Source organism: Adiantum capillus-veneris, chromosome 2, assembly GCF_014529385.1.
Source record: "Adiantum capillus-veneris isolate H3 chromosome 2, ASM1452938v2, whole genome shotgun sequence".
In the NCBI taxonomy this organism is placed as follows: Eukaryota; Viridiplantae; Streptophyta; class Polypodiopsida; order Polypodiales; family Pteridaceae; genus Adiantum; species Adiantum capillus-veneris.
The window spans coordinates 25,282,696-25,342,918 of NC_140932.1; the positions used below are offsets into that span (position 1 = coordinate 25,282,696).

The 60,223-nt window shown below is 42.4% G+C and overlaps 1 protein-coding gene across 1 annotated transcript; it reads right to left on the reverse strand.

Annotated features, from left to right (window-relative positions):
- Positions 1 to 13,039: 13,039 nt before the first annotated feature.
- On the reverse strand, positions 13,040 to 37,043 carry LOC147462527 (putative magnesium transporter NIPA6). Its single transcript, XM_086484256.1, has 9 exons — positions 36,538 to 37,043; positions 36,376 to 36,432; positions 15,459 to 15,549; positions 15,211 to 15,371; positions 15,000 to 15,127; positions 14,772 to 14,909; positions 14,609 to 14,701; positions 14,287 to 14,407; positions 13,040 to 13,631 (listed from the first exon to the last, which is right to left on the reverse strand). Exons 1-9 carry the CDS (start codon positions 36,719 to 36,721, stop codon positions 13,492 to 13,494), a joined length of 1,113 nt encoding a protein of 370 aa, XP_086340382.1. The 5' UTR covers positions 36,722 to 37,043; the 3' UTR covers positions 13,040 to 13,491.
- Positions 37,044 to 60,223: the final 23,180 nt, after the last annotated feature.

Genomic DNA, 60,223 nt, shown 5'->3' on the forward strand with positions numbered 1-60,223 from the left:
GCTCATAATTCCCTAATGTGTCACCATATCTTGCCAATTGTGTGTTTACACACTCTAATTTCACACTAACCCCTTGCTAATTTGACTAATTTTTGCTAACTTACTATTGTGCTATGAAGGATTGGAGCATTCGACCATTCAATTGATTTTCAATGGAAAGGTAATTAAAGTGGTATTCTCAACCTCCTTAGAATGTGTAGAATTGTGTATGAATCCCACCATGATGCCATATAATGTTGATACAACGTAATGCTATGCTATGTTGATGCAATGCAATGTTGATGTTATGGATTGAAAATTTTGCGATTATTCATTTTTACGCCGTTGTAATGCCGAAATTTTTAAGAGTTGGTGGCGCATGAAATTGACAAGTTTCAATTGCTAATTGGTGAATGTGAGTTGCTAATTGGTGAATGTGCATTGCTAATTGGATGCCTAATTGATTTAATTTCATTCTTGGATGGTCAATTTCAAGTGTGTGTGCATTCTAATTTAGTGTGTGTATGCCTAATTTTAGGTGTGTGTGCACTATTTTGCCCATATTTGTGCACCTAAAAATCAATGGGTGCGTTATGATTTTTCATTTGTGATGATTCATTTGTGTTGTGCTCATGCTCAACTAATGATTTGTGAAGTCACATTGCAAATTCGATAAGTTTAACCCTTTTGTGTGCGCACCTAAAGATTGGTAAAAATTGTCATTTTGTGTGTGTGTGTGTGTGCGCCTAAAAAAGTGTTTAATTTGCATGGTTAATTCAATGTTTTGATTACATAATAGATGTGTGTAATGATTAATTTCTACGTTTCTGTGCTCAAAACAGGGATTTACACACTTCAATTGCGTCAATTTTTGACCTAAATTTGTCGATAAGTTTGCCGGTTTAATTGCCTAGTCTTGATTTTATTGATAAAATTGTTTGGCAATTGAATTGATGAGATTTTTGCTATTTTATTTGGTTGCACTATTCCCCAATGTATGGAGAATTTGTAGAAATGTCTTGGGTATTTTTCGGATAATTTTTGCATTTTTTTTGCTAATTTTTGCTTAATTCCATAAAAATTAGATATTTTCGATCTTTACGAACTATTTTGTGTGTGCACATTTACGTCATCATTTTGTTCGCATTTGTGGCCTCCGTGATCAAGTTTTAAGCGTTTTACTATTTTCGAGGGCCGGGTTAATATTTTGTGTTGTAAATTATATATGCGGTAAAATCTTCTATTTTTGGTGTGCTTTTGCATATTGAAAATGTTCGATTGTTATTGCAAATGATTTTCTAAGATTCTTAGAATTTTTGGATTTTCTGCTAGTGATTTTTTGGAACTTCGGCTAATTTTTGGCCTATTTTTGGCATTTTCGGACGTTAAAATTTTTAAAAAGAAAAAATAAAAAAAGACAAATCTCGAGTGTCGACGCCAATCTTTTCCCGCTTTGCCTTGCGGCGCATAAACTTCCATGGCGGATAGATCTTTACGATCTGTTGGGATAATTATCGCCGACAATTAAAAAAAAAAAACTTCTCTTCTTCTTCTTGCGCTCCGGGTGAACACCACCCATCACACACACACACACACACTGCCACTGTCTATGGGTACCAAAACCGCAGGTTAGGGCATATGAAGTAATTTCAAGACCCTTCCAAGAAAGAAGGCCCACAAGGTATCAACCTCGACAATATTCTAGGATACCTAAGAAGCAGGTATACAACATAACAACATTGAAAGATGCTAAAGTCTACCACAACTTTCAAGAGGATACAGAAAAAAGATGGATCTCAAAGAATCTTCCTCTTGGACAAGGATTTTACACAAGGTATACAATTTTGGCTACCAGTCAATCACAAGCCAACTGTAACTACACCAGTCCTGCATGAAGATCTCAAGAACTCAACAAGACCTAGAGCTAAGAAAAGTCAACAAAGGAGTTACAAAGGTCATCAAGAGATTTGGATTCCTAAGTCTTCCAATGCTCCTAGTCAAAAGTCAATGTCAACGATCAACAAAAGCCTACAACTACATCAAAGACTCCTATCAACATGCACAATTGGAGAATCAAACAGATAATGGAGTCCTCACAGTCAAAGAAGGACAACCCAACCCACGAGAATACCGATTCAAAGATGATAAAACAGGTATGGAAAAAGAGACCTTCGATGCCAACTTGGTCCTTTACTAATCCTCTTTTTGAGGATTCAAGCTTACTTTTACCTGAAGAAATGTTTGTAGTAAGCACAAGAATGTAAACAGTCAAGTCGCCAGGGTGCAAAAAACACTCTTTGGCATAGTCAAAGTCGGGCTGCTGAGCCATGAAATGAGAAAAGCATTTGTCCCAAAGCTTCAAGTCATATTAAACTCTGTGCTAAGAGTCGTAGTTATTATGCTTACGTTCAAGCTGGAAGAGTTGAGCATATCTAAAGTCATGTCGCTCATGCTGGATGCGATGAGCATAAGAGTCGAAGTCTATTAACTTACAATTGGTGGAGTGTCGTAGAGTCCAACACTCACGCACAGTGCACAATAAGATGAGAGCACATATCCTCGTCAACGAAAACCTTTCTTAAAGGGGTGCCAGCTCGCAAAGCCATGTCATATGCTTTTATAGCTACACCATCTTTCTAAATTACCCCTCAAAATCTTTCTTCCACAACATATTGTTTTCCATGCATTTTCGTGTATGCATAAATAGGATGTCCCACCATTGTACATATGCATTAGACACTCTTTTTTGCTTCCACTTATGCACCTTGAGTGGACTACAATAGGCAAACCACTGTTCCATCATGTTACCCTCTCATATTTGCTACCTTTTTAATTCCATATCTATCAACAAATAATCCCTTGAGTATTCCTAATGGCTTCAAAAAAATAAAAGGTGCTCGTAATTCAAAGATTCCACTCAAAAAAAAAAACCCATGCGTTAATCTATAATACGTAACGACAGGCAATGACAAAGCACATAGATTTGCAACAATATTACCTAAGAAAGATGAATACAACATTGCGAGAGAGAGAGAGAGAGAGAGAGAGAGAGAGAGAGAGAGAGAGAGAGGAAAACGCTAAAGAGAACTTAGAAGAAAACGTCAAAGGAAAAATGAAAGAGCAGAGAAACACCTATTTATTTATATGGACACAAAAAGTCTTTTGACTTTCCACCTTCATGTGTCTTTTCATTTCCTAAACTCGCTCTTCACTTATGCAGTTGATATGTTTTGAAAGAATTTTTATTTTTCTGAGATTGGGGAGACCTAATCCCTTGAGTACTTTATCAATATTTCCCATGCTAATAAGTACTCCAATAATGCGCGTATCCCAAAGGCAGTTTTTTCCCTTGGGTTTTTTCTCTTTGGTCATCCAGGTATTAGACCCTAATTTAGAACCTCATCATTCTAATTCCCTTGTACATACTTTTCATTAATAAACAACAGCCTCATCATTTTGCTATTACAACGGACAAATGCAACATCATCTCTCACATCAAACATATTCAAACAAATGAAGATGCTACAACAAATTGAACATTATCAACAAATTCAACGACGCAAGCTTAAACCCATAGTAGAAGGGATTGTGGTGAAAGCCTCTAAAAGTAAGCCTTTATGCAAAGAGGCTTCATTCTTGAGTATCCACTCTTGGGGATCCACTTTTGAGAGCTCCCTCTCTTTTGAGTGTTCACTCTATGGCCTAGCCTTGAGCTTAATGTTTATGCTTAAGAGGCTAGTGCTAATCATTGTAATTAGAGTAAGCTCTTCTTGATTAATCTAATTCATATTTTCTCATTAATCTATTTCTTCTCTACATTTAATCATGTCATGGAGTAGTATTACCCTCTCATTTTTCTAGATTTGAGAGAGGTGTGTACTTCTTGCTGTTAACCACTCTTATCTCTGTACGAGCAATTGATTTGCGATCTTTCGCATCACAAATTAGGTTGATTAAGTTGGGTCTTAATCTTCTAATTTGTGTGTGTGCCCTATTCTTTGCTTATGTGTAGATAGGTTTTATGAAGCTCTAGCACCTACCAGACAAAATGTGGGATCTTTCTGTATGGCCGCAGGTGCTCTTGTGAACAGAATCAAATATCTTGGATTCTTGTTTCACCTCGTGTGTGTAGCTATTGATGAAGTGCCGTAATTGAAATGTGGTAATTAGTGTGTGCTTATCATTAGTGTGCTTGTGGTTTCTAGTCTATGGTAAGTAGGACTTCGGTGGACTTGATGTGTGTAGGAGTTGTTAGATTAGTGATTAGAGTATGTTTAGAGTTAGTCTTTCCATGGTTAATCTCTACTTACATTGGAGAGGTGATCTCTTGAATCCTCTATTCCTATTCATTCGATGTTCGTGCTTCCATGACCTAGCCGGGTTACCAATCCCCGGATTTGATAATTTTGTGTGGGTTGTGATTAGATCGTGCTACAACGCCTCCCAACATGTGGCGCCGTTGCTGGGGATTGATAACCTAAGCTAGTGAGTTTAGGATGTGTAGAATAGAGTAATTTCATTACTAATTTCTCGGTTTTTTAGTGTGTGTAACTCAATTTTTGGTTTGATTTGATGATGTTGTGCAAGTAATTGATGCTAATGTTGAGTTATGAATACCCCAAACCCCCAATTTCACTAATTTCATACTAACCCTTGCTGATTTCGCTCCGTTTTCATGCTAATTGTACTAATTTCATGCTAATTTTTACTATTTTTGACTAACCTTGCTAACCTAACCACTAAAGTATGTTAAATCCCCTTGTAAGAGGTGGAATCATCACTCTAATCAAGTTAAGTGTGCTAATTTATGCCTAATTTGATGATTTGAGTGTTCGAATTTTGACCTACAAATGGTCAATTTTGAAGCCGATTTGATAGTGCACACACTTGTGTGTGCAATGATGCGTCTTCGCCTGGAGCAAAGGAATAGCTTGGAGTGTAATAATGATGTAAGTGCACTCACTTGCTCATGTCAATTCTTGATTGATTAATGTGATTCAATGTGCTAATTATTTGCTAAAATTAGGTGTGTAACATAAATTGACTTACACTTTGCACCTAATTTGATACAATTGGAATCAAATTGATGGTCAGATCTTGATTAATGAACTTCGTGTGTATCAAAATAATGCTTAATTCTCATCAAGAATTCAACTGTGTGCATAAAAATCATTGTGTGTGTGCATGCACCAAAGAGAAAAAAAAAATGTCAAAAATTTCAAGTGTGTGTGCACCTAATCTTTAGTGTGTGCATACATAAAAATTGATGGAATTGATGGTATATGAGTATGCAACCATGTAATTGATATGTATGCTAGGCTAATTCAATCATTGGATAAGCCTAATTGCCAAAAAGTTGGGCAAAAATTGAGTGCGTGTGCCTATCCAAGACCACTTGATTTTCTATGATTGATGGTCAATTGGGACACCAAAATGATTTTTGATTGAGAAATGGGCATAAAAAGCGTGTGCAATGATTAGGTATAAGCCTAAATTCAATGCCAATTGAGCCAAATTTGATCTTTTGTGATTAATTTTTGAGTGTGTGCATTGCTTAATTAGGTAAAAATAGTGTTAATTTTTTAGATATTAAGCATGCATGCATTCACTTATGCTTGATTGAGTTTGCAAATTGTGCATTTCAACGTGGAATTGATCTAATTTTTGCATAAATTTTTGGCCTAAATTTGGGTGTGTGTGCTTACTCGATGGATGCCCACAATAGGTTTTCATGATAGAGTTTTCAAAGTTATTAACTAACTTTTTTTGTAAGGAATCTCGAATTTTTGCTTGATTTTTTTTAAGCTCGAAAATATGTGCTCGAAGAATGGTAAAACTTGATGTTGAGGACGGCACTCAAACCGCACCACATAGGAAAACATGGGCCCATGCCATATTAATATTCGCTCGGATTTTGGTTCGCTCGGAAAATATCGCTCGGTGTATGGTAAGACTCTCCAAGATACTAGATTGGACCTAATAACGTGATACAAGGATGGGAAAAACACAACCAATATTGGGACAAGAACCGCCTTTACCTCAGGATAATCGGGCCATTGTGTGTTATGTGCAGCAATCTGGTGCTTGAATGAATATTTGGTATTTTTTACCAATTATGATGATTAATTTGGCCAAATAATTGATGTGTGCTTAATCTCTATTACTCTAACCCTAACCCTAGCACCATGGTAAGCTTAAGGCTTCATCCACCATAGCCTAGCTCACACTAATGGCACTTAGGGTGGAGCATCCTTCCCAAAAAGTGGTATCCGAGCCGATGGTTCACACCTAGGCGTACTAATCTCCATTGCATTAAGTGTTCTTAAAAATTCCACTTTCTAATCGCCATGTGGGCATGAGTATGCTCCACTACCCTTTGGAAATTAGAAGAGGAGGAGATCGCATTTAGTGATGATTTCTTGAACAATCTTTTATCATCAATTAGCCTTGGTTGTACCTTTTGTTTTTGCATAACTGTTGCCTTCAATTAACTTTCCACTAGCGTGTTTTTGGTAGTAGCAATAGTGTGTGTGAAGAGTCATCAAGAAGAGCTTTCATTTAAGCCCTAGATCATTGAAATTGGAAAGAATTAGCATCTTCAATTAGCTTGAAAATTTTGTGCTTAATTTATAGATTTCGCAGACCTGCAACAGATCAATTGTGTGTTTGTGTGTGTATGTATGTTGGATTTTTTGAGCCTTTAATGCCCACCTAAAAGCCCTTAAGTCTCATGAGATTTTTTTGGAGCTTATACTTTTAAAGTGGTGTGGGAACATCCTACTTTTAGGGGGCAAAGTCAACCCCAAAAAGGGACGATTGCATTCAACAAGGAAGGCACTCACATGATATTGGTCGCTGTTCGGATTTCCCACTGCCCGACTGGCCCGGTCCTCTGCCCGCTGAACGCCCCTGCCCACCATGGCTTCCCGAAGCTGCCCATCGGCTCTAGGCTACTTGCTGTTTGGAATACAATCCCTCCCACGGGGCAGCACGACCAAAGGAGCCAAAGCCCTTAATTGGACCTTCACCATCTATAGGGGATATCTTCACGCTACTTGCAGCATTGTTGCCCACATATAGGAGCATCAAGCTCGACTTAAAATCCTAAGTCCCTATCAAGAACATTATCCCACAGTAGTAATAAAGGCAAGCAACTATCAAGTAGTCAACGAATCTCTCCTCGAGCTTCAAGGCCTCAACCGTTGTGAAGAGGTGCTTCTTGAAAGAGAAGATGACTTCACACTTGGTTAAAGTTTTGTAGATTCCCTTCAGGATTCATTTGCACAAAACTCGCCTTGGTATGTATGCAATACTAATGCACATAGGACTAGACACTGTTGTCAAAAGATATGGTAAGACCTTCCAGCACATAACAAGCACACAAAATGAAATGTGTGCATGCTATGCACCATTTTCCATAAAAATTTCATCCTCGACAAAACGAACCAATGACACCCATGAAGATCAAGCAATTCAAACGAGAATGAAACGATGAATGACAACATGAAGCAAGCAGCAACGACAACAACAAATGACAACGACAAAGACATGAAGATGATTTTGAAGTGGACACACATGATGACCTCTTCACTCATAAATGAATGAATGACCCTAGTCTCTATTGCTCTAACCCTAATCCTAGCACCATGGTGAGCTTAAGGCTTCATCCACCATAGCTTAGCTCACACTAATGGCACACTTAGGGTAAAGCATGCCTCCAAACACATCGTTGTCATGAGTTTCATTCTAATAATAAACCTTTGACACAAGAACATGTTGCATCATGTAACCCGCTAGCTCTCACCATCTTCGAAGGTGTGTGAGGTCTTGGGTCTGAGACCGTGAGGGAATTGATGTTGTGTTTTAAAGTGTTCGCTTAGTGCTTGAGGCTTCCATCTTCATTGCTTCCATCCTCAACTGTTGTCAATAGCTTAATTTCTCTCTCTTTTGAAGTATTGTTCATGCATATCTAACTAGGTGTTATGATTTTTGTTGCTCTCTCCATCCAAGCACTCTTGCTATGCTCATTAGGAATCTATTCTAATGAAATGCTCACTATGTCTATGCTATTTTCCACAACACACAAGTTACTAGGTCATTAAATGTTACATTCTGCAATGTCTCAGTTAGTAGAATGGTGATCTCCTCCACTGAGAGTCCTAGCCTGGTTGTTGTACATAGCGACCATAGATCTCCTCTGTGTAAACAGAGTCAATCTATGGTGTAAATGTATAGCGGGTATGTGTCCTCCCTTCTCACACATGAGCTCTACTATAGTGAAAGGAGAATGAAAGTGTCAAGAGAGCATGATCCACTGCTACACCCATTGGTCTGGGTCCTACTGCGAAATCCTGAATGTAGGGGATGAAGCTCGGTTGTGCCATGACATAGTCCACTGTGCTGGTCCCATGCCTTTATGGGAAACATGTAAACCTAGCTACAATGAGAAATTGTTTGCCATTAAGTATGGCCAAACCATGTGAGGCCCCCATTTCCATTAGATATCTCTTGTACTCGTTATACTCCTTATCATGTAATCATCTATCAAGCCCCATACTACTCGGATCTAGCTCTCTCAATATCTCATAGATAGCATTTACCAGCAAGTTCATGGTGCCCAACTCATTCTTAACCTTCAAAAGTTTTCTATAACATTAAAAATATCACAAGCCAAGCAATGTTCCTTGGCATTCACTCTTCTACGGGAGCGCCACATCAATAGACTCGAGCACAATAGAGTAATAATCCGAAGTTTTCACAAACCTAGCCAAAAAAGGCATTGTGTTTGTAATGGCATCTTGCTCCACTAGAGTAAGCACCTTCATATTCATATTCTTGCACGTTCTTATAATTTAATCTCAGGGTTATCTAGGCAAACGCTTTCATCTGACATATGATGCAATTGTAGAGCAAAATTTATGGTCCGGGCCTCTCTAGCCTTCCTCTCAATCATGGAGGCCTAAAAATTGCTTTGAATAAATAGTGGTGAACTCGAAACACCAAGGTTGTTCGCTCATCAACCTCATAACTGGTAGTTTCTCAGACCTAACTATGTTTGATCTCTCTAAAAAATTTATAGAATACCTAATTTCCACATCCCTAGCTCATGTCAACGCCTCCTTGAACTCCTTCATTGGAAATATTTCCACCATCCTCAACCATCTAGTAAGTAAATAGGTGCTTTCCATCTCCAAAAACAATCTCATAGGCACATTACCACCCATTTTTGGGGATTCACAGGGAGCTGGGCCTTTCAATAACAAGAAGAAACAAGATGATCTCAATTGTTGGCTCTGCATAAGCTTGTATTGAGCTTGAACAAGTTCACGAGGACTCTTCTTGCATCCCTCCCCAACTCTAGTAGGTTGAAGGTACTTTACCTTAGTGCAAATGCCTTCACAGGAAGTATTCTCAGCAAATAGGTTAAAGGTACTTTACCTTAGTGCAAATGCCTTCACAAAAAGTATTCCTGGAAAGGTCTGTGCTTCGCTAAGCAGATTTCTATTGGCAGACAATGAATGATTTGTCTGGGTGGTGCCCTTAAAGAGCTGCAGCAACCTTGCTGCAAGAGATGTCAATTGCAACTTCATGACTTGCGCCTTCTCGACACCCCTAGCGGTTATGCCTAACATAAAAGAGATGGTTATGCGGGGCAGTTTTATTGATAAGGAAATCCCCATTGGCATCCACAGTACCACAAGGAAATTATAGCTGCTAATGCTCAACCTCAACCTTATCAACAGCACCATCCCGCCCACCCTCTCAAACTGCAATAGCCTAGAGTGGCTAACCATTTCAAACAATTGTCTCACAAGTTACATTCTGTCGAAGTTGGGCCTTATCCAAGAATCACCTTGGCAACAGCAATTCGTTGTCAGGCACAGTTCCACCCACACTTGGAAACTGCAAGTATGTGGTGTGGTTGGATCTTGGCAACAATGAGCTAGAGGGAATCATCCCTTGTGAGCTGACCAAACAAGCAAGGAAAATGATAAAAGGAACGCTCATCATTGGTTTTCTTTTTTGCAATCTAGGTATTTTAAATATCTGTACGAAAATGTATGCATAGAATATCGCTTGGGTTCAGTCCTTTCCATGAGAGAGAGAGAGAGAGAGAGAGAGAGAGAGAGAGAGATTTTGTCATTGTACTCGAAGATCAAATATGACCTATGAGACCAAAAGAAACATACCATGTGGGGTGTGTGGTGACTCTCAATGCTCAAGTATTGTGGAAATGATCATTACAGTAGAGAGTTACATCGTGGTTGCGAGAGGAATGTGTGTAGGAAGAGCCCAAGGGTGAAAATGTGGGGAGAGCAAGCTCTAATGTGATCGCAAGCTAGCACTCAAGTAGGGTGTAATGCTCATACTTGTGCACTTTATGGGGGGCATGAAGTGCATATTCGGTAAGACTCCTCGTCGGTGCCCCAACTTCTTATCTTGCATCGTAGAGAACGTGAGTTCAGCCAGATGGAGGCAATAGTGTGGATCACACTCAACGGGACATGCTCAAGCATGTAAGGTTGGGTGTGCTTCTCTCATTCTGAGGAAAAGATGGTTTCATATACAGGGGCAACATATGTGGTGTAATGTATGAAGTATGGACCCTCGGATATCTCAAACCAGTTTTTGATGTCTTGCATCCATCTCGAAGTTAAGATTTTGCTTATATGCATCGTTTGGACTTTTTAATTTGCTTCTCATGCAATTATGGGAAATCGATGTGCAAGGTTTTGTCGCATCTTAACCATTTACTCCTCAGAACATCAATGGCAAGTGATCTAGACTCAAGAAGTAAGAGCATGTATAGTGTTTGTGTCTCGACTTTGAGAAAGTTTGTAAGAAAACATTCTCAAACTCTTTCGAAGTAGACTTAAAGATGTTACCACCCCATACTTCCAACTCCAATAAAAAACACCGGTGTCACCAAGGTGTCAAAGAGGTAATTCTTAAGATCCCAATATTTAATCTCTCCCGGATTACACAAGTTCTCAAATGCATAGTAGTAGGCTCTCTTCCCTACTTGCAAGCATCATGTAGCACAAGCATTCCATCTACGATTGGCCAGATTCTCAAGTCCAAGGTACTGGAAGCTCTCTATCACTTCAAGGGGCTCTATATTGTATACAATGCATGGCTTCTCCTTGAGAGTTTTCACAAGCATAACCTTTGTTTTGGATCCATTCACAATCAACCCACTATGCAAGCAAACGTTTTCCAAGACAATCATAAGCTTTTGTGCATCTTTTAAAGGATGCGTGGCCAAAAGCACTACATTATCCGCATACAACAAAAGCATGATCACCACACACACATTGCTATAAACATTCAAATGCTTCATATTAAACATGAGAGAAATTGCCAAATAGGACAACACCGTATGTCTATGGCTACCTCCGTGGTGGTTGTTGAGGTGTCTACTACTTGATACCAAGAAGTGCAAACCTCCATGTCAGTGTCCCAAAAACATGCAGTACAAGTCGTGATCCGATATGCCTGCAAAAACAGACATAGAACAAAAACTAGTTCAGTAGACATTGACTCTAAGTACCAACGCACTTACAGATATCCAATACTTGCACGAAGACAACAATCATTGAACCTTCACATTACATTTACATCACTATTCCTTTCAAGATCTTATATGAGAATCATGATTAGTGTAACGTATTTAGCAATCACATCCATATCTCACCGATCTCTAGCAAATGTCTTGATTCACTAAATCTTGTTACTATCATGTCCACATCACCTCTCATGTGAACAAGATCAAAATGCTACAATCATTTTGTCTTTCAAACATGCACTCAAAACACTACACATGAAAGAGCACATAAAACAGATTCATTTTGACAATTCCCATTTCAAAATACTTTTCATAGTCATACAACAGAAGAAATCAGTGACTTTATTCCATCTGGGTAATATGTGACAAAGGAGTAGAGAAACTCCTCTTGTGTTGTCCACACCGCACCAAATTCAACTAGATTCAACCTGCTGATCATCGATAACTTTTGTAATAATCAAAGCTAGGCCAAATGCCTCAAGGTAAAGCTCCAAAATACGAGTGTTTGCTAGCTCCTCCTCCATCCATTTCGCATCCAATGCCGGATAGTTCTTAAACTTGACTAAATACTGGCGTATCCGCTTACCTTTTACTTCCCTGTCCTTGTAGGCTAGGATTTGTTCTGGAATGGGAATCTCCTCTATCTCTTCCACCTCAAGTTGCTCCTCTAGCTCTTTGTCCACTAGCATCTCACCTTTGGAAGGTCTCAATAGACTCACATGAAATGCATTGTGAATCTTCCAAGTATCTAGTAACTTCTGTCTCATGATCAATCAAATCACAAAGTCTGGGTGATACTTTTGAATATCTTAGGTGAAACATCTATTGCAACATATTTAATCATGGACCCAATGGGCAAAGTGAAACTTCACAAATGAGAGAGAGAGAGAGAGAGAGAGAGCCCACAGTTGCAAACCATGGAGTGTACCTCATTGTTTGGTAAATAATTTGTACAAACCATTTAGGATAAAAAATGGAGCCAAAATAAAAAGGAACCTCGTCATCTGAGCAACCTTATGAAAGTTAGGCCCTGTTAGAGCATATAATTCTATCCTGTATTTGCTATCAATAGGTCCAACTACATTGTGTGGTTTTCTTGGATAAATTTGGAAAAATCCTTAATTAATTGTATTGATGGAAATCTGACACGATGGACCTAAATGAAATTTACCATGATTGGCACATCCAAGAATTGCAATCGCGACACATTGCATGTGATATACCAGGACGAGAATTTCAGCCATCTCTCTCTACAAAAGAAAAGTACAGAATGTCGGTGTATATACCATGTGCATCCGCTATCACTACTCTTAATATGCTGTAGAGTACATCTAAATATGCTTATATGGGAAGCTTATATGGCCATTCTGGAAACAGGTCTGAGTGCAGGATAGGATAAAGGGCTTGGTGATCTCCTTTAGAACTCCAGGGAGCAAGGTGCACTTTTTTTCTTTGAGATTACGACGGGCGGAAAGAAAGTTTGTAGGTTGCATAAACACATAACACTGCATATCATTCAAAAACAAGGCAATGAAATAAGAAACATCGCAATCGTAGCCCGAATGTCACTTTAGAGGGTGTATCACAATCTCAAGCCTGATGTAGTGGTCTCTGTACACTCAAAAGTCGATCCAAGGCAATGAAATCCTATGTAGAATACAAAGGAGTTGCGAGAATACTCTCTGCAACGTAAGCAGCATTGTTCTCCGAATCGCAGATGAACTTGATGATATAACTGCCCTCTTGTATGGTACAAAATTCAAGAGCTGTGAGTTGGCATTAATTATAAAAGCAGCCAGTCTCTTGCTCGGGACAAAACGGCCCAAATTGCTAGTCAATATCAGCTTATGCCCCAGGTTGAATGACTTGATTGAATTGGAGATGAAAGTAACGAATGCTGTAGATTCAGAAGTGAAGCTTCAAACCCAGAATCAAGGATACTTCCTTTATGGAGAAAGGAACAATTCATGCCGGCGTAGAGGAATAGCTGCTGCAGGCAGGTCATCTTCTTCTGAACGCTTACCAATGTCTACCCCACCATTGGTTAGGCGTGCAGAGAGAGAAGGTGACATGCTTGAAATAAAACCTGCATGATGTGCACACAATTATTTACGAGCTCTGATGCAGTTTAACAAAATACCTGACAACATGCTACACCAATCAACAGAAGGGCATCTTACGACCATCCCTATTGTTCCCCTTTCCCTCTTCTTGGATTTTACCCTTGCATTACATTGCAACATATATCTTGAGTTGTATCAAGAAACCTTTCCAAGCTTTGCTGTCACTGGGAAAGCTAATTTCAACAAGAAAAGAACTCACTTCCAACTTCCTCTAGAAATGATCACTACTGTTTGTGAAGACAGACAGAACCAAAATTGATCAACACAACCAAATTGACAGCTTGAAAGGCGTTTCAGCCTTGAGACTAAAATGTGCATACTTCCTTGGGCTAGACACATGCTTGTGAAGACAGACCAAAATTGATCAACACAACCAAAATTGACAGCTTGAAAGGTGTTTCAGCCTCGAGACTAAAATGTGCATACTTCCTTGGGCTAGACACATGCTTGTGAAGACAGACAGAACCAAAATTGATCAACACAACCAAAATTGACAGCTTGAAAGGTGTTTCAGCCTTGAGACTAAAATGTGCATACTTCCTTGGGCTAGACACATGCTCATGAACAGAAAGACTGACAGAAACACTAAACATTAAGTCGACCCTTTTAAAATCTTACTCAATGATCTTCTAGATTCATTGGAATCTTTGGTTGTATGCAGTAAAATTGTCCCAGATAAAATTGTAATAAAACCGCACAATTCCGACACCACATTTGTTGCACTTTGTCCATCCCAGTCCTACAAGTACACATTAGCTAAATGTGAGTAGAAAACATACTCCAGAATTCAACCTTCTCTCTTTGGCATTCTTTACCCTCCTTGAAAGACAAAGGAATAACGCAAGGAACGCAATGGATACATTGGCGGCCTTTATGTAAACCTGCAGCAAGTTCAAGCCTTTCAAGAGAGTATCTTTACCATTTTGAACTAGATAATCACCTTAAACATGATGACGCTTGCTACTATGGTGAGGGACGTGAACATCACGTAATAAATTGGAGACACAATTGCTGTGTTGAAAGAGTCAAGCGCCTGACAAGAAAAGAACAACTTTTAAGAGCTTGTTTACAGCCAGGGCTCATAGATGAATGTAACATGCTACCTTGTTTAGATAAACCATCTGAGTAAGTATACACGTGACAACCACCATAACAAAGAGCCATGTTTCAACATAGAAAAACTGGTTCTCTCCTTCAAAAGTCAACTTGATTGCAATGCCCAAGGCTTTGACACTCATTACCTGGCAAAGGCAGGTTCACATTAATGTATGCAACATTCAAACTATCAATAGCCAAGTAGACATACCAGAGAGAGAATATGAATTCCATACCGACAATGAACCCATCAAAGAGCAAATGCCAACAAATATCATCACATTTGTATGACCCCATCTTGGGGCAAAATGGAGTACCAGAACAAGTACAATTGCAACCACTGATGCTGTATACAACAGAAATGCTGCAAGCAAAAGCAATACATTGATTTCTTGTGTTATCAGTTGTCTACTATTATAGATGTTACATTTTAATAAAACTTCTTACCAGGTTGTATAGCAAGCTTCCATACTTCTTTAACAGAGTCAATGGAACGCTCCTTAGGAGCATGCAGCACAATTACAACTGACCCAACCATGCACATAACACAACCCAGCATTCCAAGTTTATGCAGCTTCTCTTTCAGAATCACATGCGCAAGTCCCGCACTGCCCAAAAAGCCACAACTTACAAGTCAATTGAATTAAGAAATAGCACCCGAACAAAAGGCTTCTTCAAACTTAAAAAACTAATACCTGACAATAATGCTGAGAGCACCAAGAGGGGTGACTAAAATTGCAGCTGCAAATGCATACGCCACAAAGTTCGCAATTTCCCCCACAATCACTGGATTCACATAAGATACATTAACAGTTGTTAATTAGTTATTAATTAGCAATACATGGCATTACAATACTTTGGGCCCCTATTTGAGGTCACCCATTCCCTTAGACAAGACAATATACAAACTTTGCAACTCCCTACAATAGATGGATACTGTGGATGATCATGATGGACATAACAATACCTGTGGCTGTAAAGCTGTGTACAAAGAGCTCATGTTTGTATCAACAAATAGTATCAGTGGTAAACTGTCTAGCCACTGGATGGAACCAGCACACTGCAGTCGCAGGAACTGAGGGATAAGGAGAACATGCGGGACTCGGAAATCCCCCTAACCAAGAGTCATCACCAAAGCTGTGTGATCGTATCTGTCTGCTCTCAAGTAGAGACATGGCACGGTGCGCTTTGCATAGATATACTCTCACAGGAGGCGCCTAGAGGAGTCACCAAGATGGTCAGGACTCGGCTTGAGTAAACTGCCAAGTTGGGGGACAGCTATCCATAATAAAGTGGGGACCTGGTGACGAAGGACAAGCACAGAGGAGAGGAACAAAGGGTGAAGATGGTGGGCATAAAGTGATCGAAGTGGAAGTAAGGGAAGGTGAAGTGATGGCTGATGTCTTTTTGTGATGGGGACCTTACAAGGTGTGCAACACATAACAAAGGTAGGCAATAAAGAGTAGTGGGCATTGAGTGATTACCAACAATACTAACACCCCCCCTCAATGATCACCCAAAGTTGCTCTAGGTTGACGGTGGGCCAACTCTAAGTCGATGAAGGTATCCAACTAGCTGGTCCACCCAAGAGCTTTGGTGAAGAAATATTTTTGGTAAGATCCACAATACTCAATTGGCTTCAATAGAGCAATACTCGAGCTCCGCCACCTTATCCTCAATAAGCTCACAAACATAACAAAAGTGGGCCTCGACATGCTTTGTCGTGCATAGAAAACAGGGTATAATAGACAAGCAACTATGGTTGTCACACTGGAGTGTAGTTGTCACCTTTACTAGAACACCCAAAGCCGTAAGAATTCTCTTGAGCCAAACAACTTCACAAGCTGCAAAACAAGCAGATTTTTTGTAACCAGCTGAACCACTGACCAGGCGGTGCAGGACAGCAAAACAGTACTTTTAAGCTTTAAAAGTCAGAATTTCAGCACATAGATGATGTAGACATTAGACTTAGTATAGGGGAGAGAGAGACTGAGAGGTAGAGATGGGATCGGGAGAGATGGAGAGGCAAAGTTCCTCCCCTATGCGGTACTCGCCCTTGAATAGGCGCCTCTTACCGTATTTCTTTTATTTATGTAAGGAGTTAAAGTATAATGCTTATGAGAGATCGCACCTTGATTCTGTGAGAGCAGGCAAAGCGAGAGTGTGCGCCAGAAGTAATCCTTACAATTAGCGATATGTGTGTTTACAGAGAGACCAAGGGCCAACAAATCTGTGCACTTTCTTCTTCCGTCTGTAATAGACTTGGGCACTCCAAATCAAAGATCAACTGCAACATTGAATAAACTTGAATAGAAGGAGAGAGAATAGGAGAGTCGACACGGCACGGCGGAGTTCCGAGCCAAGATGCACTGGCCCCAAAGACTAGCGCCCCTTCCGGTTTTTCTTTATTATTACTTTGCAAGAGTACAATGTCCAAGGGCCTTCTCTCTCGCAATGCCAAGAGGAGAGGCCATGGCACACTTATAAAGGCCCTTGGCCTATCCGAAAAGCAAGTACATGAAAAGCATCAGTTCTAAAAACAGCTGGACCAAAAACTGGCACCCCAAAAACTAAAGCACAAATCATGAAAATCCGTATAGCTGCCACGTTAGCTTGTTTATGCAATTTGTGGTATTCGTTCATACTTCGTAGGCCGGGGTGGCCTAGACTAATTTTCAGTGCTTTCACCCGATCCACAATTGACGGGTGCGTTTGTCTGATTCCTGCAAGGTTCATCTCTTGAATCCATGTGTCGCGGTAAAAAGAGATCGGACTTTCCCGATGGAAGGAAAAATCGACTGAGCTCTGATACCACTGTAACAGACTTGGACACCCCAAGTCGGGAATTTGGCATGAAACACGGGAGAATCGCTTAAAAACACTTCACAAAACTTAATCACAATTCACACATGGCCCAGCGTAGTTCCGTGCCCAGAGGTATTGCCCCCAAAGTCTGGCACCCCTTTCGGTATTTAATTTTATATTAATGCTTGAGCAAAGTTACAGAGTTCGAGGGTCCTCTCTGCTCAACTGCTCGTCAGCAAGACCGAGTACAAAAGCCCTCTCAGTACATATTTAAAGGCCCCATGGGCCCTCAAAAGCAGTACATGAAAAATTCAAACTCAAAAGCTCTAGGCCAAGGCTGCCAACGAAAACACGGCAATCTGTATGCTACCACGTCAATACTGTCAAGCTTCAGTGCGTTTTGCGGGTTTCCGTACAGCCTGCCACGTCAACCAATCAACGCTTTTCTCGGGCGTTCGTACAACTCTCCATGTCAGTAGGCTCCACGCGATTTTGTTGGGCTAGTGTCCCTTAGGCCCATCGGAAAGTGGCCCATAGTTGGAACGACTTTAAAAGTCCATTTGTTAGGGTAGTGCCACGTCATCACTTTGTGACAGTAGGTCATAGTTGCATACCCTTACTTGCACAGTTAAGTTACATATGCATATAGACATATGAACAGTCACTTAAGTCATTTATTAATAAGTGACTTTGAGATGACATTTATTAAAAGTAGGTAGGGCAAATGGCTAAAGGACCTATAAAAGAAGCCCTCTGTGCACCTATAGAAGGCAAAGGAGCAGTAGAAGAGCCTCTCAGCAGTACCAACGCCTGGGCAGCCATCAGCCAGTGTTTTCTCTTGAATAATAGATCTTGAGTTCAACTCTCCTCATCGGATAGATCTTTAAGGTCTCTTGGGATAGTTTCCTACGACATTAAAATACTTCTTCTTCTTCTTCTTCTTCTTCCAGCAACCATTAGCGTTTTCAGCCCTGTTATCGCCATCAGATTTCAGCCCTCAGCGTTGTCAGCATAGCCTCGTCGCGGCCGCAGTCCTTGCCGCATTAGCGCCAGCGTTTTCAGATTTCAGCCATCTTCATCTTCAGCATTTGCCCATCGTTTTCCCCGATGATAGCAGATCAGCCCACAGCCTCATCGTCGTCGACGTCCTCACAATACCAAGCATCTCCAGCTGTACCCATTAGCAACTCCGCAATACAAGTACCCCTTGTCGCCATCATCGATGTCGACGCAATACCATAGCATCTAGCACCCCTTGCGTTTTGGCTTGGCTCTTGCCTAGCTCAACGGAGGGATCATCAGGACCTCGGTGTCCTTAGCACCCAAGTACCTTCAGTACCCAAAGTACCCCCGCAATACCAAGCACCAAAGCACCCGTCATACCTAGAACATAGCCTCTCAAGTACCAAGCATCCTCCGCAGTACCCCTCAGCAATTATCGCAGTTCCCTTCGCTATCTCAACAATACCAAGCATCTCCATCGAGTACCCATTAGCATCTCAGTATTTAGTCATTGTATCAACATTGAGCAAGTGTTGCTAAATTGGCTTTATCTGACAGAAAATAAATTCTAAATGAATTATTGGATTTATAAGTGAGAGGGTTTTCTCGCTTGGAACATTAAGGAAAAAATTCTAAATGAATTATTGGAATTTTAAGTGAGAGGGTTTTTTTCTCACTGGAGACATCCGAGTACGGAGTATTCCTAGTGCGTCATTCAAAGTAATGATAGGAGCACTGTGAAAGGGAATATCTGTAAGGCCACCAGGAACGGGTGCTTCTGATGCGTCACATCGGATGGGTGACAGGGAGCATCGTAAAGAAGTATCCGACCATCCGGGAACGGACATCTCTGATGAGTCACAGGATGGGTGACATAGAGCATCACGAAGGAGATTGTACCGTAAGTTCGGTAGGAAGGACTAGGTGATGGGTATTCCTGATGCGTCACAAGGTGGGTGACAGGTGCATCGGCAAGGGGATATCCATAGTCGAGAGGAAATTCCGAACTGTGTTAGAATTGTGCACAAGGAAAAAGCAAGCACTTGAATGAAGATGGGTTTAGAGGAAACTTTGAGGAAAAACAGATGCTTTTTGAAAAAGCGGGATTGCTTTTCGAGAAAGCCGATGCTTTCCCGCGAGGAAGTCTTTGTCTGCATTGCAACTGTGCATGTGATTGCATCCAGAGACGCCTGGGAAGTGCTGTGAAAGCATTGTTTTTAACTTATAAGGTTTTATTGAGTTTTTGGGCAGGTTCAGACTATTTTTAAAATATGTCGGCCGCCCACTTAATAAGTGGGCAGCCATCTGATAAATAAGGCAACAGATCAGCCAGCGTTTTCTCTCTTTCTTTTTCAAGCAGAACAGAAAAAAAAAATGAACAAAAAATTTTGAAAAAAAAAAAAAAAAACGGCCGCGATCTCTACGCGAGCAGCTATTCGTGCCCGTGGCTAGGAGCTATAAAAGCATCACATGCCCTCACTCAGAGGGGGGGACCAATCTTTGCAAGGAGGAGATGTTGCTGCAGATTTCAGCCGTAAAGAAGACGTTGCCGGTGATGCCCATGGCTGCCCCAAGTGTACCAGATGTCGCCAAGACCCAGTGCGCGAGTTCCCTCGCGAAGAAGTGCCTACGAAGCGTGTTTCCATTGCGACAACTTGCTGTTTTTCTCTGTTTTCAGCCCATAAACGTTGTAGACGGGGCTGATTTACGAGAAGGAACCCGAGAACACACCTCTTTTGTGTGTAGGATTGGAAGAGAGGATTTTCTATGGAGAGATCTCTTCTGGGGAATTGCTTTTCGAGAACGGAGTTGCGTTTCGAGCGTCGAGACTTTGAAGGTAACGATTTTCATGTTATGAACTCCGAGTATTTGTTTGCAGGTGTACTTCCTCTTAGTGAGGGAGTAGGAGCAGAGGAAGGTATGACCCTCTGAAGGAGAAAAGCGCTATGAGGAACTAGAGCCAGATCAACCCAAGGGTTTCATACCCGAGTTTGGGAAGTAGATCCACGGATCGGAGAGAGGTAGTCTCTCAAGTTGTGATCCGGAAGTTGGGATTCCCAAGTAAGGACTTCGTGTCCGGGAAAGCAGAGTTGTTCTGCGGGAAGAGGACTCTGGAAAGAGAGTTGGAAAAGAGTTGCAAGGATGCCATGCCCTGAGTCTGGAAGGTGAGATCCAGAGGCGAGAACCTTGATTCTCGAGGAATTGGAATAAGGAACGGAAGTTCCTTGGAATAGGGTTTTGCCCTAGGAATTGGAAGCTGAGGCTTCCGGGAACCATCAAGTCTTATTCTAGAACGAACGTGGTAATACGTTCGGTTCAAGTGCTTGTATAGACTTCTCCTCAGTAATAAAGATACTATTACGGGGGGGGCCAGCCCATCTTCTGGTCCCCAGTACTGTGTCGATCTTCTCACTCTCTATCTCTCTCTCTATTTATTTCTCTCTATATCCTCTGGCTTCAATAATAAGTGATAAATCCTATTTATCCGAATGTATTTTATATGTTATGCCCTCCCGTTTGTGACAGTGGTATCAAAGCATGGTCTCCTCTCTTTCTCTGTAAAGGAGGACGACTCTGGGAAGATACGGGAAGAAGCCATGACCAGCCAAGAGAGAAGTAAGCAGGCGGAAACCTAAGTCTTGCAGGAAAAAGCTCGCAGAGTTGGATTTTTTATTTTTTTTTTCTCTCTGCAAGAAGTCGACACAAGACTTGGGATTCTTTGAGAAGGCGACAAGAGCATGATGCTCAAGAACCTAGAGAATCCAAGGAATGGAATTCTCAAGATCGTTCAGAACCCAGAAGATATCCATGAACATCAATCCAGAACCATAGCCAAGAAATCCCGTCATCTCGGGAAGGGTATGAAGAAGGTCTCTAGACCTAGGAACACTCCAGTCAAGTTTGATACTTTTGACGGAAGGGAAGATGTCCTGAAAGCTACTGCTTTCATTCGACAATTTGAAGTTGCCTTTGCAAACGGCAATTTCTGAGAAGTGTCAAAGATGAGGCATGTGACCAAACACCTCAAGGGGATTGCAAGTACTTGGTGGTATACCAAAGCTCTACAAGGAACTTACAACAAGACTTGGATTCAATTCAAAGCTGAATTTTTGGACAAATTTTTTTCCTCTACGCTTTGAGGAAGGCATCAAAGATGATTGGGATTAGTTTGCCCAATAGGAACACGAGTGACTCAAAGCAAGTAGAGGTTCATTCTTGCCAAGATAGCTCCACTCTTGATCCTCTTTGAGAAAGGAAAGATGAAGAAATTTAACGAAGGACTTTTGCCCGAATTTTGTAGACGCATCTATAAGATACTTTGCAGCAGATGGTGGAGTCAACGATAAAAGCTGAAAGTGTACACCTTAGTGTACATAGACTTTAATCCCCGTAGTGGGATGGGAACCATTGAACACAGAAACAATGAATTTTTATTACCTCTCCTCGAAGGATTCGTTGCTATCCGGAGAAAGTTTGGAGTAAGGGAATTCAATCTAACTCCTAAGTTTTTGAATAGAAGACCCTCAAACTTTAAGTGAGAGGGCAGGTCTTTGATCAAAGTTAAATCTTTGAGGAACTCATAAACTGCGTATTGCTTTTATGCACGAGATATGCATGTGTCTAACCAGGACAATCACTCTCGAGTGTTTATGAGAGTAGAATTGAGTTGAAACATTGCTTTATCCGATGGATTGGTTTGCTCAAATATCCGGAAGGTCAACTATTGATCTCGTATCCGGTAGTTCACCAACAAATTACCTGCTATTGCGGGTAGGACGGCAAAAAGGAAGGAACCATTCCGAGATTTCAACCAAGAACATCTTTCACTAAGCTTGAGTACCTTATGAACCAACACCCCCTACACGGTAAGGGAAGACATGGTAGTGCTTTTCGCACAAGTGAAGGAATACTCTCTTTACGAGGGAAGGAACAAGTGACGACTACGGCCTGTGCTCGAGGAATCCAAGGATTGAAATCCTAGTTTATTTGATGAGCGGGTTTTGCTCTAAGATTGAGCCAAGGGATCGTCAGGATAAGCGTCTTCGCTCTAAGGATCTTACGAAGGGAAGGTAATTTCCCAGGTTCACCGAAACTCTAACACAGCTTAAGAATTATGTACACTTTTGAGTACATGGATAACACACGAAGATGCAGACCTATACCAAGGACCTGGACGAGAGTTTGTTATACTCTCTTGAGTGCCTTTTTGCGCGCAAGGATATTCCGACACAAGAATCTCTATTTGAGATGTGTTCGGTAGAAAGAATTTGAGTTTCTCTACAGAGAACAGGTTTTCTGATGGTCGTCGATCATTGAGTACGCTATGTGCTTTTACCATTACAGTAGCAACTTTTGGTTGCGGTATATGTTTCTCCATGAGCAGGTCAAGTAGCATTTACACGCTGCTGGAATAAATTCGAACTATCATGTTCGTAAGAGTAAAATTCGCCAACCGTTTTAAAATGGTAAGAATTACCTTAACCACATATGGGAGAACATCCCTGAGAATCAAAGAGGGTTCGCTCTATTGTGAACCCGGTTTGAACGTACGTTCAGAAAATGTTATGGCTAGAATCCTATCTGCCTGAGATTTTGCAAGTCGTCATTGATGCTCGTAAGGTGAATCATTTTTTATGATTTTGTAAGGAAGAGACGCTAATGGGCGTCGGGAAAACACTGCTGGTGGTAATAACTCGCAGGAGGAAAAGATTGGAAGGAAGTGCCACCGTGCACAAAGAATCTTCGAATTGGAACCGTCCGCCTACGTTGAGCGACGGCCTAGAACAAGAACCTTCTCTAAGGTGATCGCAAACTTTGTTTGTGAAAGAAAGACATCGAGCTTAATGCTCTATGACTTGGGCATTCCCTATGTGGGAGGACACAAGAGGTTTAATACCCTCTAGACTAACAGCGCAGGATTATGCGCAAGGACAGATACCTAGATTGATTTCTAGGAAGATTATTCTTCTCGAATTTGAGAAGACGGAATCAAGTTAACAGAGTCTCGGATAAGGAAACTTTGGATCAGAACAATTGGCCTACCCAAAGCAAAGGCTCCGGAATAAGAACTTACTTTGGTAAGATAGCACACTTTGTCTGCCACCACAGGAAGATTCACATGAGCTTAATGCTCTCGACATGCCCTATGTGAGAGGACGCCAGAGGTTTAATATCCTCAGGACTAATAGCGCAAGGTTATGTGCAAGGGCAAAGACCTAGATTGATTTCTAGGAGGATTATTCTTCTCGGGATTGAGAAGGTGGAATTGAGTTAACAGATTCTCGGATGAGAAAACTTCCAATCTGTTGGAAAGACGCGAATGACGAGTTCTTACCTGACTCGTAAGTTTAATGAAAGGTGAAGGATATCCTCGAGGTACTAGAGAAAAGACATGATCCGGTAAGGTAAGTATTGAATTATTGAATTTTTGAATTTTTGTTTAATTTCATTTTTAAGTTCTCTACTGAGAAAGGACCAGCTCAACTCACCATTGAGCAAGATTTCGAATTTTTCCGGTTTCTTCCCGGCAGTTCAGTTGGACCTCTACAATTGAGGACAACTGTTTATAAGTGAGAGGGATGTTGCTAAATTGGCTTTATCTGACAGAAATAAATTCTAAATGAATTATTGGATTTATAAGTGAGAGGGTTTTCTCGCTTGGAACATCAAGGTGAATTATTGAAATTTTAAGTGAGAGGGTTTTTTTCTCACTGGAGACATCCGAGTACGGAGTATTCCTAGTGCGTCATTCAAAGTAATGACAGGAGCACTGTGAAAGGGAATATCTGTAAGGCCACCAGGAACAGGTGCTTCTGATGCGTCACATCGGATGCGTGACAGGGAGCATCGGAAAGAAGTATCCGACCATCCAGGAACGGACATCTCTGATGCATCATAGGATGGCTGACATAGAGCATCGCGAAGGAGATTGTACCGTAAGTTCGGTAGGAAGGACTAGGTGATGGGTATTCCTGATGCGTCACAAGGTGGGTGACAGGTGCATCGGAAAGGGGATATCCATAGTCGAGAGGAAATTCTGAACTGTCTTAGAATTGTGCACAAGGAAAAAGCAAGCACTTGAATGAAGATGGGTTCAGAGGAAACTTTGAGGAAAAACAGATGCTTTTTGAGAAAGCGGGATTGCTTTTCGGGAAAGCCGATCTCTTCTGGGGAATTGCTTTTCGAGAACGGAGTTGCGTTTCGAGCGTCGAGACTTTGAAGGTAACGATTTTCATGTTATGAACTCTGAGTAATTGTTTGCAGGTGTACTTCCTCTTAGTGAGGGAGGAGGAGCAGAGGAAGGTATGACCCTCTGAAGGAGAAAAGCGCTCTGAGGAACTAGAGCCAGATCAACCCAAGGGTTTCGTACCCGAGTTTGGGAAGTAGATCCACGGATCGGAGAGAGGTAGTCTCTCAAGTTGTGATCCGGAAGTTGGGATTCCCAAGTAAGGACTTCGTGTCCGGGAAAGCAGAGTTGTTCTGCGGGAAGAGGACTTTGGAAAGAGAGTTGGAAAAGAGTTGCATGGATGCCATGCCCTGAGTCTGGAAGGTGAGATCCAGAGGCGAGAACCTTGATTCTCGAGGAATTGGAATAAGGAAAGGAAGTTCCTTGGAATAGGGTTTTGCCCTAGGAATCGGAAGCTGAGGCTTCAGGGAACCATCAAGTCTTATTCTAGAACGAACGTGGTAATACGTTCGGTTCAAGTGCTTGTATAGACTTCTCCTCAGTAATAAAGATACTATTACAGAGGGGGGACCAGCCCATCTTCTGGTCCCCAGTACTGTGTCGATCTTCTCACTCTCTCTCTCTCTCTATTTATTTCTCTCTATATCCTCTGGCTTCAGTAATAAGTGATAAATCCTATTTATCCGAATGTATTTTATATTGTTATGCGCTCCCGTTTGTGACAGCAAGTAATAAAGCAAGTACTTGCTCTGGCAACAAAGCAAGTGGGCCCTTGAGGGTGGTTGGGACCCGACATGGCATGTCGTTCATCTCTCTCTCTCTCTCTCTCTCTCTCTCTCTCTCTCTCTCTCTCTCTCTCTCTCTCTCTCTCTCTCTCATTCAGTTCAGTTTAGTTCTTTCAAGTGAAGTAAAGTAACCTTGTGTTTCAGCGGAGTACTAGATCCGAGCTAAATCCTTAAACCCTTCCACTACACCTAACATTGGTATCAAAGCTCTATGCGTGCTTCGGCTTCATGAACTCAAGGGAAGAGCCCCAAGTCTCAAGAACCCAAGTAGAACCAAGAACCCTAAGTAACCAATCTTCGTGTCGCCATCCCAGACTTATTAGCCACTCCCACTCTTAGTCCATCACGTACCAGGAGCACTCCCGTCTTCATTGCTATGTCATTGAACGAAGATTGCCATCGGATCCACAAAATCCCAATTCTTGAATACCAAGATTTGCTAGGCTCCTATGCGGATATGGAAGGAGTTGGTGCAAGGATCCCTAACCCTCTTCTACATTCGCATTCGCATGTAGCATGCATCCACTCCGTCGACATGGAACCATTGGAAATACCTCCGAGCACCCTTACCTTTCATCTTCACCCGCAATGTTTTCACGAGAGGACTATTCGAGTGGTTGTACTTGCTCACAAGGCAGAGTCAGCATCAAGGCTGGTATTCTGCGACAGTGGTAAGGTTACCTAGTAACTCGGTTGGTCAGTGTTTACATCGCAAGAGTACCTACACCAACAATCTCCACAAGTTTGGAGGAGTTTTCATTGGCTTATGCATCCACAAGCATCAAAAGTACAAGCAGAAGTTCGGCACTTGTGCCTCACCTTTAACAGGGGGGATGTCACGTGCGCACTGCACTTGTGCCACGTGGACAAGCTTCTACTACAGTCTAGCGTTAGTCTTAGCTTAGGATCTAGCCTGGCACTTTGTGAGCCTCTAGCAAGAAGTGAATGTCCAAGCAGGTCATAGTTGCATACCTTCACTTGCAAAGTTAAATCACTTAAGCATATAGGCATATGAACAGTCACTTAAGTCATGTATTAATAAGTGACTTTGACATGACATTTATTAAAAGTAGGTAAGGCAAATGGCGAAAGGACCTATAAAAGAAGCCCTCTAGGCAACAGTAGACGACAGAGGAGCAGTAGAAGAGTCTCTCAACAGTAACAGCGCTTTGGTAGCCATCCGCCAGCGTTTTCTCCGGCAGCCAGCAATGTTTTCAGCCCTATGATCGCCATCAGGTTTCATCCCTTAGCGTTTTCAGCATAGCCTCGTCGCGGCTGCAGTCCTTGCCGCATTACCACCAGCGTTTTCAGATTTCAGCCATCTTCATCTTCAGCCTTTTCAGTTTTCAGCCCATCGTCGTCCCCGGCAACAGCAGATTAGTCGATGTTTGTACTCTGTTCTTGTTGCTAATTGGACTATTTTCTTATTTTTAATGATTAAATCTCTTTTTTAGGATATTTTATTATGTGCACTAAGAACTGTTAAAAAGATTGTAGCTACAGGAACTGCCATCAGGAACGGACAACTCTGATGTGTCATTTGATTGGTGACGGTAAACATCGCAAAGGAGTTTCCGTAAGTTCGGTGGAAAGGGCCGGGTTACGAGTGCCTTTGATGCGTCACATGATGGGTGACGGGTGCATCAGTAAGGGGGCATCCCGTAGGCTAAGGAGGAAATCCGAACTGAGTAAGAAAATACGCGTAAGAACGCAAGCACAAGAATAAAGATGGGTTCAATGAAGCTTTTTACGAAAAGCAGGAACAGTCGCGGGAGGACAGATGTTTTCCCGCGAGGAGTCTGTGTCTGCATTGCATCTGTGTCGTGTCTTGCACTCGGGGACGCCTGGAATGTGTCCGTGTAGCATTGTTTTCACTAACTGAGTGAGTTTTTAAAGTTTGAACAGGTTCACACTTTATTTTATAAAGTGACCGGTCACTTTTAAGTGACCGGCCCCTTTATTAATAAAATAAAGCAAGAAAGGGTCTTAATAAAAAAAAAGCCAACGCTAAAACTAAGGCAGGGGGCTGAATTGCGATCTCTCTCTCTCCTCTCTCTAGAAAACGCAATTTTCTCTCTCCTCTCTCTAGGAGCGCCAAGCTTTGCTTTTGGACCTCTATTCCTACCCGGTGTCAGACCCTATAAAAGGGTAGCCAGCGTTTCAGTTTGAAGGAGCCGGAAGTAGCAAGAAGTGCAAGCGATGGGATTCTGGAGCAAAGACTGGCGACAGAATTTGCAAGTGCTCGCGTGACGACTGAGTACGGAGGTTGATTCTCCGAGCAAGGAGCGACAGGTATAAGGTGTTGATACGCATTGAGAATTGCTACTTTGTGTGGTTTGTTTTGCAGGAATCTCCCGTCTCGCGGGAAGGCCCTTCACGGAAAGTACCGCTTCACGCCTAAGTCCCTTACGGGAAAGTACGCTTCGCGCCTAAGTCCCTCACGGGAAGGAACGGCCTTGTGCCCAAGCCCTTTACGGGAAAGCACGACCTTCGGGTCTAAGACTATAGAACGGAGGGGTTTCCTCGGGTTCTCGTGCTTGTATAAGAATTCTCCCTGAATAAAAGAATACTCTTAAGGGGGGGGGACCAACCCATCTTCTGGTCCCCAATACTGTGTCGATCTTCTCCCTTCTCTCATGTTTTCAAAGAATTATAATTTTCAGATTTTCTAAGTGCTCGTGTACGCTCCCGTTTTGTGACAGTGGTATCAGAGCTCGGACTCCTCTCTTTCTCTGCAAAGAAGGACGATTCCGGGAAGAACGGGAAGAACCATGTCGAGCCAAGGGAGAAGCGTTGAAGAGGAGCTTCAACAAGTGCAAGCTCAGCTTGCGGAGTTGCAACAAATCTTACTGTTGCCAGACGTCCAAAAGCTTTTGGGCGGAATGAAGAAAACGAATGGAACTGATGCAGCCAAGCATCCAGACAACACTGTTGGCGTGAGACCACAGGAGGCAAGAGAAGAAGAACGTGCCGAGGTGCACAAAGGATCTTCGGATCGGAATGAACGGCCTACTCCAAGGAAAGGCCAGGAAAAAGCGCTCTCTTTGCTAGACGAGAGCAAGGACATCTCTATCTCATCCCCATCTTACTCTCCTGATTATACTTCTACTTCTCGATCATCTCGTCAGAAGAAGGAAGCCGCTACTACTGCCACTACCCTACATCAACCTAAAGATAAGCCTCGATTCAAGAAGCATGGTCGCAAGTCTCAACATCGCATGAGAGTCTTCAAATCGGGCGACAAGGACATCAAGTTCGAAACTTACAACGGACGGAGAGACATCTCCAAAGCACTGTCCTTCATCAGACACTTTGAAGTCGCCTTTACCAATGGGCACTTCACAGAAAGATCCAAATTACGCCATGTGGGGATGCACCTCAAGGAAACGGCAAGTAATTGGTGGTTAGCCAAGATTCTGGAAGGTTCTCAGGCCAGAACTTGGGAGAGCTTCAAATCTGAATTTTATGAACAATTTCTTCCGCCCGACTTCGAGCAGGACATACAGAAGGAATGGGACTAGCTTGCCCAGAAGGAACATGAAAGAGTAACGACTTATGTGGACAAGTATTGGTCGGTTCTTCTGAAGGTCACTCCCTTCATGAAGATTGCCGACGAGGAAAAGAAAAGAAAGTTTGAAGCGGGTCTCCAACCGTAGCTTCGAAAGAGTATGAAGGTGTATCCGCATGATACTCTTCAAAGGATGATGGAGTCACAATCATTGCTGAGGATTTGCACTCAACTGGGACGCCCAGAAAAATGGAGCATAGCACTTACCGTGCAAGACAAAGAGGGGTCTACGATGACCATGGGGGCCAAGGAAGAAAACGTCCTCCATCTAGGGACGATGATCATTCTAAGAAGCCAGAGAGCACTGACAAGCAAACTAAGTATCTTTCTCCTACTCAACTTCAAACTTTCAGAGAGGAAGGAAGATGCTTCTACTGTGGCGAGAAAGGACATATGAAACCGGACTGCCCGCTAAAGCAGCAACGGCAAGAGCAAGCCTCTACGAGGCCAGAGAAAGCAAGGAAGGAAACCGCACCACCAAGCTCGAACTCAATTCCAGATGTTCAAGAAAACACAGAAACGGAGAAAGGGAAGCGTCAACTTCTGAAGGGCTGGGGGTCTTTGAACAACCAACGAGTACTGATTCTTTAGGATCCAGGATCCACGGATAACTTCATCTCCCTGGATATTGCAGAACGTTTGTGCCTTACACCGGCTTAGCTTGGCACACCGGTTACATCCGGATCGGCATTCGAGGGGTTGACAACCAATGCAACTCCCGTGCAAGGACAGCTCAATCTTCGGATTGGCGAGTACAAGGACCGCGAATCATTTTTGATGGCACCCATCGAGGGATGTGATATCATCTTGGGTATGCCATGGCACTTCCACATGACACCTATTCCCGATTATGTGGAAAAGACCCTCACTTTTGATCATGGGGGTAAGAAAATAAAGATTCATGCTGATGCAGGAGATTGGCAGTTCCCAATTGTAAGCCATATCTCCATTAAGAAAGAAATGAAGAAGTGTGTTTCTGCTTACTTGATTTTTGCACGTGAGAAGGATAAAACTAGTAGGGACTCTCCCTCTAGTCTGGAAATTAAGCGTCTTCAATTTATTGAAAAGTACAAAGATTGTTTCACAGAAACACTTCCTGATGAACTCCCTCCGGTACGCCCGGAAGATCACCGCATAGATCTCATACCGGGTAGCTCGCCTCCCAATCAACCCCCTTATCGGGTAAGTCTTGCTCAGCAAGAGGAAATTTTGAAGCAAGTCAACGAGCTTCTAGAGAAAGGGTTAGTACGGCCAAGTGCTTCACCCTACTGCTCTCCAGTTCTACTAGTGCAGAAGAAAGATGGCACGTTTCGAATGTGCATAGACTATAGGTCTTTAAACAAGATCACAATCAAGAATCGCTTTCCGATCCCTCGGATTGATGATATACTTGATAAGTTGCAAGGTGCAAGTGTCTTTAGTCGCATAGACTTAAAGAGTGGGTATCATCAGATACGGATCGTCCCTGAGGATGTCCATAAGACTGCTTTTCGCACAACCTTTGGACTATATGAATTTTTGGTAATGCCTTTCGGCTTGACCAATGCTCCTGCAACGTTCAATCGCATAATGGACCGCATTTTCAGCCCGTATCGAGCTTTTACGGGAGTATTCTTTGACGACATACTCATCTTCTCTAAGTCAGAAGAGGAACATCGGAAGCACTTGGACTTAGTGTTTCAAGAATTGCGAAAGCATGAGTTGCATGTGAATGCAAAGAAGAGCGAGTTCTTTCTCTCTGAGATACACTATCTCGGCCATATAGTCTCCCACAATAAAGTGAGTATGGATCCTGCCAAGATCCGAGTGGTAGAAGATTGGCCTATTCCCACTACGGTACATGATGTACGTAGCTTTCTAGGATTATGTTCATATTATCGAAGGTTTGTCCGAGGATTTACTCATGTAGCAGGACCACTTCATGATTTGACAAAGAAGAAGATTCCTTTCAGATGGGGATCAAGACAACAAGGAGCTTTTGATCGGCTCAAGTACTTGCTAAGCCATGGACCTATTTTGATAGTGCCTGACTTAAGGAAACCATTTGAGGTTCACTGCGATGCTTCAGGTGATTGCATCGGAGCAGTGTTAAACCAAGAAGGCCATGCAGTGGCTTATGAAAGCAGACGGCTTAAGGATGCAGAGTTGCATGCATCAATCTACGAAAAGGAACTCACTGCTGTGATTCACGACTTATCCAACTGGAAGCACTATCTTCTAGGAGCGGATTTTGTGATCAAGACTGATCACCAGAGTTTGCGGTATTTTCTTACGCAAAGGAAACTATCTGAGAAGCAGATGAGGTGGGCAAACTTTTTGTCCATGTTTCACTTCCAGATCCTTCACACGGCTGGGAGTAAGAATGTAGTCGCAGACGCACTGTCTAGGCGGCCAAGGGTGAACGCTATCACTTCGGTGTATCACCAAGAATTAGAAGCACTACCGGATTTGTATCCAAATGATCCAGACTTCTCCACCATTTGGGGAAAGCTACATCGTGGAGAGAATGAGTTTCCCTATTCCATTCGGGACGGTTATCTCTACCACCATCAGGCCATATGTGTGGCAAAACCATTAAGAAAGAAGATCATGGATGAAGCACACGCTTCGCCTTATGCGGGTCATCGGGGTATTCTCCCTACAACCTTAGCAATGGAAAGATATTTCTTTTGGCCTAGCCTTAAAGCAGACATTGATAAGTATGTCAGGGAATGTTTGGTTTGCCAAAAAGTGAAGTATGATCGGCATAAGACGCCTGGGTTGCTACAACCTTTGCCTGTGCCTAATGAACCTTGGGAAAGTATTGCCATGGACTTCATCATGGACCTCCCTAGAACTCAGACTGGAAATGACGCGATCTGGACCATTGTGGATAGGTTTAGCAAGCAAGCACACTTTATACCAGTCAAGAAAACGATCAAAGCAGATCATATGGCTAGGGTCTTTCTAGCACAGATCTTTAAGCATCATGGAATGCCTAAGTCTATTGTGAGCGATCGAGATCCTCGCATGACAGGAAATTTTTGGCGTGCCTTGATGGATAATCTTGGTACAAAGCTGAATTTTTCATCTACCTACCATCCTCAAACGGACGGGCAAAGTGAGATAGCCAATTCCACAGTATTGGATTTGTTAAAAGCTTATGTGTCAGACCGGCAATCTGACTGGGAGAAATATTTGCCTCTTGTCGAGTATGCGTATAACAATACCATACACTCATCGACGGGGAAAGCACCTTTTGAGATTCTCTATGGTAAGCCTTTGCTTCCACCCATCCTTTTAACTAAGGATAAGATCTTTGTAGCGGATGAATTTGTCCGGGACTTGAACACAGCCTACGGGCAAGTTAGGAGAGCTATTCTACGCTCTCAGGAAAAGCATAAGAAAGCTGCAGATAAGCACAGAAGGAATCTGGACTTAACAGTCGGACAATTAGTCTTACTCAAGTTTGAGAAGGCAAGACTTAAGAAACAAGCATCTCATAAGGGGAAAGTGGTAAAACTTTCTACCCGTTATTATGGGCCGTTTAAGATCACTGAGCGAGTGAATGATGTCACTTTCCGATTAGAGCTACCGCCTAATTGGAAGATCCATAATGCTTTCCATGTCAGTTTACTCCGGCCGTATGTGGGACCGCCTCCGAGCCAGCCTAGTGCTGAGGAACCTCATGAGGTTGAGGAAACAGAAGAAATACTCCAACCGGAGTAGATAGTAAATCATCAGGAGCGGTCTCTCAAATCCGGAAAGATAACACGGAAGTATTTGGTTAAGTTTAAGAACTATTCGAATCTAGATGCTCAGTGGATGACGCAGGAGGAATTAGCAGCTTATCCCGAGATACTGGAGGTATATGTCCAAGCACTACAGTTGAGGTCAACTGTTTAGAAGCCAGAGGGATGTTGCTAATTGGACTATTTTCTTATTTTTAATGATTAAATCTCTTTTTTAGGATATTTTATTATGTGCACTAAGAACTATTAAAAAGATTGTAGCTACAGGAATTGCCATCAGGAACGGACAACTCTGATGTGTCATTTGATGGGTGACGGTAAACATCGCGAAGGAGTTTCCGTAAGTTCGGTGGAAAGGGCCGGGTTACGAGTGCCTCTGATGCGTCACATGATGGGTGACGGGTGCATCAGTAAGGGGGCATCCCGTAGGCTAAGGAGGAAATCCGAACTGAGTAAGAAAATACGCGTAAGAACACAAGCACAAGAATAAAGATGGGTTCAATGAAGCTTTTTACGAAAAGCAAGAACAATCGCGGGAGGACAGATGTTTTCCCGCGAGGAGTCTGTGTCTGCATTGCATCTGTGTCGTGTCTTGCACCCGGGGACGCCTGGAATGTGTCCGTGTAGCATTGTTTTCACTAACTGAGTGAGTTTTTAAAGTTTGAACAGGTTCACACTTTATTTTATAAAGTGACCGGCCCCTTTATTAATAAAATAAAGCAAGCAAGGCTCTTAATAAAAAAAGCCAACGCTAAAACTAAGGCAGGGGGCTGAATTGCGATCTCTCTCTCCTCTCTCTAGAAAACGCGATTTTCTCTCTCCTCTCTCTAGGAGCGCCAAGCTTTGCTTTTGGACCCCTATTCCTGCCGGGTGTCAAACCCTATAAAAGGGTAGCCAACGTTTCAGTTTGAAGGAGCCGGAAGCAACAGGAAGTGCAAGCGCTGGGATTCTGGAGCAGAGACTGGCGACGGAATTTGCAAGTGCTCGCGTGACGACTGAGTACGGAGGTTGATTCTCCGAGCAAGGAGCGACAGGTATAAGGTGTTGATACGCATTGAGAATTGCTGCTTTGTGTGGTTTGTTTTGCAAGAATCTCCCGTCTCACGGGAAGGCCCTTCACGGGAAGTACGGCTTCACGCCTAAGTCCCTTACGGGAAAGTACGGCTTCGCGCCTAGGTCCCTCACGGGAAGGAACGGCCTTGTGCCCAAGCCCTTTACGGGAAAGCACGACCTTCGGGTCTAAGACTACAGAACGGAGGGGTTTCCTCGGGTTCTCGTGCTTGTATAAGAATTCTCCCTGAATAAAAGAATACTCTTAACGGGGGGGGGGGGGACCAGCCCATCTTCTGGTCCCCAATACTGTGTCGATCTTCTCCCTTCTCTCATGTTTTCAAAGAATTATAATTTTCAGATTTTCTAAGTGCTCCCGTTTTGTGACAGTTCTGGCAAACTTTACTGCCAAGAATTTGTTCAAATCTTCATTCTTTTCTTCAGGTCCCGAGCAGGATTTCAAGTTTTCTTTGCCTACCCACCGAGAAGTGTTCTCTGTCAGATTCTCCGCAAGAACCTCTGTGTAATCTGGGGTTCTTTATGGCTTATGCCCTGTAAGACAAAGCGATGAAGGCGGGAGCACGCCCGCTGTGAGATGAAGGGTGGGAGTGGCTAATAAGTCCGGAGTCCAGACGCGAAGATTCTTGCACAAAAACCCGCATGTGTTGAAAAAAAGATCGCATCCTCCGTGGAAGAAAAATCTTTCTGAGATATAATACCACTGTAACAGGCTTGGACACTCCAAGCAAGAAATGAAAAGCAACACACCAACAAAAACTTCAAAATCACTGAACTTTAATAGAGAGAGAGAGAGAGAGTCGACAGGGCTTGGCGTAATTCCGTGTCCAGCTGCTCTACAGAGTGAGGCCCCAAGGGCTCTTTTATTCTTACAAGGGATGTCCCAAAAGCAGAGCCCCAAAAGCAATCAGTTTAAAAGCAATCAATCCCAAAAGCATCTAGTCCAAAAACTGCCCCCAAAAACAGTCAACGCAAATTGCAAAAATCCGTACAGCCTGCCATATGGCACAACCAACGCAAAACGCGGAATTTTCGTACAATCTGCCACGTCAGCATGTCAGCGCGAATCGCAGGCAGTCCGTACAGCTCTGCCACGTCAGCATTATTCGCGCAATTTAATTTTTCATGTCCCTTTGGCCCCTTCGAACGGGGTATCATAAGATGGTTACAACTTATAACTTATAATCTCTTATTTTTCACTGTAATTTGTTCATGTGTCATGCCACATCATCGCTTTCTCTCTCTCTCTCTCTCTCTCTCTCTCTCTCTCTCTCTCTCTCTCTCTCTCTCTCACACACACACACACACACACACACACATATATATATATATATATATATTAAAATTTAGTGGTTCTGAAGTTTCTGTTCGTGTGTTGCTATTGATTTCTCGCTTGGAGTGTCCAATGCTTGTAAGCAGATGACTTGAGCACTGAGGATTCAATCGTGATTCAGTCATTCATGGATATGCTTAAGCCAGAGGCTGATGCATGTGAGTTGGAGCTAAACATTGCTCTCGACACACATGGTTCAAGACAGAGAGATGCTTTTGGTACGCATGTAATATGCGATAGACACGAGAATTGATTCCAAAGTTCAAAATCAGGGTGTCACAATGATTACCATAAGTGAAGTTCTGAGCGAGATGGTCAGGTTGACAGAGATTCCGAGGATTGCATCAGCATTCGGCAATCTCATGTATGAGATACTGATCTCGAGACCTGAGATTGCATTTGTGGTAAGTATATTTGCAGTGGGAGCAATCAACCGTGCAATGATTGGCTTTAAGCATAGGGACACTCTGCAACATACGGTGAGATACCTACGGGATATGTGCGGCTTTGGTAAGGAGTATGTGGTTGATTGCTCTGTACTTCCTCTACAATTCCAACCGGAGCCAGTGGGCGTTGGCTGAGGTAATACTTGATGATGACCTTGTACGGTTTTCCTTTGTTTTCTCCCTCACAGTCACATTGACCTTTTGTGGTCGTTGGGGTAAAGCCCCCTGTGACCAGTTAGGCCAGGCGCCCACCCACTTCACTTATTCATTATGTACGTAATAGAATAAGGGGCTCACATATTCATGGTGATTTGTTGCCCCTGCAAACACAGGTCTCCTCTTCTTCTCTCTTCTCCATTGTTGCACACACACACGCTCTCGCTCGCTCGTGCACTTTAAAACAAATATTGAACAAAATCAGCTCAACCCTGACCTACGAACTCAAATTGCACACTCAAAGAAGTCAACCCATGACCTGCATATCGGCACTGTATTTTACATCTTAGTAAGATTATTAGCCATCCTAGCATTCCTTAACATCCTTGAAGTTTTTAGTAAACTTGTGTTTTGTCAAAAAAAGCCTAGGCTGAAGTTTTATGCTTCTATTTGGTGTGAGAGTCCGTGTGTGTGCATGCTTGTGTGTGTGTGTGTGTGCGTGTGTGTCAGAGAAAGAGAGAAAGAGAGTACTTGTGATCATGCCGGCCCACCAAAGAGGTTCAGACAAATATGAATATCCTCCGACTCCTGCCAAGATGGACAAAAAATGATGCTTAAGATCATACACTTGAGCATTTCATGACCCACAATCTCATAAACAGCAAATTCAGTCCCAAGGAAGCACTTATAGACCTGCTCTGATTCCTGATGCTCCCGCACACATGAGGCCTTTTTTTTTCAAGATAAAGCTTGATCCTATAAAGAGACTGGACAGAAGTGCAAGTATAAGCCCAACCAGGTTTTCCGACGACACACCAGACCCTGTAGTCATTCGGGCATCCATGCCGGTAATCTCTGCTGTCAGATTTCCTCTCATCCTTTACCTTTGTAGGGTGGGTCAGGGCCTCCAGGGCCCTTTTCATCCGATCACCTTCCAACCATGTTTGTATAGAAAGTCTACCTTATGTTCTTGAGCATTTCTAAATATAGATACGACCATCGTGCGAGAAGACGTAATCTGGTTGGGTATCACATTGCCAAATGCTGTACACTCTGCAAATCTACCAAACTAGCTTCTGCTTACAAGCCCAAGAATGGCAGTCTGCTTATGTCAAAAAAGACCGTTTCGAACATGCAAAAAACCCTGAAGATAGAATTTTAGATGCAATATCTTGATCTTTGAGTAAGTAGCAGTCTGCTTATGTCAAAATAGACCGTTTCGAACATGCAAAAAACCCTGAAGATAGAATTTTAGATGCAATATCTTGATCTTTGAGTAAAAAGTAGCAGGAGATAGCGAGATTTAGCTCCGGAGTAGCGGATCCTGAGAGGAGACTCTGATAGAGCCTGTCCTTGCCGCAAAACAAGCTGGTTATGAATGCTCTGCGCAGCGCTTGGAAACAAAGGAATCTTCGAGATCGGATTGGCTACGACGAGTCCGCGGATCGTTGTGTGAGCAGCTCGATCTTCCTGTCTACCCTCCCTCTTTCGTTCTAAGCTTCGACAAAACAAGCATACTGAACGCCCCCGTAGTGCAAGGCAGGCTTCGGCAGCTGTGTGGCGACAATTAGTTAAAGCTTGCGACAACGCGGAATATGCGTATAAATACATTGAACACGAGAGAAAGGTGGCTCATTTCGAGAGGGCCGTCAAGGTTAAGCGTTCAAAGTTCAAACACTATACTCAGCTAACACGAGCATGAGCGGACTAATAGGGAGGTGTGATCAATGGCCCACATTACTAAGTGAGTGAACTCAGTGTGAACTTGATTTAAACAGGGAGTGAACTGAGTATGCACCGCACCAAAATTGGTGTGAACTTGCCAAATTTGGTGTGAATTCGATGTGAACTAAGTGTGAACTCATTCACGACGGCGTGATCTATAAACATAACACACACATTTTTCAACAAAGTGTGCGATAACTTAGCGGTTAGAGTCATATTTAAGGGGGAGAGAGTGCATGGTTTTAAGCCCCAAATCCGGTACACTCGGGAATCTTTTGCATTCCATAGACAATCCAACGGTCACGATCAACCAACGATCGTGAGCCGTTGATCCCACCTCCCAAAGGGAGGTGTCAATTAGTGACATGGTGGGATCAATGGCCCCTATCAATCTTGGGTGCCGACAACAATCACACAATAGAGCTTGTCATGATAAGAAAGGTCAAGGTTGAGATTATTATGGCTACCCGATACATTCGCACATCAAAAGCCGACATGGAGTCCTATTCATCATGAAAGCACATGTGGGCAACGTGGTCAAGGCGGCATGTCTTCTCTAGGTTAGGGTGTGGGTTCAATCCTAAGAGGTGAAGGGGGCAGGGGGGGGGGGGGGGGGGGGGGGCACTGTAATCTGGAGATACTCGTGATTACCATTTACTTGAGATTACTTTGCTTGAGAACTACAACTCGTTCATCCAACCGCAAGATCCCACTACTCATGAGGCAAAGTTATCAATTACTTATTACTTTGTTAACATTGTCCACGTAGAAGGTGGAAAACTAAAATTGGGACTCGATTATTGCATTGTCACCTAACTTACAAAGAAGTTTCAATCAGCTAGTATAGAAGAGCCATAGATCTAATCATCCCTTGCAAAATCATTGTTAAGCGTCTAAAGGACCGCCAACAAAAAGTTCTTATATGAGCTTATGGTCTACTTTTCAACATTGGATATGCCGATAAGGACATGCCAGGAAGCTCTAGGTTGTTTTCAGCATATGCGACGAGGTAATGGATTTTCTCCGAATGTGGTATCTTTGAATGTAGAAAACTTCACACAAGCATAAGAAATCCTTAATGAACTATGGGATATGGTGTCTTGTTTTCAATTGATCATAATGCAACCTTCTCTCCAAACTCTATTTAGTGCAAGATATGCCTAAACAAGGACATTGCTAGGATTCTTATATGTTTTCAACAACTTTGGAGCGAGGGGTACTCTCCCCCGGCAATCGCCTACGCCTGCATTTTAAAATCATTTTGATGCACTTAAAGTCGCTCTAGCTACTGCACCCATATTAGCTATTGTTGATCCAATGAAACCTTTTGTGCTCAAAATATATGCCATCAATTGAGTTGTTTGGAGCAGTTATTCTTCAAGAGGAAAGGCCAGTTGCTTTTGAGAGCAAGAACCTTGATTCTACAAAGCAAAATTATTCTACTTATTATGAAAGAGAGCTATATGCAATAGTGTATGCTTTGAACAAATGTGGTGCTCAATTGTGAAATAGTGTTTGACCATGAAAGGATCAAATGGTTTATACCACAATTCAATTTGAAGGATCCAAAGACAATGTGGGCTTAGATTCTTCAGGAGTATGATGCAAAACTTTGATATCATAAAGGATGATATAATGTAGTAGCTGATCCTCTTAGTCAAATGTTGGACATCAACTCTCTTTGTTCACAAAACTACAAAGTGAGTTTTTGGAGTCTCTTAAGGATACATGCGAACATGATGATGCATACTCCAAGATGTGGAGCTATGTCAAAAGAGGGATCCTTCTCACTCCATTGTTGGTATAGTGTCTATGTCCTCCACGGCCCGTTCTTTTCTTTTGAGTAACAAGCTGACTAGATGGAAGAATTTTTCCATTGATGATGGGTACCCACTCCACAAGGGGAGAGTTTGTGTAACGAAGGACACACACATTTGACGCCAAATACTTTACGACTATCATGACAACCCAAGTGTAGGGCACCCAGGCATAAAGAAGACTTATGCACTCATACACGATAGTTTTACTGGCTACGCTTACTTGGGTATGTTAAAGACTATGTCTTGCATTGCCAAAAATGCAAGACTTACTGGCTATTGGGTATGTTAAAGACTATGTCTTGCATTGCCAAAAATGTCAAGTTAATAAGGTAGAGTGTCTGAAGGCAAAAGGTCTCCTATATCCTTTGGAGATTCCTAATGGTAAATGGGAGAGTATCTTTATGGATTTTCTTGTGCATCTACCAACCACCGTATGAGTTCATGACTCGGTATGGGTGATCATACTAGGTGACTAAACTTTGTAAGTTTATTCCAACCAAGTCCACCATTAAAACTCGAGAGTTAGCCAAGTTGTTTGTTGACGATCTGTAAATGTTACATGGATTGCCCAACAATATTGTGAGTGATTGTTTACTACTTTTGGAGGGTCGTCTTTAAACAATTGGGAACACACCTCAATCTCAATGTTGCAAACCACCTAGAGCCAGATGGATGAGTTAATCACGTGCTAGAGGATATGCTAAGAGCATATGTTAGCAAGAAGCAATTTGTTTGGGAAGATTATATCCCTATTTTGGAGTTTGCTTAAAATAGTGTGAAGCATGTTACGACTAGGTTTAGTCCCTTCATGCTTATGTACAAATTTCAACCCAAATCACTAGTTACGGTGGGGTTGCCTAACTGAGAAAATTCAACATCAAGGACTTTATCCAGGACCATGTGGATATGCTAAAAATTGCTCGTCAAAATGTTCAATAACCAAAGGATAGATAGAAGAAGTATGTTGGTGAGAAACATAGCTAAGTCACTTTCACGGAAGGTGAAGAGGTATTGTTACGTGTTCCAAAGCATTCAAAAAGTTTGAAAATTGGTCCTGTGCTTAAATTATCTCCTAGATATTGTGGCCCATTCCAACTAAAGCAAATTCAAGAAATCAAACTTTCTTCACCTATGCACTCTCTTATTCATCTGGTTTGTTTTTCCCTCGAGCAAAAGATCCTTCTATTAGTTAATAAAACTGCCCATATGGCTACAACCACAGCGAGGACTACAACAACCATAAGGGGAGACTCTCCCAATGAAAAAATAGCATATGTACAATGAGGGCTAAATCAGGAGATGGGAGGAGGGAAAAGCCACACAGGTGGATGGTAGTGCCATCTGAGCTCACCCCGGACCATGGTGAAGAGAGGCCCCGGGCACCAGAGTCGAAGGAATGCCTCTCTGCGCTCCCGCATGTGGTCAAAGTTTCTATGAAGTCTCTCCCACTGTCCCCTGAAGAGTATGGATCAACTCCACCCAAAAATCTCGAATAGTCTCCACTGGAGGCACAAGGCGAGCCTCAAAGATGCAAAAACAACGGGCCCGCTAGATGAACTAGAGTGTTTGGCCACAGACGAGCTCCCAACAAACCTCTCTCACTGCACCACTCCTGTGGAGTAAGCTTTGTAGCCAGCTGGAGTGAAGGACGACCCCCCCTGTATCACTATCATCTTGCTAGTGGAGGATAGCTCAAATTGTAGTGCAAGGCCCGTGAGAGTGGACCAAGCAGCTGCCTCCCAAGTGTATTGTCGTGCTGAGGACCTGAAGCCAAACCTGATGTGCCATAGGGCAGTCCCACAGATAGTGACGCTGACTCTCCAAAGGATGGTCACAAGCTGTGCATGTTGCCGAAAGGCCACTATGTACTAGCCAACTCCCCACTACTGCAGCTCTATGTGCAACTAGCCACTGGAACAAAGTGACTCACCGCGATTTTCTGGCGTCCCACAACCTTGCCCAGAAGGCTGACAAGAACTCTGTTGTGAGACCCTCCTCCTGCCAATGAGGTGTTGCAGAGCAGGACGAGACTCTCTCCATGCTGCTAGTATGTACCACTCCCTGGATAACATTAGGTCCAAATGCAGCTGACCAAAATGTCATATATCGCCCGTGCAAAAGCTGATCAAATTGTCTAATGCGGCTCTCACAAAGATGATGCTCCTACAATATAAGAAGATCAATCTCTCCGCCCACAAGGCATCACTGAAGCTCCTGATGCAATCGACCTTGCTAACGTTGAAATTGGGGCCCACCTAATCCCTACACGTTCCATGAGAGAATCCTCATGGAGACCAAGAAAAAATTGATGCTGGAACAATAGCTAATTGTGCTATCTTTTAGGCCGGGCTTGGATGGGGAATAATCTGCATCTGAGCGTCCCCAAGATAGGTGTAACTGCAAAGAATGTCTAGTCCAATCCCTAGAAGAGCGTGCCGTGCACAAGGCAACCTCCTCTATCTAGGAGTCCTCATGTATGTATATATAACATGGTGGGCTTTGCGTGTCAGCAAAGAGGTGTACCATAATGTGTCTACATCCTGCTGAGTCTGGAGGTGTCACTGAGAACTTGGCCAACGGCGACAAAGTCTGTACCAAGTTTGTAACCCCTAGGTCTCCCATGTGGTGAGAGAACTCGAGGGCTTGTGCCTGCAGCCACTCCCTCACTCAGTCCAAAGTCCACTCAGACTGGTCCCTACCACATAGGGGAAAAGAGAAGCCAATCGTTGTGTCTAGGGCTTCTATCCCTCTAGCTGCAAGGAATAGTGCATGAACTCTGAAGCAAGCTGCCTCAAAGTCTGGTGATGGATCATCGAGAAACTGTGTGAAGTGGTAGGTGAAGAAGTCCCACCTGTGAACAAATGTCAAAACTCATTAGTCCATGAGGAATTGCTGCAAAGGGAGACGTCTGCACCAGAAGGGGGGTTCGCAAGAACGGCTATCCCTCTCTTGCCAAGCGACTCATGGCAAAATCACTGCCAAGAGATCTCCTAGGAGCTGAGGAAGGACCTACCCCAAGGGTCAGCTGCGGGTAGGAGCGGAGGGAGACGAGGAAACCGGGGGGGGAAGTGAGGGATGGAGGAGTGGGGAGGCAGTGAGCGATTGAAGCAGAGGGGGGAGGCAGGGAGGATGAAGGAGGAGGGGGTGAGGGACAGAGGAGAACTCGAGGGGAGGAGGGGATTGTCGAAGGTGAGGTTGAGGTGGAGGGTGGAGCAAGGACCTTGTCTTGTTGAAGAGGGTCGAAATGGGTCCCTGCGGAAACCCATTGCTGCTGGTCTCGAGCCTGTTGGCAACCACCCGGAGGGCTAGGCTAACTTGGCGGCCCCTAACAATGCCGGCCGCAAACCTGCTATCAACCCTCCTCTGCCTGAGCCCTAGGCTCGAAGGCTGAGTCTGCCTGAGTACCCTGTGATTTTTTCTGCTATTGCTGGCCAGCCCTAGGAGGCTGGGGCTGAGCCTGAGGTGAAGGTCGGGGCCTCCTTCGTGGATAGGCCTTCACAAGATGGCCCATCTGTCGACAAATAAAACACTAATTTTGAAGGCCCGAACACTCCATGCTCTGTGGTGGAACCAACCACCACTCAATTGAGGTAGTAGAATGACCTTCGGAAGGGTGTGGCTGTCCCGAACCAAAACACGTACTATGGGAATTCTAGTTGCCTTGCCAACTACAGAGGCTGCCGTGCGAGGTGTCTCCAAGACGGTCCCAATCTCTGAGCCAATCATGGGTAGAAGCGGAAGGTACTCTCTCCTCAAGCCGGGGAACCAGACCGAAATGGGTAGGTCTACCTCCTCGATAAGAACATTGATAGCTGGGTCAAAACCGTGGCGCCACTATAAAAAATGAGCTCGAACTTCTCGGATGGCTAGGGGACTCATTGCAATTACCTTGGACGCCATCTCGGGGGTCCCAAACTCTATATGGTAGTAACCCGTCCGAGAAGTTGAACATAGAGGATCTTACCCACCTCTGCGAAAAGGCGGGCCTGGAGGAGATCACGCACCTCCCCTCTGCTGTGTCTGGTGCCAAGAATCTTGTAGATAATAGAGGTGGCCTAAAGGAAGGCCACCTCTACCTCTAAGCTCGCTTGCTCTGTTGATGAAAGAGCAAGTCGGATTGTGGGTTCTGTGGGATCGGGCGAGGGGCTTTAGTGGAGTCCCTCTGTGGCGGAGCAGAATCTTCCATCTGTGTCTGTTTTGCTGCGAAGGCGAGCAAAGGGGAATCAAGGGTGTCGATGAGAGCGAGGTGAAGTGGCGGGGCGAGTCGATGTCGTTGGGAAGTAGTACCAAGGAGGGAGTGAGGGAATGCTGGCAGGTTGCGAGCACCGCAAGGGGAGTGAAATCCTGTGGGGTGGGGCGGGCAACGTTGGGCAGTGCACAGGCTTTGGCGAGCAGCCCAGGGCAATGCGAGAGGGGGAGGATAGAGTGGGCTGGCAGTGTCAAGGCAGTGTGAGGGGCAACAGGGGGAAGGGTAGCAATGGCGTGTGTGATAGCAGTAGCAGTGCGCTCCTCTAAGCAGCTTCTTTCAACCGCAATCTTCATCTGGTTTTTTATGTAAATCGTTTACGTAAATGCTTGCAAAGGGAAAACAATGTAACTGATCACTAGGTTTTGGTCGATTTCATTTAACCTCCAACCCACCCACATGAGCCGGAGCACATTCTTGACTATCATGATTTACATACTTGTCATCATTGTGGATTACTGACAAGCATTACTTAAGTGGAAAGATATGCTTGAAGAAGTGCCACTTGGGAAAACATTAGTGTTCTTAAGCAGAAATACCCCACTTTTGTTTTTGAGGACAAAAATAGCTACTCCAAGCGGGGAGTAATGTGAGGCCAAGGGCAGTGGGAAACCATCACGGGGCCTACCTATAAGTATAGGCAAAGATGGTTGGGTGGGGACCATGGGTTACCCTTCCCTTTAACCCATCATGGAATGATGGGTTAATGGTGGTAGCTTATATGGATTATCTTGCCTTGGATATCATACCTTCAATGAGCTAATTCTGGACTAAAACCACTAATTTTTTTTATTTTAGTGAGGCCTTCAAAAAGAATTTCTAGATTTCCAATCTAATAATGTGTCTACACCTAGTCTATACAAAACATTGTTTTGAATCTCTCAAGTTAGCATCATTTGACAAGGTGGAACTTGGAAAGATCCGGGGCCACTGCACCTTGTGCAACCTACCAATGTGGAAGTCTAAGGGTCAATTCACATAATGCAACTAGTTGTGAATCATCAGCATTCTTGTGACTATTTTTCAGGTTGGTTGCTAGTTTGGGGTTTTCAATCAATCATCATCCTTGCTCTACCTTGGCCCCACTTGCAAACATATTTCATTGGGAAAATTTTCTTTTGTTGGAGCATTAAAATTACATGTATTGTTGTTGTTTTTGTGACATGTGAGCAAAACCGCAACAAAAAAAGCCAAGGTGGTTACTCGCTTCCAATGCCTATGTGGATGGAGTGGACTATAAGGGTGGAAGGAAGAAACTACAAGGACTTGACATCCTCGGCTTCGAGGGTAGATGGTAGAAACAAACAGACGCAAAAACTAAAGAGGAGGTGGAGCTGCATAGAGATCATTTGATGGAAGAGACAGGGAGAGGTGGAGATGTGTACAGAGCAAAAACCATTGCCAAAGGGCCAGGGTTACCTAGGATCACATGTGGATTATGGTGCTATAAACAACTTTGTTGAGCTTGAAACAAAAGGGTATGGAAGTAAAAATTGCACCACAAACAACCGATAACTTGAAGATTCGATTTGAAGAACAAATAGTGGCCAACCCACCGATGATGCAAGATCATAATTTGTGGCACCTATCCTAGAGGTAGAGAAGCCATAGCCAAGTGAATTATGGGAAGTGATTAGGAATTCAAAAAAAGGTAGTGCGACCTTCAAATCTACACCTATCATTGAGATCAACATGGATCATGAGTTCTCCCCGGGAGATATACAATCTCTATTTGGTGATGTAGGGCCTATAGCATCTAAAGAGAGCAAACCACACTCTCTATAGACTCTACCATCATATATGAGAGAACATGAAGCCAAATCTGAGGTTAGAGTGGTACCATCTTGGCAGAAAACCACACCAAAAATGATGGATACTAAAAGCTTTCATGACTTGATGTCTACTCCTGTACAATGCACAATTACTCTCTCAGAGTTGTTGAAAATTAGACCACATCTATGGGGAGAAGTGGGCCAAAACTAATTGAAGATGGGATTGAAAATTACTCTTCAGGATATTCCCATGGATGATCAAAGGAAAACAAGGTGGGAGACTACTGTGAAGGAGAAGAAGAAACCACCACCTAATATGAAACTCGAACTCACAAATGCACAATTTTCAATTTGAAACTAATGCAATGTACATACACAAACTAAGTGCACACGTTCCCTCTCTTGCCAACCCATTCCCAATTATCATCATTGCAAAATCAATTGCTCATCTCCAATAGCCTTAATCATTCAAACCCATTGGGGTCATTTTGGTTTGTATGGCCATACACATTTGATTATAACATTTGCGACTGCACAAATCATTGGAACTTCTTACCATATCCCATTTTGTTGGCATACATGATCATGATAATACATAAAATCATTTTCAATTTTGTATCAATTGAATCATCTCAAGTCACATATCAACCTTTAGGTCTTGCAATCATCATGATTAGTGGCGGGATACCAATCATTCATCGTTAAATTGGATAGATAATGCCATTGCATAGGCACACACATTGATGCATTTTTTCCATGTTCATCAAATGAATCCATCATTAGCATGGAAATACACTAAAATTCTCCATAATTTAGCATCAATTGAGTGATTTATCTCAATCTTCAAGCCAATTGTGACAGAAAAAAGCCTCTCTAATAGGCTTGGCACTTTACAATCATTGGCCAGTGCTGTTGCACCCTCTCGACCATGTCATTATTTCATCTTTCCTAGATGGCCGGAGGGATTTTCCATATGAGCCACAAGTTGGGCTTACCCTAAGATGGCGGTTGGCCACTTGTAGTCACACACTCTCAGAACATCATGACATCAAATCTAAATCATTCACATATAAGATCATGGCCATGGTTGGAAAAGTTCTTGGAATTTTCCAGTAAACAAGAGCTAGAAAAGTGCAAATATGTGTGGCAAAAGAACTTGGAATTGGTTTTGTTTAAACTTGCAAATCTACACCAATGAGTGTGTTGCCTAAACGGAGGAATCTTCACTTGTGCTACTTAAATTAGAGAATTTGTAATGTGGTCATGTTGCCTAACCTGGAAACTGTGCACTTGTGTCGGCTAAAACGACAAATTTGCATTGTGCTTATACTGTCTAAACGATGAATCTGCACCCCCATTTGCACTAGTACTTTTGTATTGATCACCTGTATGGGTAGTGGTGATGTCATGGCCACATATATTTTACAATTTCTTATTGTCTTCACTGAAAGAGGGCCATCTATGATAAGTGTCTCCCTTATATTGTATCTAATGTGAGCAAAAACCGAAGCGGAATATCATTTTTCATCAAAAGAATACTTATATGCATGTAAGTGGTGTATCCTTGATAGTCTCTATCTAAAGGAATCTTTCTACTATTTCAAGATTGGTGCATGGTATTGTGTCAAGAAGCTACTTAAATGAATTAACTACCAATTGGATGGCTCAACAAGCAAAAAATCATTCCTTTAAGTACATCGCAAATGTCTTATCTTCACAAATGTATAGGTAAATCTGTAAAATGAAAGGGAAAGAAAGGTTAAAGAGGACTAATTGGATATGAATACATGTGGCCATATATGTGTCACGATATCCATGCTAGTGGGTAAATTATCCTTGCCTGGAATATTGTAACCTTAACAACACAAAGAAGATCAAAATCGACATTACTTCGGTTAGTTGTACTTTTTTATTGCACCAAAATTTAAAAAATATTCAGAATGGCTTTAAAAAAATTAAAAGGTGCTCTTAATTCAAAGATTCCACTCAAAAATTAAAAAACGATGTGTTCATCTATAGCACGTAACGACAGACAATGACGAAGCACGTAGATTTGCAACAATATCACCTAAGAAAGATGAATACACATTGCGAGAGAGAGAGAGAGAGAGAGAGAGAGAGAGAGAGAGAGAGAGAGAGAGAGAGAGAGAGAGAGAGAGAGAGAGAGAGAGGAAGGAAGGGGGGGGGGGGGGGGGGGGGGAGGACGCAAGGAAAACGCTAAAGAGAACTAAAAAGAAAACGCTAAAACAATAAATAAATGAAAGAGCACAGAAACACCTATTTATATGGACACAAAATATATGTTGACTTTCCATCTTCATTTGTCTTTTGACTTTCCACCTTCATTCGTCTTTTCATTTCCTAAACTCACCCTTCGCTTATCACTCAATCTATTTTGAAAGAATTTTTATTTTTTTGAGATTGGGGAGACATAATGGCTTAAGTATAAAAATTATCAAGGCATGAACAAGAAAACACGAATCACAATCTTCAGTTATATAAACAAGCAATAAAGCCAATTTTAACAAATTAGATCGAAGGTCTATCATACTCAACGGAAATTCCAAGAGAATACCCTCTTCAAATGGCAATAGAGGGTGTGTGCGAGAGGTTTGGGGGTTTTGGGGAGAGAGAGAGAGAGAGAGAGAGAGAGAGAGAGAGAGAGAGAGAGAGAGAGAGAGAGAGAGAGAGAGAGTCATGGTCCTTGTCCTTCTACACCCATGGAGGCACAGTTCACCTACATGAGCACAAATAAAGAGAGAGTAGAAGCGAGTCGACATGTGCACCTCCATGATGGAAGTTCTATGCATGTAGACGACAAAGAAGAAAAAAAGTAGAGAAGATGATCACCACAAGCACTAGCTAGGTACAATCTCCCCCATGTAGAAGTGAGCATCTCCCTTCTGCATGTATTTAATTTATATTTAAGAACTCGTACTCAAAATAGATACTATCCACTTTGGGTAAAAATAAGAATTGTCCACACATTCTACTTACAATTGGAGAAAATATACTTTGAAAACGATAAAATAATAATCGACGCAAATCATGTGCATGAAAGGTGGTGTGGCTGCAAAATTGGATTTGAAGCCATTGCTTGTCGAACACTTATCCACCTCACTCCTTTGTTGTACAACAATACCATACAATGTGATCATAAAAATGATATCTATCATCAATGTACTATCAATATATCATCCCTATCACATGTGTTCAAATGGTATTAAAAAAAACCATATACTTACATATGGTAGGGCATTAAAATGGTCCTTTTTTCCTATTAAACTACATGTTTTTAGAAATTCGTTAACTTAAAATTAACTATCCCTCCTCTTGGACGCATGTTATGCATTAATTTTTTTTGAGGTGTATCTCGAGACTTAGAATTGGAAAATATCCTTCAAAACAACTTTCTCAAGCTAATGATTCATCGTGCATGTATCTTAAGCTTAGACTTCCTTCAAGGCAGAAAATAAGTATCTATAATATTGATGCTATGAAGGGAGATCTCCTTGTATCAAAATCAAGGTGTTATTATGATGAAAACATTATCTTATGGAAGGAGAACTCCTTGTAATAATGATCACTAGTTGTCACTGCTACATAGGTATTACCTTGACTAGGACAATACGTAAGAGAAAATTACTGCATAGGGTTTACCTTGAGACCAAACCTATCCAATCTCCTTGTATCGATATCAAGGTGTTTTCTGATGGATACGTTATCTTATGGTACGAGAACGCCTTGTAAAATGATCACTAGTACTCACATGTCTAGGGTCATAGTGTACTTTTCCTAGTTGAAAATGAAAATTTCTGTTTCATTGGACCTTAATTTGCAAGGTCATATTTTTGGCATTTTAGTCAAAGCACTCATAAGTTTATCTACTTTCCTTGAGTCAATGCACTCATAAGTTTACTTACTTTGCCTTGCACAAGAACCTATGTTACCATATACATGTGGTAGTGATGTGTGTGAACGCACTTAGGACCGCCATGGCATTTTTCCCCTCACTAGGAGGTTTTTTCCCCTATGCATTGTATATACGCCAATCACTTTAGGGCTATCCATCTTTCCATTGCACACCAAGTAATACACTCTCTTTTGTGTTCCTTGAGCTTCCTAGTCTTCTCCAAGTTGTGTGTGTTTTCTTGCAACCCTAATTCCAACAATTGGTATCAGAGCACGTTGTGTCCTCCCGGGCTTAGTCACCAGCAGCTCCAGCACACGCGTGCTCACTTTGGCGAGCGTCAACATGTCGATGAATACTTCAGGTACATTTGTAGAGCTTGGTCGGCTCAGATTTTTGATTGGGGCTCATTTCAGCCTCCGTTTCCACTACAGGAAGTGCTACGCAAGCAATTTTGTCATTTTGTGCAGAATTTATGTCAGTGCCATTTTTTGCATAACAGGCCCCTTAGAGTTTTCTATGATTTGTGCTATATAGCACATGTTGTTCTCACTTTGTTTCTCCCTTTTTGAGCAGTTCTCACATCAGGTGCATCATTTGCCATGGCTGACAACAACACAAATGTGTTCAAGATGTTCGTTGCTGATGATAGATTGGATGGGGAGTCAGGACAATTACCCTGTGTGGTCTTATATGAAGCAACATGTCCTTGTGTCAAAGGGTGTCTGAAATATTGTGCAGGGCATTGATATACGTCCTGGTTCTGAAGATGTAGGTGATGTTGAGGATGTTGCAGGTTTTGGTGGCAGGATTGCTACTGCTAGAGCTGTTTTGCCTACAACTGAGCAAGCTCGTTGGGATGTGAAAGATGCGCAAGCTCATGCATTGAATGCGTTGTATGTGAAGGACACTATTACTCCTCACATTCGTTCAGCAAAATCCACAAAACACGCTTGGGATATTTTGGTTGGTCTTTATGAAAGTCGCAATGAGGCAAAAATTGCATTGCTACGTAAAGAGCTAGAGTTGAAGATCATGCATGAGGAAGATGATATGGAAACTTTCCTTGCTGGTGTCAAGGATATCAATGAGCAACTTATTTCTGCAGGACGAAGCCATTTCTAATAGCTCCCTTGAGTAGATTGTCCTTGATGCTTTGTCAGATTTTTACCAAACTTTTGCTAGTACTTGGAGACTAATGACCCAAGGAAATCCAAAAGTTGTCAAGTTTGATACATTATACACATTGATGTTGTAAGAGCCACTTTCCAGAAAAGACAAACTAGACAAATGTAGTTGAACATGCCTTTATTGTTGCTCAAAGAAAAGGTGGTAATAGCAATGTAGCCACTTCTCATGGTTCTTCTATGAGTGGTAAATCACATGTTCCTAATGCTTTTGCAGGCAACAACTCTTTTGGGAATTTTGGTGAAAAGGACAAAAAGAAAACGCGTTGCCATTATTGTAAAGCTAATGATCACTTGATCAAGCAGTGCCCTAAGTTGAAAGCCAAAGAGGCTGGTTCCACTACAAATGCAGCTATTGTTGAGCCTTCTGTGAAAGGAGACAGTGATGCTAATGTTGCTGCAAAATGGGCTTTTAGTGCAGAGTGCACTTATGATCCTTCTATCCATGATGCATACATATCAATTATTGCAAATTCACATGTGTGGTATTTTGACAGTGGTGCTCCAAAGCACACTACCTCACATCGTGATTTGTTTACCTCTCTTGAGTCTGTCCCTCATGGGAATTCAGTCACTTGTGCCAACAATGCCTCTTATCCGGTTCATGGGATTGGAAAGATTGTGCTAAATGTTGCAAATGGTAGTTCTTTCACACTTGTTGATGCATTGTATGTACCTGGGATCAAGAAGAATCTTCTGTTTGTATATGCACTTGCTAGACTTGGTCTTGTAGTCAAATTTGTGGATGATAGATGTATAGTACATGTTCTCAGTTTTGGTGATGGAATTGTTGCCTCTGGCATTTTATGTCGTGGGTTGTATAAGCTCACTTTTGTACGACAAGTGTGGGAAGAATTTTACAAATGTAGTTATGGATTCTAAGGCTATTTCAGATGCAAAACTCTGGCATGCACGTTTTGGACATCCCAACTTGCTGGGTTTGCAAAAAATTGATATGATTGCTTCTTTGCTGCCTCTGAAGCACCTGTCAAACATGTTTGTGAAGGCTATACTTTGGATAAGATGCAGCGTTCAATGTTTCCAAAGGATGGTTTAGTTAGGGCACATGCAGGTTGCAGTGTGTGCATAGTGATGTTTGTGGACCCATGCAAACTCCGTTCTTGGACAAATACCTTTAATTTGTGACTTTCAGATGATCATTTTAGTCATGCATGGGTGTATCCGCTTAAGGCGAAGTCTGAAGTGTTTTTGTGCTTCAAGCAATTTTTGGCTATGGTCGAAAATGTATCAAAATGTACTATGGGCACCCTCCGTTCCGATCGCCGGGGGGGGTATATGTCTCATGAATTTAATGCATTTCTGGCTAGTCGTGGAATAAAACACAAATGTAAAATTTCATATAAACCTCAAAAAAACGGTGTTGCTAAGAGGAAAAACAGTTCTCTTTCGGAAATGGCAAGATGTATGGTCAAAAGTCAAGCTTTGCCACATTCATTTTGGCTTGAGGCTATTATGCGTGCCATTTATGTACTTAACAGGTGTCCTACAAAATCTTTGCAATCTATGACTCCATATGAAGCACGGGATGATAGAAAGCCTTCTATTGAGCACATAAGTGTTTTTGGTTGTTCGGCATATTCTTTGGTGCCACAAATGCAACGCAAAAAATTGGATGATAAGGCTGTCAAATGTATTTCTGTTGGTTACAGTGTTGAAAGCAAAGGTTACAAGTTATATCATCTGCATACAAAGCGTATCTCCGTCTCACTGGATGTTGTGTTTGTGGAAGATTTTGTTTAGCCCTTGTTGTCATGTACTAGAGACAATATTGTAAGCTCACGGGACATTTATGACACTTTGTTGCCTTTTTTTGGTGGTGGAAGTTCGGATGTAAATTCCAATGAGGCAAATGTACAGCCTATGGGGGTTTCTGAAAATGTTATAGATCAGCCTATTACTGATGTAAATGTACATGATGTACTTGATAAGAAAAGGGTTGAGAATGAGCAGGTTAGAGGTATGCCAAAATGGCTGGTGCATACTTTGTGTGACAATTAATTGGATGCACCTTTGTCTAGTCGTACTTATTCAAGTTCTCACCATGCAGCTTATGCATCAAATTGTTATGTTTTGGTTATGTTTAGCTTAGGTGATGTTCAGGAACCTCTGTCTTTTGATGGAGCACAAAATTAGAAAATTGGATGGCTACCATGCAATCAGAATATGATGCACTTACAGAAAATGACACATGGTGTAATGGAAACGGCCTATGAACTTTGAGGATAGCGGAATTAAGAATTAGAGTGAACATTTTTTGTGAGACTACTTTGAGAACATAGAGGGTGAACTTAATTAGCGGTAGCAACATAACCATAATACTTAATTAGCTTGGCATGAACAATACTTTTGCAAGAGAGAGAGTTAGAGAAGTTGACGACAGTTGAGGATCGGATTTATGTGGAGCCGGCAATAGGCTTTTGTATTATAGATTCCCCCATCAAGAGAGACTTGGTACAATAAAATCTTTGTGTTCCTTGTGACCTAGTTGATGCGATGAAGATGGAAAACTTCATGCACGAGCATAACATAATCTTTGCAAAAAGCATTAACCATCCCTGGTCCCAGTCTCAAGGCCTCAAACACCTTCAAAGGTGGAGAGAGCTAGCGGGGAATGAGGGTAGGGAATAGGAAGAAGAAGCATTCATAGGAGAAAGAAATAGTTCCTCACTTATCATCACTCTTCTTGCTTAGCATAGCATAATAACATAGTAATGAAGATGAAGAAGATGGAAAGATTAAGCATTGAAGCATGGCTCTTGGTTGGATTTGCATTCCATAGCCAAGAGTGTTGGTGTAGGCTCTCAACTTCTCAACAAGCTTGGAGAAGGATATGCGGCGCTCTTGCGCTTTTCACTTCAGACAATGAGAGAGAGAGAGAGAGAGAGAGAGAGAGAGAGAGAGAGAGAGAGAGAGAGAGAGAGAGAGAGCACCCCCCAAGCTAGCCCCTATCTTCCTTGGTCGACCCCCCCTTGTAGCTCATGCTAAAAGATGATTGGACCCCTACAAGCCTAGCCAATCACATGTAGGGTGCATATCAAGCAACCATGCTAGCCTTGGGACAAGTGTCCCCCTTTCCCCTTTGAGAGAAAAAACTTGATAAATGCATTATCAATTAAATAAATTTGCTAAATTATCCATTGGACCCCTTGAGAGGCTAACCAATAGGCTTTAGGCACACCATGAGGGCAACATGAAGAGGAACTTGACAAGTGTCCTAGTTGCTTCTTTAGACCAAGCTTGCCTTGTGTGAGGGTGTGTGTGTTCTCTCTCATGCTCCTACAATGAGGGTTCGCCCTCTCATGAGTAGGGATATGTTTGACTTTGTGGAACACCTCAAGCCCCTCAAGACCTTAGTCATGGAGAATCTTAGCACCTTAGTCATTAAGCACCTCAAGCACCTTAGTCAAAAAGCACGACAAGCACCCCAAGAACCTTAGTCAACAAGCACAACAATCACCTCAAGCTTGGGCCGGGTTTCCACCTCACGCACAACCCTACCTTGCCTTAGGTCAAAGGACTTTTAACACTAACCTTTGGAGGTCTTTAATGAAGCTAACCCTAAGGTCTTTAAGCTCCATTAGGTAGCATTGCTCTTTGACAGACCATCTCTCATATGGACCCCTTTAACCTTGGCCCCGTGTTGAGACAGATCCATAAGAACATGTCTATATTCTAACGCTTGTTCTCGTTTATTCTCCTGCATTAAATGATCAATTTAATATGAGAAAATCATTTGGGTTGGTTAGATATTAGATTTTATCACATTACCTCTCTCTTGAAATATCTATATTCTAACCCTTGTTCCCGTTTATTAAATGATCATTTTAATATGAGAAAATTATTTGCATTGATTAGATATTAGATTTTATGGCATTATCTCTCTCTTGAAATCATAGCCGTCCTCGACTATGAGGTAGAAGAGATAAAGCTTTAGTCATTAGTCGATGTTTCTTAGTGGATAGAGGATCCCTTTTTACCCTATGACATCATTCCAAGATGGATGATTAATTCATTTGGTGCTTGGGAGACATAGCTACCGCAAGCATGCCTGCTCTTTGGTCCATTTCATTCTCCCAAGTAGAGTGATAAAATCTACTTGGTGTTTGAGAGACATCGTCATCACAAACATGATTCTAAGCGTGCATACTATTTAAATTTTTGCACAATAAAAGGAGAATTAGTCTTATAAGACAAAAACATTGATCATTTAGAAGAAACATGTACATTTACTTACTCTAATGTAGCATTGTAAGCATTGACAAGGTTCATACTATCCTTAAGTTGTATTCCTTGTATCCATCTAGCATCTTCAAAAGGATAATTTTTTTTTGCTTACTCTAATGTAGCATTGTAAGCATTGACAAGGTTCATACTATCCTTAAGCTGTATTCCTTGCATCCATCTAGCATCTTCAAAAGGATAATTTTTTAGCTTAATAAGGTACCATCGGATAATCTTACCATGTCATAGTACCTTGTCTTCATGTCGAAGGATAGCTTCGTGTTGTAGCACCTCTTTTTGGTCTTTGATTTTTGGAGGGTCTTCAATAATTGATTCACTTGGTGGCTCTCATTTGTAGGGCTTAAGTAGGCTCACATGAAAAGCATTGTGTATGAGCCAATGGTTGGGCAGCTTGAGTCGATAAGCCATCTTATTGATTGGCTTCAAGATTTGAAAAGGACCATAGTATCTTTTTACTAGTTTAGCACAATACTTTTGATGGCCCGTTGGATTTTTGCATGTCATTTGCCTCAATCGAGCCTTGGGAAACTTAAGTAAGACCCAATCATTTTATTTAAACGTTAAGGCCCTTCTGTGCTTGTCAAGAGTAGCTTTTTGCCTTTGTTGAGAGATGGATATAGCCCCCTTAATATTTTGAAAAGATTCTTGTAGGTCACGGCTATACTCATCGACAACAAAGAAGATCTTCCCGTGTACTTTAAGTAGCAAGGGACTTTTAGGTCTTCCCTCTATGATTTCAAAAGATGCTTTTCTCATAGAAGTATGGATAATGTTATTGTACACATACTCTACAAGGGGTAAGTACTTCTCCCATGGTTAGCGTTGATCTACTTTGGTAACATAAGTCTTTAGTAGATCAAGAATTGTAAGATTGGCTATCTCACTTTGGCCATCCGTTTGTGGGTGATAGGCCAAAGAGAAATTCAATTTGTACCTAGATTTTCAAAGAGACCTTTCCAAAAGTTATTGGTCATTCTAGGATCTCTATTTGGCACAATGGATGTTGGCAATCCATGGTGTTTGAAAATCTGAGATATGAAGAGGGTTGCCATTTGGTGTGCCTTAATAGTTTTTTTGATAGGAATTAAATGTGCTTGCTTGCTAAACTTGTCGACTATTGTCCATATTCCCGTATTCCCATGGATAGACTTGGGTAATCCAAAGATACAATCCATGGATATACTCTCCCATGGAGAATTAGGGATTGGAATTGTCTGGTGTAATCTAGGTTGCTTCCCTCTATCATACTTGGTCTTTTGGCATACCACACATTTTGAATCATACTCTTGTATGTCTATTGTCATGGTAGGCCAATAGAAGTATGTCTCTACTCCTCGAAGAGTAGGTTGAATGCCTCTATGTCCCGTATAGGGAGGAGCATGGGATTCATACATAACTTTCTCACGAAAGGAGTGGGTAATACATAGCCTATTGCTATGGAGAAGATAACCATCCTGCAAGGTGAATGATTCTTATTTCTTCCCCAATGCAAGGGCTGACATTATGTCGCTAAAGTCGGGTCAGTAGCATACTCATCTATCATAGAAGATAGATCAATATGAAAACAAAATTGCGAAAGAAAATTTTCCCACCTCATTTGTTTATTGGAAAGCTTGGTTTGCGTCATGAAGTACTTGAGACTTTGGTGGTCTGTTCGCAAATAAATGGAGTCCCCAATAGATAGTGCTTCCATGTGTCTAGGGAATGTAGAACAACTAAAAGCTCTTTTCGTATATGCCCAAGACTCGTTCATTCACCGGCATTGAGCCTTTGTCTCTCATATGCTGTGGCATGCCCTTCTTGAAGCAAAACTGCTCCAAGGCAATCACCACCAACATCACATTGGACCTCAAATGGCTTTGAGAGATCCGAAAGCATAAGGACTAGTTGGGAGGTAAGCTTCTCTTTAAGCTTGTCAAAAGCATTTTGCTCTTTAGCGGTCCATGAGTACTTAACATTCTTCTCTATTAACTCATGCAATGGTCCCTCTATTTGAGAGAATTTGGCTATGAAGCGTCTATAGCATGCACACATACCAATAAATCTTCTTAGCTCATGTAGATTACTTGGATTAGGCCATGCTTTTATTATTTCCAACTTTGATGGATCCATACGGATACCATCTTGAGAGATAATATGACCTAAGTATTGAATCTCTTGAAGGAAAAATTCACTCTTGTTTTGATTAATAAAAAGCTTGTTCTCCCTCAAGGCTTGAGAAGTCACCTGGAGATATTGCTTGTGCTCCTCCAAGGACTTGGAGTAGATGATGATATCATCAACCAGTGAATTTGCAGTAGGGTCAAAATATTTTCTCCATTAGACAATTGAATGTGGTTGGTGCATTAGTCAAGCCAAAAAGCATGACTAGATATTCATAAAGACCAAACGTTGTACGAAACACCGTCTTTACAATATCTTCATTCACTATCCTTATTTGATGATAACTACTTTTAAGGTCAATTCTACTAAAGTAGGTAGAACCTTTAACTTATCAAATAGATCTTCTATCCACGGTATGGAAAATTTGTTTTTGATAGTGATATGGTTTAGTGCTCAATAGTCCACACACAAGCGGTATGTGTCAAAGTCGACGATGCGGAAGCGTAGAGACCAAGGGTAGAGAGAGAGAGAGAGAGAGAGATAGATAGATAGATAGAGAGAGAGAGAGAGAGAGAGAGAGAGAGAGAGAGAGAGAGAGAGAGAGTCTCCTGAACCAATCAACCTTGGCAATGAATAACTGAATGGAGGCAAGGTGTTGCTTATATAGCAATCCCAGTAAATTGCCCTATCCAAGACTTTGACAAATAAGTAAAATAAATACCTAAAAACCAAACTAAATAATGAGATCACATTGGGCAGTTCACTTGAGATGCCTAAAATTTAACACCCTCTCTGCATCTCATAGTGGACAATAGTGAGACCAAGTCGATGAAGAAGCTACCATGGACACCCAACAAAAGGCCTTGAACTACTGGATACACCTCGGTGTTGCTCTCCTCAACTTTGTATCTGAAAGTAATGCCATCTTGAGCATCGGTTTCCTTTGTAAAAACTTTGAAATGTAGACCATACTACATCCAATAATCCCCATTTGTAAACCGTGAATGGATCACATCCAAAATATAAAACTCCAAGATAATGAATTGTTGGAACACATCGTGTCCATAATTTGACCAACAAAAATGGATTGGTGCAGTCATCCATAGTGTTTCAGACGTCTGATTGGTTCCCTGCCAGATGCATGTGTATTGAACTCTGACCTACGGGTCCAAACACCAATAACTTGAACTCCAACACAAGGGTCCACATTAATTATAGGGAGTAGTGCTTGCCCCTCTCTGCCACTCACAAGCCTCTCTCTGGCTAAAGCTAGTGGTGACACTTGTCATTTGACTAGAAATCTGACGTCGAGGCCACTGCAGCCATCGCCACGTGTGCCATGTCGATCTCCTCTGCCAAATCTTTATTACCATAATCTCTGTCCAGCTCGCCTTTGTCCTTGTCTATTTGTGAGTTCCTGCTTTTGCCTTTGGATTCAAACTCTCAAGCCAAACAAAGCGTCGAATCACAATCATGACTGTGGTCGTACATCCCGGGTACCAAGGTAGCTAATTGAGTACTGGTACTGCCATCCGTGTCCAACTGACCTTTGCCGTTGTTCTCTAGCAAAATTTTGCATTTGATTTTGACTTCACAAACTTGAGCCAAACAATTTGTCGGGTTCCTTGAGAACTGTGTCTGAGCCAGGCTGCTAACTGGATGGTTGACGATCCGTTATCCATAGCTTTTGGTTGGTTTTGTTCGATGTTATCGTTGGAGGGTCAAGAATAGGGGATGCCTTGTTGAAGTTGCAAAACTTGGTATTTCGTACCTTCTCGCACTCCAATAGGTGGCAAAAAATCCCAAGCCGGAAGTAGCTCCCAAGCTGCACAAACCACTCCTCTGCCAAGTTGCTCTGCACTCAGCTTCTGTCTCCGCCTCTTCCGAGCCAATAGAGGACTCTCTATTGCCTCCACTCTCTACTTCTTCAACCCGCTCATCACACTGACTCCGAGACAGTTGACCCACTGAGGGGGACCTCAATACCCTCAGCCAGGTTGCATTTTAAAACGCTATGGCAAGGAGGCAGGTTTACGTCGTCTACACGAGGCCAACCTGTCGTAGCGCATTTCAAAACGAAGGGGCAGTGGAGGGGAGGTGGCGCCACACACGTGGGCTCTACTACGCGTATCAAAACACAGGTGGGAGGCTGCCGTTGACAGGGTGGGAAACGCTTGCAGGCCGCAACATTTCAAAATGCGAAGGAGGGGGGGCAGGGCACTTTTGGGCGCAGTGTTCTAAAATGCAGGCGCGTAGAGGGAGCTTGAGGATTGTCGGCAAGGGGGGGAGGCCGCGGGCTGCTGGGGGGGGGGGGGGGGGGCGTTTTAAAACGCTGCTTCTTCTTCTTCTTCTCCTCTTCTCCAAGCTGCTACTCCACGCCAAGGGCTTCAAGCCGTAAGCTTTGATACCATGTCAAAGTCGACGATGCGGAAGCGTAGAGACCAAGGGGGGGGGGGGGAGAGAGAGAGAGAGAGAGAGAGAGAGAGAGAGAGAGAGAGAGAGAGAGAGAGAGAGAGAGAGTCTCCTGAACCAATCAGCCTTGGCAATGAATAACTGAATGTGTATACAATGGAGGCAAGGGGTTGCTTATATAGCAATCCCAGCAAATTGCCCTACCCAAGACTTTGACAAATAAGTAAAGTAAATACCCAAAAGCCAAACTAAATAATGGGATCACATTGGGTAGTTCACTTGAGATGCGTAAACTTTAATAGTATGTACCATCTTTCTTTTGCACTAAAAGGATTGGAGAACAAAAGGGAGAGGATCTATGCCTCACCATCCCTTTGTCTACCAATTCTTGTACTTGACTCATGATCTCCTCTTGTTGAGCCTGGGAAACTCGATAAGGAGGCTTGTTAGGCGATGAGCTTCCTGGTAGGATCTCAATTCGATGGTCATCATCCCCTCGTTTTGGAGGTAAGTCCATAGGGATATCATCGATGAACACATCTTGGAATCCATTTAGAAAATTAGACAAGTCTAATTCTTCTTGATTCCTACCATTTACATTTGATGAAACATTAGGACCTTTTAGGGACTCTTTGACAAAAATCATTTCTGCAAAAACTGAGCTTTTCATTGATTTATCGAAAGCACGAGGATTTACAAGTGGTATAGTACGACCAGACTCACCAGCATCTATATACATGCTCTTTTCCCTGTAGGTGAAGCAGATTCTCCTTTTAGGGAACTTCATGTTGACAGTCATGTGGTTGAACCATGGTGCCCCTCGGATAACATCCTCATGTTGGAGAGGAGAGATGAAAAAGTTTTCTTTGTCGACGTAGCTTTGGACATGAAGCCTCAACTTCCCAATCAAGGGAGTATCGGCAGTTATAGTATCTCCCATC

Excerpts from the sequence above, each read along its gene's own strand:
- LOC147462527 (XM_086484256.1), bottom strand. The coding sequence starts at position 36,721 with ATGAGAGGAAATCTGACAGCAGAGATTACCGGCATGGATGCCCGAATG. Across the intron at positions 14,910-14,999 it reads CTTTGATGGGTTCATTGTCG|GTAATGAGTGTCAAAGCCTT; the intron begins GTATGGAATTCA and ends TGCCTTTGCCAG. Across the intron at positions 14,408-14,608 it reads CAAGCGTCATCATGTTTAAG|GACTGGGATGGACAAAGTGC; the intron begins GTGATTATCTAG and ends GTGTACTTGTAG.